The sequence below is a fragment of the Thermobia domestica genome, chromosome 4 (assembly GCF_964235325.1).
Source record: "Thermobia domestica chromosome 4, izTheDome1.hap1.1, whole genome shotgun sequence".
Taxonomy (NCBI): Eukaryota; Metazoa; Arthropoda; class Insecta; order Zygentoma; family Lepismatidae; genus Thermobia; species Thermobia domestica.
This window is the reverse complement of record NC_137457.1, coordinates 142,697,554-142,769,642: the sequence shown is the minus strand read 5'-3', so window position 1 is coordinate 142,769,642 and position 72,089 is coordinate 142,697,554. Positions and strand designations below refer to the sequence as shown.

The window sequence follows — 72,089 nt, the reverse complement described above, 5'->3', positions numbered from 1 at the left end:
GTGGTTACTGATGTCTGTAACTATTAAAGTTGAATATAATGTTAAATACCGCATGTAAGTAAAACGAGTAGCAGGTCGTAAGATAAGTAAAATAACCCTAATCCTCATCCAAATTTATTCGCAAGATCAAAGTGAAATTAATAACCTACGAAACAGTGTGCCCCATCAACGAATCTTCTATCAGTAGACTCTGAAACAAATCCTTCCCCTACGATCAGAAATTTAACTATTCAGTGACTAGAATCTTTTGACTACAAGATCTATACTATAAAGAAAATTACTGGTCTTAAATTTAATGAAGAGAAATTTAGTTGATAACTTAAGGTGAATACCGGAATATGGAAATATGTTCTCAATATCTGTGACTGGATTCAAAATTTTTTTTAACCTTGATAAACTTTGAAATTTTATATTGAGTGCGTCGAGTGACGAAATGAGAAATATAAATATATATGTGATATGAAGCGACTATTTGTCTATAGCTAAAACAAAAACAATTAAACACTCTCATGGACACAAACCACAGTGCGAAAAGAGAGTTGGAAAAAGGAGCTATTATCGATGTGAGAACAAAGACTCATAAAATCGTCGAAATGTCTCCTCTTGGGACAGAGACCTAATAAAATGTTACTAAAGTTTTTTTTTTTTAGAATGATTAACCAATTATATATATATATATATATATTTTTATTTATTTTTTCTTTCTTTTTCCGCAACGATATATATATATAGATTCATTACACTGAATCCTAAATGTATTGATCTTTGAATTTTTTTTTATTTTTGTCTCTCATTTTTTTTTGTCAAATTCTCTTTTATGTAATGCAACTTTTAATATATATAGGAAGATAAATGTGTTATTTGGTCTTGATAAAATTAGCGAATTTCTATGCATGTTAATGAAACATTCTTTCCATGTATTAAATTTTTTCCGTGTTATGTCCAACTAATTTTTCTTTTATTGAAATGTAATAAATGTATATAGTAATGTAGTTAGGTTAGTTTAATTTAACTAAATACAACCCGAAGTATACATTGTCCTGTATGAATGTGTGTGTGAGTGAAATGTAGGTTCATTATTAAGTGCATCCATTATTTTGACATATATGTGTGACTTATTATAATTAATGGTAGTTATCAATTAAACTCATTGAATGTTAATACTAACTTAAGTTGGCTCTATGAAGGAAGTAAAAAGGACTGAAGTAGCCTGAACGAATGATCAGCATGGGAGAACTGTGAGAGTCAAAATCTTCTACGAATATGTAATACTCTGATTTTTTTTTTCTTTGTGGTCGATTCTAACATGCCATCAACTTCGTCTTTTATTTTTCAAATATTGGATATTAGTCTAGAACTTCTGGAAATATTGAATAAACTGTAAACTTAAACTTTCTCGTCTATCTCAGATCTAGATCGGGATAATTTGGTAGTTGGGGTTAAATGGATCTAGATCGGGGATGTATGGGTTAACATGTGTCTACCCTTGATCACCTTAATACCAAATATTAACCCAATAGCTATTGGAATTCGATAATTATTCACTTTTCTTTACCATATTTTTCAAAATATTCAGTAACAGCTTCCTCTTTATCACCTTCTTACTTTACCTCTTTCCTTTTCTATTTTCCTTTTCCTTTCTTCATCTTCTTCTTCTATTTTTTAATAAAACTGAAAAGGGGGTCGTGACTGGGAATCCTAGATGTAATAAACACGGTCATGTATTTAGTTATTTTATTTCATTCTCTTTAGAAGTCCGATAAAAAGTTTTCTCGTTTCAATCGAATCTAGTATGTTCAAAATTAAGAAACGGCTAATATATTCCAACGTAATTAGACATAAGCTGATAGCTTCATGAACATCCCCACCAGGGGTGAAGGGTTCCCACTTACGACTTATTCTTTTCTTCAAACAGTTTTAGACTGACAAGAAGTGACAGGATTCGTTGTTATGGAAACGGTAGTTTCTATGGCAACGACGACTTTCCCTTTTACAGATGAACTATCGCTACGAGAGAACACAGCGTAAAATGAAATTATTACGATCCATGGGATATAAAGTACATGAAATGTGGGAATGTGAATTTCGTCAAGTGTTAAAATCCAATCCAGCATTGGTCTCGTCTTTAAGCACACATCCTTATACTAATAAGAAACCATTCAATCCAAGAGACAGCTTCTATGGTGGCCGTGTTAATGCCATTAAATTGTATCACGTCGCGAATTGAAAATGAAGGCGAAGAAATTAATTTTTTGGGTATTGTTTCCGTGTATCCATATGTAAATAAATGTGGACGGTATCCAATAGGGCACCCACGAATATATCTACAGGGAGATCCAAAAATTCTCGCCATTCAAGATGTCAACGGATTAGTCAAATTAAAGATTTTGCGTAGCAGAAATGTGTTTCATCCAGTACTTCCATTTCGCTCAAATAAGAAGTTGTTTCCACTTTGTACTGCCTGTGCCACAGGATTAAATCAAGATTCTGAATGTACACATTCCGACAGTGAACGAATTCTAACAGGAACGTGGGTGTCATATGAAATTCAAAAGGTCATTGAACTTGGGTATGAAGTCACTGAAATTAACGAGATTTGGGATTACGACATCACCGTATATGATCATGTAACCAAGACTGGCGGATTATTCAGCGAATACATTAACACATTTTTGAAATCTAAGCTGGACGCTTCTGGTTGGCCTGGCAATTACGTCACCGATAAAGAAAAGCAGCAGTATACTCAAATGGTACAACAACGTGAAGGCATAACTTTGGATGCAGCAAATATAATGACAAATTCAGCACGTCGTAGTCTTGCAAAACTCTGAATGCCTTCTGGGGACGACTAGCTATAAGAGAAAATTTCAGCCAAACGACCATCATTAATGACCCCAAAGAACTGTATCAAAAATTAACTGCTCCAGATATAAAAGTCAACGAAATTTTACCTGTTAATGATTCGTTGTTATACCTTAATTGGAAGTATGAAGATGATGTTCCAGTACAAAATCACAATGCTAATGCTGTCCTTGGAACATTTACAACGTGTCAAACTCGTCTGGAACTCTACAAATATTTAGAATTGCTGCAAGAAAGAGCACTATATTTCGATACAGATTCCGTGATATTCACGCAGCAACCATCAGCGCCCACAATAGAACCAGAAGTATTTCTTGGTTCAATGTCAAATGAACTGGAATCAATTGGACCAAAAGCATACATTAAAAAATTCGTGTCTGGTGGCCCAAAACAATACGCTTTAGAAATCTACGACCCCGACAAGAAATCAACCAGTTATATATGCAAAATTCGTGGATCACACTCAATTATACAGCAAGCCAAAATTTAAATTTCAGTAGTCTGGAGCAAATGATCGTTAATCAATCCAGTTAAAAATCTCCATTAGCACGCTACACAAAATTTACAGAACCCACGATTATCAGCTTGTCACAAAACCTGAAGAAAAGAAGTACAGTTTCAACTACAAAAAACGCCGATTAATACCAGATACATAGGAAACATTGCCCTATGGGTATAGAAAAGCCAAAACACAATAACAGCCATATTTTTCCCTAATCCCACCAACATCACCTCCCAAAGACGGGTAGAGAATCAACCGCAACATGGGACATGCTTCAACGATGCACGAGCGGAGACAAACTCAGGTGACATCATCTTTCAAAAGCCAGTGGAGAAAAAAGGAATTCAGGTACTTCAAATTTGCTTTTATTTTTCTCACCTCACTCTCTCTTGATCAGTACCCGTCATGGACACGTCTTTCTTTGAAGAAAAATAAATGTATACAAAAATAGAGAAAAAAAGAAATTCTGTATTCTATTTCACATGCCGAAAATAAACGTACAGAAACATAAAAAAAATAATTCTGTGTTTTATTTCACATCCTAAAATCAAATTCTTTTTCTGTACTGCGATTTCAACTTCTTTTTCTGAATCAGTTTACCGGTAAAATAAATTTTCTGAAATCAATGTTTTGCGGGAGAAAAAAACTTATTTTTTTCAGTTTTTTTCGGGTACGAAATAAAAATTTTGTGTACAAAATAAAATTCTGTTTTAGAAAATGTTTTGTGTACGAAACAAAACTGATTCAGAAATTTTTGTGTACAAATTAAAATAGTTTCAGAAAATTTTTTTGTTTACGAAACAAAATTGTTTCAGAAAATTTTTTGTGTACGATACAAATCTGTTTCAGAAAAACTTGTGCACGAAACAAAAACTCAGTTTTCATCACGATACTGCTCCGACTAAATGAATCGATTCATTCTGATAACGGTGGAAACACTGGAAAATCACGCGACCGTTGTTACCGATTCATTGTTGTTACAGCGATCACTACTAGATTCGAACCAACAATCCTAAACGTCTGACTCATCTCTAAATACATCCAAATAAAAATAAGGTTATGTTTATACGTTTTAATGCCAACGCTTAGCAATGAGTCAACAAAGTTTCCTTCAAGGTCAAAGTCGCACACGAAGTAAAAAATATCACAGATCTCCTTTTCTATGTGAAACATAAACCTAGTATGAGAACGGCTCACACCGAAATATGTAATGTAACATAACTTGTCCATGTTCTTTTCATACGCAAAAACTGCTCGCACAGAAAATTAAAAATTTCTCAATGGGGCATGGTGGCTCAGCGTTAATTCTGATGTGTGAGTTCTCTACTTCAATCCGCAAGCAAGTAACTTTATGGTTTTTCTCATTTCACCATTTCTTATCATCATCCTTTCAATTAGCTTCGAGGAGACGTTAAAATTTCCTAACACTACCACCATAATCAAACTCGGGACCATTACATTTTTTACAACGTAGTAATCAACAAATTAAAATTACTCAATGGGGCACGGTCGCTTAGCGCTTGCCTCTAATGTGTGAGGTCCCTGCTTCAATCCTCAGTCAAGGAATTTCATGTTTTCACCTGTTTCGTCCTATCATTTCTCATCATCGTTTTCGCGGGGACGTTAAATTCAACATTTCCTAAACTAGCACCAAGAATCGAAGTCGGGACGATTGCAACACATGTAAGGTATCCGTGTTCACCCCTGAAGCGGAACACAAAGTAATTATCAAATTTAAGGGAATAATTTTAAATACGCCTCCATATAATCATATAACGTAATAAGGCTCCATTCATCAAAGGGAACGGTGACTCCCAAATTTAATAAGTAAACCATAGTACTCTATTATATGACGAAAATGTCTCATTAAAAGTAATAGGATAATTTAAAAATACTTCCAAAATTGATATTTTAATACTCATCGGACACGTCCCTCAGGTCCCTCTCGTCACGTGGATCAAGGTGATCATATGTGTCCTACATGATCCTATGCATTCCCTGGCCACTGAGTAAACATAAGCAAATTTTCAATAGGTAATGCAATCCCGGACCAAAGCATCTCTAACTCATTCACATTAATGCTATGGTCCATGTGGGAGCCCAAATTGTATAATCAAAAGTGAAGTAGGTTCACTCCCACGTCACACAAACACATTATCTCGAACCAAATACCTCTACTTCATTCTCACCAGTAAAGGACGCGGTGACTCAGTGGTAGAGCGTTCATCTCTGCTGTATGGGGTCCCTAGTTCAAACCCCGCGAAAGTAGTTTTGTGGTGGGTAACATTATGATCGAAATATTCCAATTTTTCTCCCATACTTTCATTCATTTTTCATCGTCACCGTCTCCTTTAGCCTAACCGGCATAAACGTGGGACGTAAAACTAAAGATTTCATTTGCACCAGTGTTAGTCCATCTCATCAAAGGGATAAAAATCTCCAAATTTTATGCCATAAAAGCGAACGAAAAATAAAAAAGCATTCATAAACCTGTACTATTTCATAACGTAATCAATCATCAAGAATATGTTTTTAATAATTTTAAAGAATCATCATATTCTCTAATCCAAGAATCCCAATTAAATTACGTCATAGCCGGGCCAAGGTATCTCTGACTCATTCGCCCCTGAGTAAGCATAAGCAAAATTTCAATAGATGACGCAATCCCGGTCAAAGCATCCCTGATTCATAAACTATGGTCCATGGTGGCCCCAAATTGGATAATCAAAGGTTCGATCAGGTGGGGCCATGACTGGTGAACCCCATTCAACCTTCTTGGGACCCCTAGTTTTAAAAACCTGCTTTAGGCATACGTGAGTTCTGCTGAAACATACACAAACACACACATATACACCACTGAGCTAAACACGCACTCCACGTAATATGCTTGTAGCGATGTATAACGAACGGGTACTTAAGAAAATGATATTCATATGAACTGCAAACGATGTTTTTGTTTTACTTTGACTTTTATTTTAGTACTCTGGCGACAATTACGTTCTATGTCTTAACTTTGAGCATTCTTTTATATATGGAAAGATTCCTTTACGTATCTAAATGTTTTCACTACGTATGGAGAGCTAAAATGACAAACAAGAATGTGCTGACGTTAATACAAGGTTTCTAAATATTGTATCATTAAGTATTTCAATTAATATTGCTTTCTTCCGACACTTGGTAACAAGTCTTATTATATTTAAAAGAAGAAAAACAGATCTGAAATCTTTCCCGATTACAAAGTCTGACTTGGAGGTTCGAACCTATTTTACTTTTTGTCGAAGATACCAGAAGTTGGATTTAGAAACTGTTTGCCTCAAAAGAGCAATAAACAATGCTCTTAACCTTTTTGAGACAATGTGTACCTATTTGCAGTAATTCTTGTATTTTTCTATGAGAATCTGCTTCTAATGGCAACTTGGATTGTATTCCTTGAGACACGAAAGAACTTGTAAGCATATAAACCACTGTGTTTTATTATTGTGATTGTTCATGAAAAGAAATTCCTTTTCTCACTTATCGTGAAACGTTTCTTCACGTTCTTCACTAACGGGAATTTCCATTCCTAATATTATCCTCCTTATTCAGATTGAAGTCTCATTGACAAAATAATGTAATTCTTGAGTACTCATTTTTGCTACTCATAACCTGATGATGTAATGTACTACTCTCTCACGCAAATTCAAATTTGTGAGGTTCTAAGCAACGAAATCCCTGCAACAAATCTTAAAAACCTATTTTCCTTGAAAAAATCCTTTGATTCTCAAGGTTATACTGAAGTGTTTAGGATAATTTCCCAAATATGAAAAATGTGTAAAAAATTAAATAAAATATTTTAAATAGCAATTAAAATAATTTACCCGCCGTCAATGATATCGACACGCATTGGGGACAAACCATTCAATAATCGGCAAAATTCCGAAAATGAAATTAAATATCGACTCTAAGTAATTTGCTATAGTCAAACCTTACTAGTGTACATACTAGATAGTGTGAAGGAAAGGAAGTTTTAGCGGCTCACAATGTACTTATATCCCACATAAATTTGGTTAATCGCAGAAGACAGACAGTAGCTGACTAATGACAGTAGAGAGGAACATGGAGATGAATGTAACTACCTCTACAGCGCGTGTAGATCTTCAGCGGGAAGTAAACATGGTGAAACGACAAATATATATGAATCGTTTTATATATTTAGAATGTTGATGTGATTTTTGATCGGACTACATAATACCATATTTAGAAAATATTGGTGTACAGAAAGCGTTATATGCTAGGGTAAAACAATTAGTAGAAAAGTGGTATATCGTGCCTATGATGTTCCAATATGTTCTAGCGGGAACTTTGTTTTGCTGCATGCAAAGAAAAAACTGCACATATTTCCTCTTTTGGGAAAACGCATCTTATGCATGAAAATATTTTATGGAAAACGCATTCTGCATATAGTGCATATTTGAATTGAGCTGCGCTACTGTGAGAGCAAGTGTTAGATAATTAGACATTGCCATCCCCATTCACACTATGAAAAAGTTAAAAATAAGCGGATTCTATAAATTTCCCCATACCTAATTAAGAGCTTCGCCCCCAGGAGAAAGCGTGCTCTCAAAATCTTGTCATACTTCTTGTACATTCACTCACAGAAATAAACTTTAGTCAACAATATAACATTAATGGTGGTGATAGTTTGAAATTCCAATGCTTTCTTAACAATCTAGGACCATAAGGTTGCACCAGATTAAAACTGTTCTTGCTAAATTCAATCCTTGTCATTGATGATGCGTGCAGAGAAGTTACATTGGAATGAGTCTCCACTTGCTCCAGCAAAGAATGTTCCAATCAAAGCCTTGAAATGACCTTACGGTTTGCATGATGTTAGATATGAAACAACCTGAACACTTTACCGTTACGTGTAAATCATAATATATTTAATATATATATCATAATGTATTCATACGATGAGATAATTTGTATTGAAGTGTTCTTGCATCATCATTAGCATAACGAATCTTCCGCAACTTTGTAATAGTTTTGAGAATCAATACATTTTCTTCATTTTCATTATTTTGAATTATGAATTGTATAATTAAACTTTCTCCTTTCACGTGCAAGAATTTATGACAATCGTAAATGGCGAAATAAAAGCATAGTGTACAGGCTCGTGTTCATGCCAATCATGTGATCTGTTACATATTTTAGGCGCGAATAAAAAGAATGTTCCCTTTGGTGATTTAATACTACATATTGTTGATGAAATTCTGCTAATGCTCAATGTAGTCTGCAACATCTGAAATAATGTTTGTTTGTTTTGCTGCTTCAAGGAACATCAGGTTGCATAAATATTTGTCAGAAACGAAGATCTCTATTTGACATAAGTATGAAATGATAAGGCGGCGTAGGAGACAAAAAGAAACAGGTCTGATGAATTACGTCAAGCAATAAATAGACTGTGAAAATGCCTGCGTCTGCGTGTATAATCAGTACACGGATTTTTCTACACACTTTCTAAGACATGTACATGCTACCTAAGAGCTATTTTTTTATTGCTTGTAAATTTATTTTATGACCAAGTCTTTCTTCTACTTATTGAATAGATTACTGTAGCAACTTCACACACCAAACTAATTGTTTTTCTTATAACGTTCTGATTCATATTATAGTGCCGTGTGATATGAAATAAAAAGCAGTTTCCGTAGAATTTCCTTGCTGAAATTGTGTTTTTCAGAGATGTGATTCGTTTAGGACCAGTCTCTCCAAAAACGGCGAGGTACTAATTTTCTTACCCGTACTCCCCTCTGGGGGCATTTTTGATACGGAACTGACCATAAACACATCTCTGGTATCAATCATGGGATTTGGAGGATCTTAAGATTGTTTTAGGGCTTTCATTGGTACCACCCCATTTACGATAACTTGGAAGCAACCTGAAGACGTGTCATCAATTTAAGTAATTTCTAGTGTCGCTTAAAGTCAAAATTCAAGGTGATTATGAAAGCAACGAATAAGAACCTAGTCATGCAGTACCATTGTTTAAGGGGTTCTCAAGCATTTGGTGCAATTGTTATGTCTGCGCGTTTCATATTAGTGATTGTAGTACACTGTTGGAAATTCATTTCTGCTGGAGATATATTTCAGTTATTTATTACGCATTGTGCATTTTACATCTACAGAAGTAAGCAACGGATATAACGGAAATCAAAATCCAGCACAAATCCTAATTTGGGGACAAATAGGTAGCTTCACTACGTAAAACTACTCATTATCTCCTTTTTCAGGGACATCTCTGTTCATATTAGTAGAGTCCACAGCTTAGCACCTGGGAGCGGCGTGTAACGAAGAACATTTTGGTAGCAACTACACCTGCAGAAGTCCCATGCCTTACACTCACATTTTGTACAATCACATGTGAGGAATAGGCATGATGATACATCGCACTGGTATATAATATGTAGACACCTTTGTCCAACTGCCAAATATTTTTTTTAATTTCGGGAAGGTGCTCACATACAACTTGTCACACGTTTCTATTATTTCCATCTTATTTTATGAGGTTGGAGTGCAGCACGAGTTGGATGTAGCATTTCTCCTAATACATTTTTAAAAGGAACAATTGCCATCTTAATGCTGGTATGGTTATTGGACCTGGCGAGTACACTTCGCGGACAAACTGTTCCAAATCTTTGACCTCTTTTAAAAGTTCGCCTCATTCATCAACTCAGGAGGTAGATCAGTGTTTCCGAGCTCTCGAAAGAGTTGACAATGGAGTCATCATTAAGTTTCATGAATGCACTGACCAGGTTTCTGTGTGATACCCACAAAATTTGCCTCCCCAGTTTGCAACACAGACGTTGTGATGTCCAATTGCACCTTGACACTTGCGACGTACAACTAGCCATACTCGCTCCATAACATCTATTTATTTGCATTTCGAGATGTTTCCAGTTAGAAACTTGAGACAAGTGCGACTTCCAAGGCGTCCGCGAAGGCCAGATCGAGAATGAATGTCAAGTCCAGAGGTATCTGGTGACCAAACACATCAACCAAGCCAGGTACACTCAGCTATAGAAGCAAGGACTTGATGAGGTATCAGTGTGTCGGCCTTGTCATTTGAATGGTGTTCCTTGAACCTGTTCCTTTTAACCTTGATATCAAAGTTAACAACAACCTTAAAGAAACTCGGGAAACTCGAGAAACACTTTACCAAAGCTTGGGCAAACATAGTTGAGAGATTGCCTTAGGTCATTGATGAGGACAGAAGATGTGTTAGAGGCATGGTTAGGTTCGAAAAAAATAATTTTAAATGACGTAGATGTCTTTTCTTTCGTTTCTTGACTTCCAGTGATTGCTGCTGGTAAGTGAGAAACACCACTGCGCTTGATGAGTGCCTCTTGGTGTTGGAGCAATTCAGCATCATTGGAGTTTTTTATTCTCTGAAGTATAGCCATTGCATGTACAATGAGTGTTTTGTGTGGTCCACTGTGTGGTACAATGTCGACCTGAGTATCATTATACGTGTAAAAGACCTGCTTTAGTTACGTTTTCAGCAACAGTTTGTTCACTGGCATGCATCACTCTGACCTTGTCAGCTGGGATGTAGAAACCTATCAACGAAGCAAATAGATCCATCTATGGATGTAAAGACATCCATCAACGGAGTTCACCAACAGAGTCTGGTATTCAAAAATCATTTGCTCAAGTTTATTTTTACAAATTCAGATCTGCTTCCTTCGATAATGAGAAATTAGGCAAACTGATTATCTTGTCACCAAGACGGACTTTAATTTTATTCATCCAGTCTTTGTCTAGAGCTGTTGCATTGGGTCACAAATGGACCGTATTGAGGTTTATAACAATCTGAAATTAATGAACTTTTTGAAGCGCTTTTGTCCTCTCTGATAAAAGTGTAAAATGTAATATTTCGAATTGTCTGTCACAGCAGATGATGATACAAGATTCTTTAAGGATGTCTTCACTGTGAATACCTTCTAAGAGTAATTTTGTGCACAAACGTACTTTGCAAGCATTTTCTCGTATCCTGGTGGCAATCTCTCCATACTTGGTAGTGTTCACTTCTCTGAGAAGAATTCGAAGCTTTGGAGATACTGTTCGTGAAATGACTGAGGTAATGTATGGTGATATCACGTCGACTTAAAGCGGCGTCATTTTGACTTAAACCAACCATACCACGATGTTGTTTCACTTCAACTTCCTGATCTTTATACAAGTATTTCGTCAGTGAAAAGGTGAATGAAGAGAATCTCAAATTTTCCCACAACAAAATCACTAGACTTCAGTGCTTCAAATGTAGTTGGATTTTCTTGTTCCAAAGCGTTCATTTGAGCAATATGGACTTGTATGAGTATAACATTATTCAAGTGATCATACGATAAGAAATACTTGATCTGATTATCTAATGCAGCCAGGTAAATTTCCCAGTCAGCTGAGTATTAGGCACTGATAAACTGCACAAGACTACCACTCACTTCAGGGTACTGCAAGAATAACTGAGCGGGGCTCTCCTTGTCAGTTCCTTCTTCGAGTGGCTTGAAGGTTTTTGCATATGAGGACTGTAGGTTGTTGTACACAACAACCACGCCTAGTTGCTGTCTACAATGATATAGCACCCTGGTTGTAAATTATACTTCTTTTCAAACATATTTACTCTCTAACTATCTAATGATCTTTGTTGCTCGATAGATATCAACTTAAATCTTCAATAAAAATAAACTACATTTAGGAAAAAGATTGAAAAGTTACAAAAAAAATATGTTTGAAAACCCCTTAAAAAGTGGTACTGTATGTCTATGTGCTTACTCGTTAACTTCATAATGGTCATGAATTTCGACTTTAAACAGCACTAGATATTGATTAAAGTCATTAAACTACTTCAAGCCGCTTCCAAATTATTATAAATGGGTTATCTATAAATTCAAACATCTAAACCAACTTTAAAAACCTGGAAATTTCTTCATTGTTACATAGATAGGTTCAGGATCAATATACCCCACGGAGAGGTAAAGACTATTCAGAAAATTTGAATAGCCAAATTGTCGGACAGAATGACCCTAAATCAACATTAAAACCAGAAACATCAATTTCAGAAACCAAATAATACGTGATACCATACCATACTACACTATTATGCATTTCCACTTTTTGTCAAGAATTCAGTGCTTTGGCCTCACTGTGCGTTGTCTCAAAATATTCACAACTTATTTCTCACGGTGGAGTGTGATCAGATCAGAATTAGTAAGTTTTAAATGTTTACGTACATAACGTACCATGGAAAATGAGAAAACACCAAATTTGTTTTAAAATGAAAAATATAACTTTTGGTTTCCGTGCCTAAAACATGTATCCCGTTTGTGTATTGGTTCATGCCATTAAATTTTTCATACTTTATCATTAATTGTTTTGTACCCTTTAATATACGAATATTTAAAAAATAATATAATGTACAGGCCTGTATCTACTTGCGTGCCCCACGAGAAGACCTCGTGGGCAATGCGAACCTGTAGTTGGAGTAATTAGTTTGTGTAATTGATATAGCAAATATATTATCGGTGCGTTATTACAAGCGATCATTCTAACACCTATCATTTTACATATTCAATTAAACGAAATAAGTTTATACATTGCAAGAGACGTAATTTCATTTAGTTTGTGTATTTACTTGTAAACTCAACCTAGGGCGGAGTTGAATGGTAGCCTACACAGATTGGACTTTAGGAACTGTCTAGCTGCTTTGATGAATAATTTCGTAATCTTGCGTTCATGTACAAAAATCCTGACGTATAACAAATTTTGGTTCCTAATCTAAACTGGTGCTTCCTGAATACGCATCTATACCCTTTTATTTTCTAATTGTATTAGGAAATAAGATTAACAACCATCGTAGGTTTAAAATTGTACAGTTGAAATGATATATATTATATACATACATATACATTGAAATCATAGGTGAGACATTTAAAACTGTTTTTGGGAATATCTGATAAACTAACAGTCTGATTTAAAGAAGAAGTAACAAAAGTTTTTCGCCTAGTAGGGGAACATCCAATCATAGAACACTCGAATCGTAGCCCACTCCCAGGGGTGAAAACCGAATCAACTTTGAAATCACAAATAAGACATATCATTTTTTATTGCATATTAGGATTCTCCGGGAAAAAAAGTAGGTAATTTTCTGTTGAACATTTTTTCGTTGCGTGATAAATGACACTGTAATCAGCAAAAATCAAAATGGGTTACAAACAGTAAAATAATTTCTTTAGGAGTACACATCACTTTAGGAAAATTAATAGTTTTGATGTCTTTGCGGAATGCTATCAAATGACGTCATCTCAGTTGGTTATTAAAGCAGTTATTCTAAAATCAGTAATGAGAAAGCGACTTTATAGGAATAAACCCTTGAGTTTTCAGAACATAACACATTATTTTGTCCACATTGTGTAATATCTGTCAGAGATGACGCCGAAATGGACAGCTGGACCACAGTTCGAAACATGCTTTGAATGAATTAAAATGTAGATTTAATATTCCCCAGCCACAACGACATAGACATATTAATAGTTTGTTCCCCTCGGGATGCTTTTTCAATATGAGCCACCTTCGCCTTTCACCATTGGGGTGCCATTTAACAACCGGTTTTCTGTATATATATATATATATATATATATATATATATATATATATATATTTACAGAGAGCCGGTAGTTATCTGTGTGTGGTTGAAAGAGAGAGATAGTAAATGAATAGTACATAGGTAGATAGACAGATATAATTCTCTTGGGGAATAAACCATAGAAGGTAGACAAAGCCATTTTTTACTGGATATCAGAAATTACAAATAGTCACCTAAACAGCAACCTAATACAAGCTGGTCTGACTAAATTATGTAGTACTGCGAGTGTATTGGAAACGAATTTTCCAAGATATATGTTGCTAAAAAGTATTGGAAAGACCTGAATTCAGCAATGGATCGACAATTGATGATAATGTTATGTATGTGCTTCAAATATAAAAACGCTCACAACTTCACAAATTAAACCTCAGCTCACATTGCTGATATCTGAGTATTTGAGAATAAGGAATAAAGGCAATAGGTGCTTATAATTTCAAACTAAACACAACAACACACTGAGCAAGGCTACATGACATTATGCTCAGTCTGTTTAGTTTGACAATATGGAAACCAGGCCTGATAGTGTGCTTATACCTTGTTCTCAGAGAATATACGTTTAACTCTATAGTTGTAAAACTTTCTTAAAGGAGAGACAACCGGTTCTAGCGAACATGTCTGAACCGGTAGAATAGCACCACTTCCTCTCACAAATCTATATTGTTTACTGAAAAAGTATTCGAAGTCATGCCCGTTTTCTGTAATACATATTGCAAGGATTTCAAAAGTGTAAAACCTCGTAACTCACGAAAAACAAACCTTTCAGAAGAGGAATAAAGGCATTCTGCTTTTACACATTATAACTGCCACCAGGATATATAAGTATTTTTTTGTGGACGTTGTGTATATTTCGTAAAGACAATGATTATTTTTTATTTATACTTTATTCTGCGACGCAGAAAAAGCTGAAAGCTTCTCAGCGTTTCTCCCTGACTAATTTATATGCACAACATATATTCTACAGTTATTTCGAACTGAATTAAGTGCTTTCTGTAATCATTTAGGGAAATACTGCAATCTGGAGCACATCACGGGCAGAAACAATTGAATGGCACGATCTACATCGTTTTACCGGTTCCTTATCTCGGCGGAAACTCAATGTTCATTTGATCTCAAATAAACTGTTTATCAATACAGGTATGCACCCACGAACGATGTTGACAACCATCACAACATTTAGATACATGTTGTACAATATGCATGACACATTTCTCAAAATAGTACTTTTTCAGGAATACACTTGTTTTGTTGCTCACTTGCACTGCATGTTTAACACACTGGAATACGTTTATGAATTTGTACCATTCCGTTTGCGTTAGATACACCATGTTGCGAGGGACATGCAATGTACTCTTTTTACGTAACAACACCATCTTCTCTTCAAGGGCTGTACGCAGCACCACTTCATGATTTGAGCCTAATGATTTGACTATGGTCACATTTAGCTTATCATGAAAATAATCATTCATTTGGTCGATTCGTGAACATAATATTTGCCATTCTTCAAAGTTCAGTTGTACACCAAATTGTTCTCCTTCGCCCAATCGAATCACTGGTTCAAATGTTCTAGCACTGATAGCAATCCTCACATGTTTTGTTTGAAATAAATTTATTGGATAATAGCTTGCGAAGATGAATTCTTTATCGTTAAAAGTACACATCTTTCCTTCTGAAACGCACTTGCTCAAATGATTTTTGGGATGACACTGTATTTGCTGATTTATAGAACTACGGCTGACGTCATTGGAAAGAAATGTGCTGACGTTTGAATTCATGATTCCATCACAGTTGCTGACGTCATGCTGACCAACCAAATTCATAGATCGCATTCAGCATACAACTACGTCTGATGTCAAAGGAATGTGTTGACGTTTGAATTCATGATTTCATCACAATTGCTGACGAAACCAAATTCACAGATCCGGCTGTGTACTAAATTCAAATTGATGACTTCGACCCAATAATCCTTTGTAACATAAAGATACAGATCCAGTATTTAAGAAACGCAGCAGTTCTTCTTGTTTTGATGCTTCCATGTGTAATTATCTTGCTGGTAAAATTAAATTCTTATCATTTTCAAGCTTCACTACGATTCTCAATCCAAACTTTGTAGGGATTTTTTGGCTAGCTAAGATTCTATAAGGTACATTCTGCTGTAAATCAGTAATCTTGGTAAATGATTTAATCACATCACGTGTGTTTAGAAACTGCAGACAAGTAGCCATGATGATGTTATCATGTATACTAACTCGAACGATACTTATATATGATGCAAAACTGCATTATCATGTTCTGACGTGTACTATTGCACCATGACAAACAATGTTGCCAGAGGTTTTTGTTCTAAACAGTTCCGGTTCTTTACTAATGAGTGCACAAACTTTTAAAAATATCAAACCAAATTTTGAAACAAAAATTTCAAAACAAAAAATATTACAAACAAGATGTTTCAAACAAACGTTCCTCAAACAAAAAATTTTGAAACAAAAATTTTTCAAACAAAATTTCGAAAACAAAAATTTTCAAACTAAAAATTTCAAACGAAAAAATTTCAAACGAAAGTTTCAATCAAAAAATTTTTAAACAAAAATTTCAAAAGAATCAAACCTAAATTTCGAAATAAAAATATTCAAACTAAAAGTAACAAAGGAAAAAATGTCAAACCAAAGTTTCAAACAAAAATTTGAAACACTTTTTAAATGTTAAACAAAACAAAACTGAATGCAGCAAAGATTTGAAAATCATCAACCAATCAGATTGCACATAAGATAGTGATCAGCCAATCAGATTGCACGAAAGATAGTGATCAACCAATCAAATTGCATGAACAATAACTTTGCCAGTGTCAGATTACATCACCTTGTGACTAAATTTCAGGGTTGTAGCATGTATTCCCTTAACACTATGAGTCATAAAATTCAATAAGGTTAGCTATCAGATTTCTAAAGCTCAAGGTCAAATCAATCACCACAAATGATCTTAGACTATGAGCTGTGACTAAAGTTCAAAGTATTGTTTCAAATTTCGCGCCTTATGTTAAAGTTCTGTTTATCACAATTCCCAAATTTAAATAATACTTCTCTCGATATTCCTAAGTCTCAGAATTAATCATATCATTATCTGATCAATAAGGTCAATAATGTCCGTCAATTGTTTACCTGAGTAGAACCAACCGTTTTCTACAAGTGTGTACTCAAACATAAGAAGTACCACAACAAAGGAAATGAATCCATGTATACTACCTCATCAAGGTCAATCACGTGGTACATCGTATTGCTTACGTTTATACTTGGTCCATAGGCTGGAATAATCAAAACCAATGACGCAATTTCATTTGACAATTCTAAAATTATTCTACAAAGTTTAAACGTACCAATGTCCTGGACTCTTAATCCCATCATAGGTCAATAACTGATCACGTGATAATACTAATATTTGACAATGACTTACCTAATGAATGAGATACTATCCAATTTTAAGAACAATTACCAATTATTGATATGAAAATAAGAAATGTACCCCTCCCAAAATTTATGATTGGTACACAAATACACCTGTGTCTTATGAAAAAGTAATAAATCCTGTACTTATTCAATAATAAAGCTGTATGAAAAAAATAGGTCAATAACCTTTAAACTTTGAATATTTGGCCATAATAGGAACACCAACATCTAGAATGGGTCCTAGAAAACGTTTACCGAATTTTGTTATTTGATAATTCCCAAATTTAAAAGGGAACATAAACATATGAAGGTAATAAACCTCTGTACATACCAATATAACGTGTTAAATCCTTATCAAACGGGGTCAATAACCTCCGAAATTTGATTTTTGGTAGTTCTTTACCCATGAAAGGGAATGAGGTGGACCATCCAAATTTATAGTAATACATACTGAAGTCCTGCACTATGATACCAAATGCTTATATTAAACAATTTCTAAAACCGAGTGGATGAGCCAAGATACCCCTCCCAAATTTTTAAAGGGTGCATCAATGTACCCATGTCTTATGATAGAAAATGAACCCATATACATGACCATTTAACCATATAAGGTAATAGAACCTCATCAAAGGGGAGAAATTGGGACAAAAACCAAACACGTGAAAAACATATTGCTTATGTTTATATTTTAGCAATTTTTACGCATGAAAGGGAACAAGGTGGACCACCCAAATTTATCATGATACCAGTTGAGGTCATGTACTTTGATATCGAATGCTTAAATTGGAAAATTTCCAAAATATAAGGGGGTTGGCCATGGTACCCCTTCCAAAAATTTAAAGGGGTGCATAATTGTAGCTATGTTTTATGATAGGAAACGGACAACTATACATAATTATATAACCATACAAGGTAATAGGACCTCATCCCAGGGGTAAATTTTGCGAAACCAAACACGTGGTTGTACTAAAATTTGGCAATTTTTACCCATGAAAGGAAACGAGGTGGACCCCCCAAATTTATAGTAATCTATATTAGGGTCCTATACTATAATACCAAATATATAAAATGGGCAATTTCCAAAATTGAAGGGGTGGTCCATGTTAACCCTCCCAAAAATTTAAAGGGGTGCACCAATATACCTGTGTCTTATGGTAGATAATGGACCCCTATACATGACCATATAATCATATAAGGTAACAGGAACTCATCGAAGGGAATGAATTAGGTCAAAAACGAAACACGTGGTTGTACTAAAATTTGGCAATTTCGTACTCATGAAAGGGAAAGAGGTGGACCACCCAAATTTATAATAATCAATATTAGGGTCCTATAATATAATACCACATATATAAAATGTTCAATTTCCAAAATTAAAGGGGTTTGCCACGTTACCCCTCAGAAAAATTTTAAGGGGTGCACCAATATACCTATGCCTTATGGTAGGTAATGGACCCCTATACATGACCATATAATCATATAAGGTAATAGAACATCATCCAAGGGAATAAATTAGATCAAAAACGAAACAAGTGGTTGTACTAAAATTTGGCAATTTCGTACACATGAAAGGGAACGAGGTGGACCACCCACATTTATAGTAATATATATTAGGGTCCTATAATATTATACCAAATGTGTAAAATGGGCAACTTCTAAAATTTAAGGGGTGGGCCATGGTACCCCTCCCAAATTTTTAAACTGGTGCGCAAATGTATCTGTCTTATGATAGGGAATAGACCCCTATTCATAACCATATAAGGTAATAGGACCAAGAGGATATATTGGGTCAAAAGACCAAACACGTGGTACAACGTATTGCTTACGTTTATATTTTAGAAATTTTTTACCCTTAAAAAAGAACGAGGTGGACCACCCAAATTTATAGTGATCTATATTAGGGTTCTATACTATAATTCTTAATATTTAAATTGGGCAATTAAATCCAAAATTTAAGTGGTGGGGCAAGGTACCCCTCCCAAATTTTTAAAGGGGTGCACAAATATTTCCGTATCTTATGAAAGGGAATGGAACCCTGTATATGCCCATATAACTATGTAGGATAATAACACCTCATCAAAGGGGATAAATTAGGTAAAAAAACATGAAATTTGAATTTTTGACAATTTTTTACTCATAAATGCCAACGACATAGACCCCCAATACTGATAGAGGTACATACTATGGTCCTAGGCTACCACACCCAATTTTTAGATTTGGCAATTTCCAAAATTTAAGGGTGGTGGTCCTATGTACCCCTACCAAAATTTAGGGGGTGGGCCATGGTACCCCTGCTAAAATTTATAGGGGGTGGTCCTAGTTACCTCTAGATCATTGACCTTTGACCTATGACGTCACAAATGTCGGGGTCAAAGTCCAAAACGCGATCAAGTGCTGCGAGTACTACTGCTAGTAATGTATGCCAGATGTGTATAAGGACATAAAGAATTACAACGAAATTTTGGGTATGGACAATACGCCAAAAATAAAAGAATACGGGTTTCAATTTTCTGCGGAAAAGCGATTTTTGGGGGAGAATCCCCCACCCAAAAATTTGCAAGTTGACGGTCGAAACGCAAGAAGTGAAAAGATCTGAATGAAATTGTGCGCAGATACTGAAGACGTGTAAGTATTATATGGGTTTCGTATTTTCGTGGAGAAAAAAGTTTGATGCGGCACAGATCCCTCGAAACCTTTGATCACGAATAATCTTAAGTGTTAGTAACATTATGTAAGATGTGTGTAAAGGACATGAAGAATTACAACATCACTTTTTGTATGGAAAATGCGCAAAAAATAAACACATTCTGGACTTTAATTTTCTGCAGAAACACGGTTTGAGGAAGCAAAACCCCCTGCCAAGATTTTGAAAGTTGACACCCGAAAGGGAAGGAAGTGAACCGAAGTGAATGAAATTGTGTACAGATATGTCAGACGAAAGTTAAAGATAGGGGTTTCGTGTTTTCCTGGAGGAAACGGATGGGTGGAGCACGGACCCCTCCAAATATTTGATCACGAAATATCAAAAGTGCTAGTAGCAGTATATCAGATGTGCGTAAACGACATGAGAATTGCAACGAAACTGTTTGTATTTACAATACGCAAAAAATAAATGAATACGTTATTTTATTTTCTGAGGAAAAATGGTTTTAGGTTCAAAAGAACCCACTCCAAAATTTTGGCAGTTGACGCCCAAAAGGCAAGTAGAAGTAAACAGCAGTGAATGAAATTTTGCACAAATATTGTAGACATGCAATGAAGGAATACGGGTTTCGCATTTTCCTGGAAAAGATGGCTAAGTGGGTCACGGAACCCTCCAAACATTTGATCACGAAATACCAAAAGATCTAATAGCAGTATGTCAAATGTGTAAAGGACATGAAGAATTGCAACATTACTTTTTGTATGGACAATACGGAAAACATAAACGAATGCCGTTTTTTTATGTTTGAGGAAAAACGGTTTAAGGGGTAAATCCTCCACCCATAATTTTGAAAATTGATGACCCAAAGGCAAGAAGAAGTGAACGAAAGTGAATGAAATTTTCCACAGATATTGCAGAAGGAAAATGAGGATACGGTTTTTCGAATTTTTCAGGAGAAAATAGTTGGGTGGGACACATACCGCTCCAAACCCCTGATCGCGAAAAATTAAAAGTGCTAGTAACAGTATGTCAGATGTGTGTAAAGCACATGAAGAATTGCAAGAAAACTTCTTGTACGGAAAAAAGCCAAGAATAAACGAATACGGTTTTATTTACTTTTTTGCAGAAAAAACGGTTTTCAGGTTGGCAAAGAACTCACACCAAAATTTTGAAAGTTGACGCTCGAAAGGCAAAAAGAATCGAACCGAAGCAAATAAAATTGTGCGCAGATTTTGTAGACGAAAACGGAGGATACGGTTTTCCGTATTTTCCTGGAGAAAACGGTAGGGTGGGGCACCTAACCTTCCAAACCTTTAATCAAAAAAAAAAGTGCTAATAACAGTATGTGAGATGTGTGTAAAGGACATGAAGAATTCCAACATAACTTTGTGTATTGACAATACGCAAAACAGAAACAAATACTATTTTTTATTTTCTCTGAAAGAAACTGTTTTAGGGGGCAAAATTCCCCACCCTTAAATTCTGAAAGTTGACACCCAAATGCAAAAAGAAGTAAACCGATGTGAAATAAATTCTGCACAAGTATTGTAGACATCAAATGAGGGAGTACGTGTTTCGTATATTCCTAGAATGAAGTGTTCGGTGGGGCACAGACTCCTCCAAACCTTTGATTAGAAAATACCGAAAGTGCTAATAACAGTATGTCAGATGTATGTAATGGACATGAAGAATTGCGAGATCACTTTGTGTAGGGACTATACGCCAAAAATATACAAATATACGGGTTTTTATGTTCTGCAGAAAAACGGTTATAGGAAAAAATCCAAAATTTTGAAGTTGACTCGAGAAAGGAAAGAAGAAGTGATTAGAATTGAATGGAATAAATCACAGATATTGTAGACATAAAATGAGGGAATACGGGTATCGTATTTTCCTGAAATAAAGGGTTGTCTTGGGGCACTGAAACTCCAAACCTTTGATCACGAAATATCAGAAGTGCTAGTAACAGTATGTCATATGTATGTAGAGCACATGAATAATTCCAACATATAATTTCCTATGGACAATACCCAAGAAATAAATGAATACGGGTTTTTATATTCTGCGTAGAAACGGGTTTAGGTTTCAAAAGCCCTCACCCGAAATTTTGAAAATTGACGCCCGAAAGGAAAGAAGAATTTAACCAAAGTGTATGAAATCGTGCTCAGATATTGCAGACGTAAAACAAGAGAATACAGGTTCCGTATTTTATTGAAAAAACTGTTGGGTGGAGCACGGACCCCTCCAAACATTTGATCCCGAAATATCAAAAGTGCTAGTAACAGTACGTCAGATGTGTGTAAAGGGTATTATGAATTGACACGAAAGTTTTTCTATGAACAATACACAAAAAATAAACGAATACGTTCTTTTCTTTTCTCCGGAAAATGGTTTTAGGTTCAAATCATTTGAATCCACTGAAAAATGTGAAAGTTGTCGCAAGAAAGGGAAGAAAAAATGGACCGAAATAAATGAAATGTGCACAAGTATTGTAGAGGTAAGATGATGGAATATGTGATTCTCATTTTCATGAAAGAAAAAATCTGTCGAGTTTACCGAGAGTTTGAATGCGTGAGGAGTGGATTGAAGCGAATGAAATTGTATCTAGCAATTGGGTGTGCAAAATATGGTCTTTCGTGTTTTACAAGTGTCACGTCTCCTACCGATTTCTTTACATTTTTTAGATCAGCTACAAGCACAAACAGTATAGCGTTTTTTATAGTGTTTCAGGCTGCACTTTTACCCCTTACAATATTTTTGCTCATAAATAAAATCATGTGCCGATTTATTTCCAGTTTGCTCTTGATCTGGCAATTTGAAGCAAATAGGGACACTTGAGAAACACGAAAAGGTTTATTTTACTTAGGGTCTATGTAATATTTACACACAATTTCATTTGCTTCCTGCCACTCCTGCTGCGCTATACGGCAAAAGGTAAAACACGTTACATTTATTGTTTTGGAAACTGTCCCTATACTAAGTTTCGTTGCAATTTTAAATATTATTTTGGAATGTCTGAGGCATGCTTACTTGCACTTTTGATATTTGGTAATCAACGGCTTAGAAGTTCCGTGCCTCACTTAACAGCTTTTTCCCAGGCAAATACGAAACCTAATTATCCCATTTTACGTATACAATATCTGTAGACACTGTAATTCAATTCGGTGCACTTCTTCTTGCCATTTGGTCCTCACATTTCAAAATTTTAGGTGTGGCTTTTGCTCCCCTAAAACCGTTTTTTCCACAGAATAAGAAAGCGTATTCGTTTATTAATTTGCTTATTGTCCGTGCACAATGTATCATGCAATTCTTCATGCCCTCGAAGCATTTCTGACATACTGTTGTGAGCAATCTTGATAATTTACGATCAAAGTTTTGAAGAGATCTGTGTATCACCTAAACTTTTTTTCTTTTTTTAGGACAATAAGAAACCCGTATTCCTTCATTTTATATCTACAGTATCTATGCACAATTTCTTTCACTTCGGTTCACTTCCTCTGGCCTTTCGGCCTCAATTTTCAAAATTTCCGGTTGTAGCTTTTGCCCCTAAAATCGTTTTCCCGCAAAAATAGAAAAACCGTATTCGTTAATTTTTTCCGTATTGTTCTACACAATGTGTCGTTCCAATTTTCAATATCCTTCAAGCAATTCTGACATACTCTTATGAGCACTTTTGACAATTTACGATCAAAGTTTTGCGTGTGTCTATGTCCCACCTAAACTGTTTTCTTTTTTGAGGAGAATGAGAAACCCGTATTTCCTTCTTTTATGTCTACAACATCTGTGCACAATGTCATTCACTGCAGTTCACTGCCTCTGGAATTGCGGGCATGAATTTTCAAATTATGTGTGGGGGCTTTTCCCCCTAACATCGATTTTCCGTATAACATAAAAAACCGTATTTCTTTGTTTTTTGCTTATTGTTCTTAGACAAAGTTTTGTTGCAATTCTTCATCGCCTTTAAAAACATCTGACATACTGTTACTGGCACTTTCAATATTTCTCATGTATTGTTTTTACAAAGAATAAAGAGGCTTCAAACAAAAATTTGTACCCGGGTTCGATTCCCGGCGGGGGCTAATGTGGTTCGGATTCCACGTTAATCAGTAGGTCCACGTCTCATATAGCCTCGCTGCTGAACGGGACGTTAAACTCAACTAAGACAAGAAGACAAACAACAATTTGGTAAATATGATTTGTATAAATCAAAAAAGCCCTATCAGTTGCTTTTCAAAGACCTAAGCAACTGACAACTGACGTTGTGTCTGTTTTTTAGCACAATGTTACAAGGCACAAGAAGCCATGTCTACGGGCAGCTTGCTTATTTGCCTAAGGGCAGCTTCAGTACTAAAATTAAGACTTTCAGTCTGTTAATATATTGTTTAAGTATGATTCAATCACACATGTTCTTTGCAACGCTAAATTTTACCGAAAGGCTTTTTTCATCTGGTAGGAAGTAAAGTCCATCATACGTCCATCATATGCCCTTCCGATCTTTTGCACACTGTGTAAAATTTAACTTGTACACTGTAGTGAGTTACAGAAAAGAGAATGCTATTTTTTAAAATGGCACTATCAAATAAGATTGACCATTATCGCAGTATATTAAAGATAGAAATATTGATTTAACAGTCGTTATACTTAATTTTCTGCAGTGAAATTAATATAATGTGCTTTCTTCCTTACTAATATCAGCTCCAAGATTCTTCGTGGCTAAGTGGGAAGCGTATGCACCTTTGGCGTGAGACACCCGGGTTCGATTCCCGGCGAGAGCTCATATGTTTCGCATTTCACGATTGATCAGTAGATACAATCTCCTATAGCTCGCTGCTTAAACTCAAAATCACCCCAAATAATATGAGCTCCTTGGCAGTTGTACTTGCTTATTTCAGAACTTCTTCTGGAGCTTTGTAGGAATGAAGAATCATCAGGTAGTTAATCTATGTTTGGTCATGGTACTCCGAAGATAAGATTTCACTCTTCATAGAGTCGAAAATAATCTTTCTGGTGTCACAGAAGTCACAGGAACAGTAAGGTAGAGCATTGTTAGCTTATTAGCTTCCGAAAACAAATAATGAGTTATCTCTTTTGGTTCAGATTACAATAAGACAACCAGATCTTGAAATCCTTCAATGACGTTTAACAAGCATTTTTGCTTTGGTAAAGCAAGGAGCGCATCTTTAACTGTGCTTATAAAATATCAAAATGTATGTCCTTTTAATACATCCAGATTAAATTGGGGATATATGAACAGATTTTCCATAAGTATTATTAACCAGTAACTGTTAAATATTCCACAGCACAGAGAAAATATAGTCCTCAAATGTTCTGATCTTGATGTTTATGACGATATCGTACTCTTCAAAGTATTTTGTGAAAAAATAAAATAGTTTAGGTGGGACATAGACCCTTCCAAAACTTTGATCGTGAAATATCAAAAGTGGTAATAACATTATGTCTTAGGTGCTTGGTAGGAGATGAAGAAATGGACGACACATTGTGTAGGGACAATACGCAAAAAATAAGAGAATATTTTTTGCGGAAAAACGGTTTTATGAATCAAAAGTCCAGACCCAAAATTTTGAAATTTAGGGAACAAATGGCAAGAAGAAGTGCGCCTAATTGAATTTCATTGAGCACAGATATTGTAGACGTAAAATGATATAATTGTGTTTCGTATTTTCCTGGAAAAAAGCGGATGAGTGAGGCACGGAACTTCTAAACCATTGCTTAAGAAATATCAAAAGTATGCTCGTCGCCAAAAGTGTTTTTACATCGCCGTAACTGGTATGTGACGCGCGGTATTCCAAGGAAGGGATGGATGTATAAATATTTGTGATTAATTTTGTACAGTTTAATTTTGGCTACGAAATTAGCATGGGTATAGGGAGTAAAGACACAGATATGAAGCACTGTCATATTTGAAAAGATTCGTATTCTCAGCTTTTCTATTTATTGTTTTATATGTTAAGTTATACACCACAACGTGTATCACTGATATAGTAGATCGTATTATTTTTTAAAAAATCGTGTCTGCAACATATTTTCAAAACATTTATCTCCAGACATGATGTAGAGAGAAGAGAAAGAGATACATCTGAAATATATGTATATTGGATGTATGAAGTAAGTGCAGGAAGCATGTAGTTGAAGGACATGTAGGAGAGCGAAAAGGAGATATACAAGTCTGAACTTTCAGAAATGTCCTAGATAAGTGAAAATATAGTTAAGAATTGCAAACGGCATCACGTAATTTATCGTACTTTTCTTATACTTTTCTTTCTCATATTCTTGCATACTTTTTTTCACATCCAAAGATGTCTATCCAGAATTACGAGATAAAAGTGAATACAGAAACGTTTCCATCTGAAACATTGAGTCAGCGATCTATCGATTGAGCTAACAACTGCTGTTGCAAAAGACTCATTTCTACAACTACCGGTTGATGAATGGTGTGTAGTAACGAAGGTGGCCGAGATAAAATTTTCGTATAGCTGTTGATGTAATAATAATAACACCAATAATAATAATTAGCACAATAGTAGTAATAATAATAATAATAATAATAATAATAATAATAATAATAATGAGATTTTTAAAAGTCACGTTTGTTAAAATTTTGTCTGGCGGAGTAAGTTCTAATATGAAATTTTATTAAATATAAATGTAAACGTGGTTTATCCGTACTTGCTGCTTAAACTCCGCAACTCACTACCATAGTCCCATAGGGTTTAATCGCGTATGGTACAATAGCCTTGCATCCTCGAACCATAAAGAAAGTTTCGGTTTGAACCTATGCGTGTCCTTAGGGAAGGAAGGGATTCCAAGAGAGAAAGGTGGTTTAGAAATTATATAAAAGTAGAATATCTCACAAGGTGAGGTGATAAAAATTTTAGCGTCCCTTTCAGCTGCGAGTCTATATAAGATATGGTTCTACAACTTAACGTGGAACCCGAACTATACGACTATCGCCGGGAATCGAAATCTGGCTGTCATGGGGAACCCAAGGACATGTAAAAATAATCAAAAATGAACGATATTAATATGAAATTCATAGCCTTTGATGTCAGTGACATGAGTTATGATACTCCCGATATCGTTCACATCAAAGTTTGGTATTATAGGCATTGAGGTTTAATGGGAGGGGTGAAAATTAAAAATTCTTAGTTGAAACACGTAAGCATCTATTCAATAGTTTAGTGAATAATAACATTTCTGATACCATTAAAACCCAAGGCTTTATTCTTCGTTAGCGGGAACTTGATTCATTTACTTTACTCAGGAGACCTTAAAGGTTATTATATTAAACTCGATGCATATATTTCTAATTTAAAATTTTAGATACGTATTGTAGTTTAGACTTGTATGGGGCAATATATACAATGATTTCCTTCACATTCGAATAAAAGACTGTCCCATTATATTACGAAATCTCATTTCTAATAGTGTCATTGCTAATAGTGTTCCATATTAGTTTAGACCGCTACTCATTTATAGCTGTATCTCACATTTCCTGTTACGAGAGCAACTCCTAAGCGAGCATTCTGTTAACTAAATGCCATTGAAATCTTTATTCATAGCACAATGGTACAGATGAAGTTGAGCTTTGGTCATGTTTAGCATGAAAAACGAAAAATCCACCACATTGATATTGAAAAAATAGTTAAAGTATTCCTCTCCGAAAAAGATATCCCTCACATTTGTTTTACAAATGGTGATTTATAGGTTAAAGCTATACTTAAGTTTCTTGAAATTCCTCCATCGTTGTGGGAGCGACACACTGAAGCCATCCCTAATAACGGTGAAAATGCCATGCAAAAGTAGTCAAATACGAACAATATTAGTTTCGAAATCATAGTTTCTGTGGTCGCAAAGATGAATACTGACGCTGCTGATGCTGCTTAAGATCAAGTTAAACCTTGGTTGATAAGGATCTCAGAGTGGGAGGGTGACAGGCAAAAAAAAGAAAGAAAAAAGAAAAAGAAAGAAAGAAAAAAGCAAGAAAAATAATACATCCTATATTAGTGTCGAATACATACATAGCTTTCGGGATCATTGACATAAATAGTATATTCCGGGTGTGATATATGACCAAGGTCGGCCAGATTGCCATGGGGTTCAGACGAGAGAACCGATGAAGATTTCCGGTCAATACCTTTGACTTAAGTTTCAATACACTGCGAGTGAAAAGTGGCAATGCACAAATGCTGGTGTCACATGCGGACCTTTCAGAGATATGATTTCTGGGATATTGTCGGTGATTAGGCAGGCATTACCAACTGATCAGTTCCTAAAATTGTCACTACTTTACAGGAGCGTAGGAATGAATTTATTTCAGGGATGGAAAGCTTTTTAGAGGTAAATTGTTTAGAGTGTAATTTATTCGTATACTAAATTCGTTTGAAATTCCTCTACGAGTCCACGTTGCGTCGTACATTCAACTGTACACTTTTCTGAGTCAAAACTTTCTAAATATATATACATATATTACAGTAAGAATAGAATTTTGTTTTACCGTCCGACTATTGTTGTGAAGACATTCATCATGATATGGAGAAAGGAAATGAGTTACATTAAGGTGGTAATATCTAATATCAAAGTTGAAACAACGCAAGTAAAACAAAAGCATGTAATATCAAATATATTAGAAAATAATTTAGACTAGCTGCGACTACATTTAATCCAAAATTGAACTTCTGGAATGCAACATATGAGCGTAGATAAAGGAAAAATCAATAAGATGGTCGGGATTTAAACCCAGGTCATACAAGTAGGAGTCCCTCATATGAACCATTCATATACTATATTTTATTTACTAAAAATATGTTCCATGCAGTAAAATGCCATTTCACACTGAAACATTACAATATAAGAAAAGGGGTTTCAGAAAAATTTACAAAGCTTATGTATTAATAGTATCCCGGCATTCGCCCAGTGGTACTGCAAAATCACTAGTAGGGATGCCTCGTATTGAAGTTTGAATCTGGAGACACCCAATTAGTAAGCGTAAACGCTAACCACTAACCTACATTCCCTCAGTAAATGTCACCAAATTACTTTCGTGTAATTGTTTTTGTAAAATGTTTATTATTTTCATGAAGTAAAGAGTACATGTTCTACTTGGATTGAAAACTATGGTAGTGTCCAAAAGATACAAGTATGCATTCGGAGTACGCTTATTTCCGGAACTGACGTCACCTAGTGTGCGTCAAAAGGTTCATGTCGAGGCTGACGAGAAAGGCTCGGTCTTTCTCGCCAGCCTCGGTCCAAGTCCACAAGTCTGCGAGTGCATAGTACGTAGTGTGCGAGGATGTACACTACATTAGCACACTTGCGTACTTAAGATGGGAGTTCTTCGTAGTAGCAACATGAGAGCCACTACATTCCATACTGTATTTTTTCATAAAACCGTCTGTTAATTTTAATAAAATTCTTATTAGATCAATAGTAGCTTTTTATGGTTATGTTTGGACGAGGGGATTTGTCTCGTCACTGAGTAACCATTTTCGTAGTGGGAAGTATGTAGGAGAGATAGCGGGTATATTTCAAGAAGGATGTAGGGCGCCGAAAGTATAGTGAAGTACACGCAAATGTTGAAGTGTATACAATGTACAGAACCCAATTTAAGCGGGCTTATAAGATAGTAATCTTATATCTTTTTGTTTTTTTAACATATTACTTTAATTAAGATTATCCACCTTGAGTACACGTGATCCTTATAAATTGGCATTTCATAGTGACATAATAGCTTTTTTTCTATAAATTTTGGTCCTCATGTTGTTCAACTCCACCACTTCTTTCCTTGTCATCCTTGTAAGTGTTAACTTTCGGTTTCGATTAAGAATATGGAGACACTATTTTGAAAATTTACGGGTAAAATCTATAGATTCACAAAAAAAAGCGTAACATATAAGGAACTTCAACATTAGCACAATATGGTAAAAATAGCCTAATCAGTATGCCTGTAACTGAAGCAATACAATAGAAGGACGACAATTATAGTATCATTGTTGTGTATCTACCGTACATAAAGGAATTATACTCAATATGAACTCTCTCCCAAAGTAGTTGTGAGCCACATTATTGTAAATGGCGCTCACCTCGGTACCTTCGGTGTCTTAACGCTTTTGCAAATTGCCTTCTTTCACCTGCAATAAAATTCCTAACTACTTTGCAACAGTGTCATCAGCGCCCTAACCACCAATGCTACTTTCTTCCGGAAGATTAATATATATATATTCCCTCGCGCAAGCATACCTAACAAAATAGAACATCGTCAATAGTTTGGTGGTTTTTATGCTGATAGACCTAAATATTTGCAAATACGGCAAAGCTCAAGCTGTTGGCATACATGAAAGAAACTTTTAAGTCATTTTATGGTTACCCTATATTGTCAATCTGTACGATATATTTATCTTTAATATAACTGGAAAATCATTCATCTAAAAAAAAGCATGTTATTTTTTCTAGTACGCGAAATTCTCCCTTCTTTCGTTATCGACGTTCCATATTCCACCACGATGAGGCGCTGTAAACAAGTGTGGATCAAAAGCTAATATGACGAAGTGTACACTATTTAGTGTGCACTCCATTTGTAGACTTCGAGTGTGCATCCTCGAAGTGTGCACTATGCACTTTTGGACACGGCCTATATCTAGTATACTTCTAAGAGTCAATTAATACAGGGTGAGCACAGAAACAGTCCTGATTTTAAAGTGCCATATAATTAACATTTAATTGAGTATTTACATGAAATTTTGTACGAAGCTCAGTAAATTCAAAGTATTTTCCCATCTATCTTTTCAGAGTCCCAGTTCTGACCAGGGCAGCTAGAGGGCAGTAACATCGAAAATGGCGTTCAACCTACAACAACGAAGCTAGTGCATTTTACAATTTGCAAAAGCAAGCAGTTTTGTGGGAGCGCAACGTGATTTCAAACGACAATTTAATGCTGATACACCCACCCACAAATCCATTGTGAAGTGGCATACAACGTTTATTGAGACGGGGTGCATTTGTGATAAAAGAAAAGGACATTCAGGGCGATGTCCAGTCTTCGAGGAAACTGTGGAGCTCGTAAGAGCAGCATTCGTACACAGCCCACAGAAGTCTACACGTAAAGCTAGCAGAGAGTTGCAGATGCCACAAACAACAGTAAGTGTATGCACCTCCACTACCCGCAACTCTGAACGATCTCCAAGAACGAATTAGTGATGCTGCCAACTGCATCACACCGGATATGCTTCATTACGTGTGGTTGGAGCTAGGTTACCGCCTCGATATTTCCCGCGTTACAGGTGGCGCGCACATCGAGTGTTTGTGATTTCAATTATTGCTGCAAAAACTTTTTGAGTTTATGTATCACTGTTCAACATTTTAGCAAAATATTCCTTCGCATATTAAATTTACACTAATTTGAAACCTGGACCTGTTTCTCTGCTTAGCCTGTAGTTTAATTCATTATTTCTGTCGCTTTTCTACGTCTAATATTTTGATTTATTAGGCTTTCTCTTCGGGTTATGATAATGATTAGAAATAAAGTCTCATCTTGTTTTAAAATTCTTGGTCATTGTAAAAAATTTTCAGTGCGGATCCAGAAACGAGTTCTGGAGGGCAGTAAGTTGTAATACTGCTACTAAGAGCTACTTTTAACAGCTCCAACCTCTGGGATGGGTTTTATTTATATATAAAATAAGAAAGTTTCCTCTTCTTTGTTGGACGATCGCCTCAACTGCACTTTTAAAGTCAAAATTCTTAATTATTGGAACCATTTAAATTAATTAGAATGAAGAGGATAATACTAAAGAACATGACTAGAAAAAATGTTTAACGAATTTATAGAATCATGCTTTTTCAAAACATAACAAAATACTGTAGGGTATGGGATGATAGTGGAGAAACTGAAAATAGCAATCAAGAATACACTCACCAACTACTGTTCGCAGATAAGTCAAGGTTGGTTAACTTGGTAGACGTATATGAAGAAATTACTAAGAGAAAATGCCTGATCGCATTACGCCTAACCATCTAAGCGACCTCGAAGCTATTAACTCTGCATTAACATCGGTTGTCTTTTTCGATCATTTTATATGTTACTACTTCTTTTCACTCTCCCAAAGTGGGTAAGGTGTCGTACCCCTTATCCAAATCCATGAAAAGAAAATAACATTCTCGCAAGCACAGCTAGGGGCAGAGAGAGAGTGACACAGAACGACAAAAGCTCGCTGTATAGCTTTACGGCAAATACCTAAAGGCATGAGCAATAGACCAGTTGACAAAGAGCAGTGTTGCCAAACGTATTTTGCGCTAAAATATCAACTATTAACACCCATGGTAGAAATAAGACAAGGTAAACCCACACGCAGCCTGTCTTTTCGCCTGACGTTACGCTCACAATAAAAGCTCTAATTCCTCGAAGAAGCAAACATTGTCGCGCCCTCTCAGTGACCGGTTGTTAGTTGCATTTGTGTTGAAGATATACGTTTTCTTTGTTTTTTTAAACATTTGATGAATTTGCTATATACTGTTGTGTATGACATATTGTATGTGGAATATTATTGTGTATCTTGTACTGTATATATATTGTGTAAATAGAACTCATCTGTATTTGTTACATTGACTTTCAAAACTTTAACAATGCTCATGTAGTGTGTACGGCATTGAAAGGAACACACGAAATAGAAAAGTTGGAGAAGAGAATGTCAAGTTCCGTTCATTTCCAAAGCAGGAAGATTTACAGCAATTGTAAAACAATAGGAGTGTAACGCCGTCATCTGTGGTTGGACCCAAAAATCCGTAGGTCTAACCCGCTTATACCGTTAGCTGAGCTAAATTGCACTGTTAAAAATTTCCTTGCTCAGAAATGAGAAAAATGCATGTTCAAAATAAAATAAGTAATTTTTACTCATGTTTGAAGAAAAATGTCTCATTATTTTGACATGTGTTTTCATTTGTGAGCTCAAGGCAAATTTTCAGGTTCCCATTTATGAGATTTTCTCATTTCTTAAAACTGAGAATGGAATAGTGCGTGACTTGCAACATCAATAGATGATTAAACAGTAACGGCAACACTCTTACCGAAATAATAATACTATGTTTTATTAGAGTGTAGGATTGCTAGGGCATAATTACTATACAGGAAACAAGATAAAAGTTCTCAGTTGTAGCAAACTGCGAATGGATATGAGTACGCAGTACGGTTATGCGGCTGTAGGGTATGAATTCACATCATGTGACGAGGACGACAGCGGAGAAGAGATTGAAGAGTTGATATTGTGTGTAAAAGTATGACATGGACTTCATAGAAGTAATTCTCATCACAATAAACTTAGAAGAGTATTTGCCAGCTTTCGAACGTAAGTATAAATTATACTAAGTAGCTACAAAATGCACAGCTCGTTGTTTACTTGTCTAAAGTTCTGGTATGAATGTGATTCGGTGAGTTCTAAACATACTACAATATGTAAACATATTACAGTATGTATGTATATTCGTTAGGGTGTAAAATGCTTATTCCTTTCATATAGGTTAGTAAGCAGGTTAGCTCCTATATTTATCAAAGCTAAATATTCAACGCACATAATAACGAAACAGTAATAACAAGTAAAAGCAGGCTGGAGCCCCGTAGGGAACGTTAATTTCTATATTACAATAGAATGAGGAGGCATGTCAATGTTTTACACCCTTTTCCCTTCACTATAAGTTGCAAAATAGCTATGTACGGAGTCAAAGAACACATGTCATCCGTGTAGTTAGAAACAGCGTTTAAAAAATTGTGATTTATAATTATGGAATTGCAATGCGGAGGTGCTTTGTACTGATTACGTAAAATAGATTCGCGCTCCTTTTTTTGTATCAGTAATAGTTTTAATGACATAATGTATGCAGGTTATTTGGGCCTATGTTTAACAGAATGGGTCCAGCTCTTTTCTCTAAACAAATGTTACAATTTTGGTATTTTCTGTTCACATTCGGTTACTTTAGAGTACGTTAGGTTAGTTTAGATTAGGTTAGGTTAGTTTAGGATAGGTTAGGTTAGTTTAATTTGTTATATTAATGTAGGGATCCCTCATAATTTTCCAAAAAAATATAGAATTTCGCTTATTTCTTCCAATATTAGGTTAGTTTAGGTTAGTTGAGGATAGCTTAGGTTGGGTTAGATTTGGTTACGTTATGTTACGTCTAAGTACTTGCATCATTCATTTCTCCTGTAAATTTTGTGTTTCTTACGTGCTTCTTGATCACTTGTACTAAACATACTCTGTTATTTGTAGCATATAGGCAAGTCAGTATGCGAATTGAATATTTCGTGCAGATTGATTATACTAATCCATACAGATATTCATGAAATATATACTACTTTCTCTCTGAATTCGCATTCTCTACCTTCAGCATGACGTGTGAACTTGCATTCCTCGGTGCAAATTCACTTTATGAAAATCATCAGCAAAACTATGCTAGGTGGCCTCTAAAAAGCACGATTTCTATCTACCTGACTCAGGGCAAAAGCACAGCATGGGAACCCATACTGTAACGCTGGGATACGTCCGTAGGGATCAGGCGCGCCAGAGATGGTGGATATACGCCTAAATTAGGATTTTGAAAAACGACTGCTTTCACTATGCAAAGATATATTTTTGTTAAATTCATTTGCTCGTTACATTGAAGTGTGCATTTACGTCCCCCTGTGTAGATTTACTTTAAGAGGTCATGTGCAAAAACAATGTTACCTGTGCTAGGTGGCCACTTAAAAGCATGAATGCTAGGTAACCGACTGAGGGCACGAGCACAGCAGGTTACCGAGCGCGAATGCATCCGTAGGGAACTGGCGCGTCAGTAATTGTGGGTATACACATGAAAAAGGACCCTAGAGAACAATTGCTTTCACGATGGAAAGATAACTTTTTTGTTAAAGTAATTTGCTCGTAACATTCCTTGCACGTTGTGTTGTCCTTCATTAATCTATCACTACTTACCTTATGGACGAATGAGTGCATACTAGATTCCACGTTCATTAATATATACACGTAAATACATATTTCACAAGTAAGAGCATATCATATTACGACTACTATCACACTGCTCCATTAAAATATTAATACAAATATCCCCATCAGGATCCTGCCGCATATAGTCAGACAATTTGTCCATGCCGACCAGATGCCGCGGTCGGATTGCCAGCGCCGGACATCGGCGTCTTCCCGCTCGATTTTCGACCGCGACGAGCAAAAGGACATTCGTTCACCAAAAGAAAACAGAGAGTTAGAAGGTAATTTGTTGCTTTAAAATACGAATTAGGGCATATATTTCCCTCGTATAAAGCTTTCTCAAAACAGTCGGCAGACAGTCGGACGACGGCTGCAAAAAGAGACTGCCGGCAATTTCTTGAAAACCGAAGTTGGCGAAAGTTGCAATAACGCATACCAGCGGCAAAGAGTGCAATTTTGGAAAATGAATAGAGAATGTATCTTCTTTAATGATGAAGTAAAAATTGAAACTGTAAGAAGGTTTTTCTTGTGGGTGGCACTAATTCCGTAAAATATGTCTTGTGAAAACGGAGTCGGCTGAAAGTCGGCATACAGCGGACGGAACGACACGACATATGATGGTTGTAAAGACGGCGAAAAACGTTGACGGCGTGCCAACCATAAAAAATGTAAATGTATGAAAAGAAATGTAGTAAAGGGACTGCACACAAAGGGTATATGAGAAGTAAATACTTAAATTAAAATCAAGTACGAGAGGATTCTTGACAAGCATTTTGGAAGAAGACGGCAAACAGCGGACGGCGACCGCGGCAAATATTGTCGGAAAGACGCCGAAACGCTGGCGCCGTGCCGATAAGTAATGAAGCCGAAAGAAGGTCGGCAAGCAGCGGACGGACCGATCTTGAAAAGATGCTCGGAGAGGCGCCGAGCCGCCTTTGCCGCTGAAGAGCCTGATTGCAGAAATCGTAGTCTGGTTGCGCTGCCTGTAGGTTCGATTCGCGTTCATTATTTGTCACATGATGATGCAGTGTGGGTGATTCAGTGTGCTTCAAACAAAGTTCGTTGAGCTGAGTTTACAAGTGGGAGGAAAATGTTTATGATAAAAAAATATTAATTCATTGGAGCTGTATCAAGTTGCTGGTTAAGCAAATATCACGAAAACATGGGATATAGTATAAATAAAACTGCATCAGTTTCCGAAGGAGCAGGACGCTCATACTTTTAGGGATTATTCATTGAATATAAAGTGAGAGAGCTATATATATGTGGTGAGTTAATTTAATATTATGCATATACATTTCAAATTGTCATAAATTTTATATGTTGTGTTACATATGTTAATTGTCGCTGCGCATGAAAAAGATTCGGTTATAGTATGTTCCCGCGCACTGGCGTCTCTGGCATGTAAAATGGGGGGGGGTATGAAAGAAAGTGATTTAAATTATACTACCTAGCCCAACCTGTGTATTAACTTCGATTCAATTTGTTACCTTTCTGCTTACCTTCACGGACCCCTTAAGGTATTTCAAGAACTCGATTACAATTATAGGGTCCACGCTGGCTCAGTGGTATAACGTTTACCTTTGGTGCTTGGGGTCCCGGGTTCGCTCGCAAGCATCGCCATGTGAACCTTCTGGTGGACAAACACCGTCTTCGTGGGTTTCCTCGGGATTCTCCCGTTTATTTATACTTTCTTCATTCTACCATCTCATTCATTACTCATCATCACCGTCTTCTTTAGCCTAACCGGCATAACCGTGGGACAAAAAGCTTAAAGATTTCACTTATTTTTTATTTTAAAGAAACGAGGGACAGTTAAGAAGACGATTTTCTTCTTGAAATTGCAAAAGTTTGTATGCCAATTTTTTAAGGCAAGTGGCTTCTAACTCAACGGCAATGGATTTCTCCACAGTGTACGAAAGCTTATTTTATGTTTGCAACTGAAGCGTAGCTATTATGAAACCATAACAAGTGATATTGTAATATGTATGATTACCAAACCCACATGTTTTCACTATTCTCGCTTACGCGTATACCCACCGTCGCTGACGCACTTGTCCCCTTCGAACACACCCCTGCGCTACTTCGCGGGCACACCAGCGTTGCCCATGCCTGACTCAGTTATATAAAATTCGTGCTTTTCAGTGGCCAACTAGCACCAGGGGCGGATCCAGGAAGAGCGATCGGGGCTGTTGCCCCCCTCCCAAAATAGGAAACTTTCTTATTTTGTATATAAATAAAACCCATTCCAGAGTTTGGAGTACTTAAAAGTAGCTCTAAGTTGTAGTATTACAACGTACCTTCCCCTAGAAATCCGTCCTGGATCCGCCCCTGACTAGCACAGGCTGGCTTTTGTTTTTTGCACTGTAGTTTTTATGTCCCTAAACTAATGTAAATTAATCGAACGTAACTTAATCTAATCCAACCAAATATAACCGATCGGAGTACGTTTTGATACATTTTTTTCGATTTTCAAATTAGATCTGCGATACAACAGTAAATCCTAAAATTTAGGTTAGGTTAGTTTGGATAATTTCTAGACTAAGTGCTCTGACTTACTGCTAGATGTGATAGCTTGTTTTGTAGTTTTTGTGAATAGTTGTTGCATAATAGAGTGAGAAAGTGATCCGCAAACTTTTCTTATGGCAGAAATACTTAATAAAGCGAGGTGGCATACAGGCCGCACTCTTATAATACAATCAAAGGAACGCTATTTCCAACCAGAAATCGTACTCCAGGGGAAAAACGGAAGGGCGGTGAGTGGTACACTGAGAAAAATAATCGGTAACCAACTGGAGGTTAAAGGATAACTTGGTTGCTAGAACCAGTTAATAATTTTATGTATGCCAGGTGTGATATTTTCATGTCGCCCAGTGGAAATATTTTAGAAGCAATAAGAAGGAAATTGGTGAAATAATTAAAATTTTTCTTCAATTATTCCGGGTGGTGCGCCGAAAATAAACCTGAACGAACACAAGTTCGAATTTGTACATAAGTTTCAAGCCTTAATAATAAAAAGGAAGATAATTATCTTAGAGAAACGTAGACAATTTCTCATAATGCTTAGTGTCATGACAAGTTTTGTGTTTCTTTAGTATTCTCTAGTATTTAGTGTCTCTTTAGTAACCTAATAAGATCCACTAGATTTTATACTGCAGGACTTGTTTCACATGTGAGCGAAAACTTCCAATTAAAAAAAAATACAGGAGAAATGAGGTAGTATGTACAGGTTTACTTGTGGCGCAATACTAGAAAAAATGTTGAAAAATTATAATGCACAAAATGCACAAAACAAACTGTGCTGGGTGGCCAATAAATAGCACAAATGCTATCGAACCGAGTCCGATAGGGCAAAGCTGGTGGACCCGCGCGGGAATGCGTCCGAAGGGAGCAGGCACGTCAGCGATAGTGTGTATGCGCAGAAGTGAGGGTAGTGGAAGGTAGTGCGTTTTGAGAATGATACAAGTTTCAACAACACTTGTTGTTGTTTCATACTAGTAACTCTCCACTTGTAAACAAAATACAGGTTCTGCACATTGTGCAGAAATATGATGCCGGTGTACACGATGCAGAAATAAGACGCCCGTGGAAAACAAAATCTAATAGAGCCATTTTTCATATGCACTCATTTGTTTTATTCGTCATAAAGCACTTGTAATGATTTTACACTAGTAAACCTAAGATAGAGTTGTATTACATTGTATGTAATTAAGTTACCGGTACAAATTTGTTCCTTATAAAGATGTCTTTTCATGGAAAGTATTGAATTTTACCTGTAAATCTTCCAAAATGTAGTGCACCAAAACTACACCTGCACCAGACTGTCTTATTTTGATTTTTTGCGGGCAGCAGTGGCTCAGTGGTAGAGCGTTCACCTCTGGTGCATGGGTTTCCGTGTTCACCTTTCCTCGGCCCTTTCTTTTTAAGAATGAGTTCCCCATCTAAGACAATTATATTTTTTGGAGTCAGTATATACAGGTACACTAAACTCGAAACAATCCGTGAGCTCCTACGTTCGTAAACGGTTAACGTACGCGCTCTTGGCGTGGGAGACCTGGGTTAAATTCTTGGTGGGAGCTCATGTGGTTTGGATTCCACGTTAATCAATAGGTACAGTCTCATATGGCCTTGCTACTACAAGGGACGTTAAACTGAAAATCAACACAAAAAGGGTTACTTTAACTAATTCAATATGTTATATTAACCAAAATACTCGGTTACTGCAGTTGATGCACCCTGCTTCATTAACCGAGCAGTCGGTTATTCCAGCATACTAACTAGGTTACCGGCTGCAGGCTATGATTGATAGTGGTAACTACGTGATCAGTTACCGTATCCCTGTGAGATATTACACTGTAACCTAGCAATATTAACCTGCAACGCAAGGTTACTGTCACCTTCTCTCGTTAACCCACAATCGCTCAAGACCAGTTTTATTCATTAGCAACTTCCTGAACAATACCGTGTTACATCGAAAACCTGAGAAGAAAACTGAACGAAATTCCTACAACAAGAGAACGGGTAGTGTGCCTGAAGTGGAACAACTTGGGTTTGGCTAAATGAATGATATAGCCCATGTAACGTAGTGAAAAATAAAGTGGGTCACTGGTGGCACAAGGAGCGTTTGTGGGTGTTGACTTGCCTGCTTGGACACACGTCTCTGTTGTCCATACATTGACAAACTAACTTGGTTACTGTCCACCTTTTTCTTGTTTACTAATAACCTTTTTTTTTGCGTGTAGGCCCGGTTTGAATCTCTCCGGCACCACATACCTTTTATTACAGTATTTTTATTTATAATTTTTACTTCATTAATTTTTATTTAAATCACATTTTCCATTGGGAGTGTGACCCCTGTATTTTAAAAAAATTTAGAAAATCATTGACGATTAAAATCCTTTTTCAAATAGTTGATGGGAAAACGACAACCTGAAAAGACCGTATTCTAACGAATTGCTACGGCTTTTTTTTTTCGAAGAAAGCGTTTGCAACTAACAAATTTTGAATACATAGAACAGTGTTGTTCCTAGTGGTCGTGATAGTGAGAAATATGCTTTCAGGGGAAAAATGTACTGACTGTTGTACGTTTTTCACATTAGGCTCGCAGACGTGTTAATTGAATTATTTCTAACGATCATTATTAGCTGCTCAGTTGTTACTTTTAGGTCGCTTTCAAGCATTTGTAAGTCATTCCCAGATAGTTTCCCTCTATATAGCACTTAAATCGTACTGAGAATTGTGGAAATGTACTGCGTATGTACCGAGTGCAACAATACTGGTGGAAATCCGCCATGATTTTCATTGCATTGCTACGCACCTTTTTTGCTGTCTGACGACTGCTCGAAAGGATCTCTTTTCGATGTCAGCTTCTCAATTCTTCCACAGGCGGCATCTGACCTCTTGCCGCAGTCGAAAAATGGCCCTTTGCCGACTGGAAATCAACCCTTCAGGAAGGCAAAATTTTCACCACCTTTTACTGTAGCTTTGCCTAAGTCTGCCTCCGTGCTATGATTTCTCATGAAGGGCACAATTGCTAATTCTGAAAATATATAATACTTGCATGTCCCATTCAATTTCTTCTTTTTTGGCTGAGAGTGCTGCAAAAAGCAAAAAGGAACAAGTTTTATACTGGGACACACACAAAAAATGCAAGTATTATACTTCAAGAACTTGCAAGGGTGCTCCTCGTCGAGAAATCATAGCATGGAGGAAGACTTAGGCAAGACTAATGCAAAAGATGATGAAAATTTTGCCTTCCTGAAGCGTTGATTTCTAGTCGGCAAAGGGCCACTATTCGGCGGCGGCAAGAGGTAGGATGCCGCCTGTGGGAGAATCGGGAAGCCGACGTCGAAATGAGGTCCTCTCCAGCAGTCGGCTAACAGCCGAAAAGGTGCATAAAATGCGCCGGCGCCGCCGTCGAATAGTTGCCTTGCCGAGCAATCGTCAAACAGCCGGAAATGAGCATAAAATATACCGACGCCACCGTCGAAAAGATGCCTTGCCGAGCAGTCGGCAAACAGCCGGAAATATGCATTGAATGCGCCGGCGCCGCCGTCGGAAAGTTGCCTTGCCGGGCAGTCGGCAAACAGCCGTAAAGACTGGCGCCGCAATTTGAAAACAGGCCGGCATAAGGAGTCGGCAGAGGGTCGGAAAGAGGGCTTTCCGACTGTTTTACCGACTCTGACACTCGGCAAAGGGCATTTTTTAAAACGAATTTCGACCGCTTGCCGCCTCGGCAAAAGGTCGGCAATTTTGAACAAGTAGATCGTCGTGCCGCCGCGGAGGGGTGCCGGCTGCCTACTAGGGTGCATCGAATTTCCACTTTTTTTTTAAATTAGCTTACCCTTAGTGATATTTTTTTGCAAAATGGCCTCCATATAACGTATAAAAAATTGCAAGTCGATTGGTCAATATCTTTAGGTGCCACCAATGGCCAAAAGTTTTAAAATTTTGTTAAAAAATAAATATTATTTTTAAAAATGTAAAATATCTAGTTTTATGAAGTATGGTTATCCTATCTGGTTTTGTTTCTGTAAAAGGTCAATACTTTACGTGAAAAAAAATTCAGCTTGATGAGTTAAGTCATTCAGGTGCCACCTGTGGCTTAAAATATGGACAAATATGTCCCTACTTTTTCATTTTTTTAAATTAAGTAGCATTGTTTGTGATTCATCTAGATCGTTAATTAGATAAGAAAGATTTTGTTTTACATCTGCAGCTATTTGCTTATTTCCAAACGTTAATGATTGAAATGACCCAGAACTCACCATGAGGAGGTGTCTGTAGTTCGAGTTCCGCCCACCCGTATATACTAATGTTGCATATGGTAGTGCAAGTCATATTGTTACTCTTTTATCTCAAACTGTTTTTCTTTTCTTTTTTGTATTACATTCTGGTATGTTTTTTCTTGATTGTAGTGTTAATAGGACAAATCTATGTCGTGTTTCTTGCCCACATACGGTTGATGCCGCTTCTGTCCTCAACTTCACCATTCTTTCTACCGCGCGAGTGTGACAGGGTAAGGATGTAATATATTCATTAGCCATTGGAGCCGTCTTTACATTTTCTCTTAGCTTCTGCAGGCTCAAGTGTTTCGTCAGTGGTGACTCTGTCAGCGTCATGCTGACCAATTAATCATATCACCAATTAATCATCATACATACGAATGAACTCCCATTTCGACATTTGATTGAATTTATAGACGGCAAGTCTACTTTACCAAATACATTTAAAGGACCAATAGAATCAGCACTTCCAATCTGTGAAGAGTTGTCACTCCAGATTTTTCAGCCCGTTCCAGTAGACTGGGATCTCAACTTCACTGAAGATTCATTAAACACGGATCAAAAATAAGTGCTGAATATCTGACAAGCGGTTTCTTCAGGAGAATGTCCATTGAGTTAGCTCACATGAACCCTGGTAAAATCCATCAAGCCAGATGGGTAATTACAGCAAATAGAGTCTTACGTTTGTGCGTAGGAACAAAAGAACCCACGAATGAACTTAAAACCATCGTCCAGTACATCATGATGGTCTACGCGCCACTCCGGTTTGCTGTGATCCGTAATATATCGTGTGCAGAAGAAACTCGTCATTTGTGGCAACTCATCACGACTTCTCGCCACATGGAAGCGAAATACAGGAAAATAATTGATCCAATGTCCGTAGAAATGAGTGGTACGGTCATCCTGAAAACCTACTTCTACCAATGTTGACTGACCAAGATGCTAACGTACGAGAGCTCGGCTGGAGGCGAGTCCTAAAAGCAAGACAAACGACCCAATCTGGTGATCGCGTACCGGTACGGGAATTCGTCATCCCTGAAATCAACTTAGAAGCGACAAACTATGTTGATATGATTAATTGGTCAACATGACGCTGACAGAGTCACCACTGACAAAGCACTTGAGCCTGCAGAAGCTAAGAGAAAATGTAAAGACGGCTCCAATGGCTGCTGAATCTATTACATCCTTACCCTGTCACACTCGTGCGGTAGAAAGAATGGTGAAGTTGGGGACAGAAGCGGCATCAACGGTATGTGGGCAAGAAGCACGACATAGATTTGTCCTATCAACACTACAAACAAGAAAAAACATACCAGAATGTAATGCAAAAAGAAAAGAAAAACAGTTTGAGGTAAAAGAGTAACAATATGACTTGCACTACCATATGCAACATTAGTACATATGGGTGGGCGGAACTCGAACTACAGCCACCTCCTCATGGTGAGTTCTGGGTCATTTCAATCATTAACATTTGGAAATAAGCAAATAGCTGCAGATGTAAAACAAAATCTTTCTTATCTAATTAACGATCCAGATGAATCACAAACAATGCTACTTAATTTTCAAAAAAATGAAAAAGTAGGGACACATTTGTCCATATTTTAAGCCACAGGTGGCACCTGAATGACTTGACTCATCAAGCTGAATTTTTTTTCACGTAAAATATTGACCTTTTACAGAAACAAAACCAGATAGGATAACCATATTTCATAAAACTAGATATTTTACATTTTTAAAAATAACATTTATTTTTTAACAAAATTTCAAAACTTTTGGCCGTTGGTGGCACCTAAAGATATTGACCAATCGACTTGCAATTTTTTTATACGTTATATGGAGGCCATTTTGCAAAAAAATATCACTAGGGTAAGCTGATTTCAAAAAAAGTGGAAATTCGATGCACCCTACTGCCTACCGGCGGCATGCCACCGTCGACGACGGCAATCCCTCTTGCCGACCGCGACATTCTGATGGGGATCTTCTATAAATTTTACAAATATGTGGATCCGTATAATCAATCTGCACATATTTTTTTCCAGGGTAGGAATTAATTTCACCCATATATGCACCCAGTCATCACTCACGTATACTATATATGGAGAATTTGGATAACAATTTTCTTCTCCAGGCATATTTTTTTCAGGGGGGGAAATCCCTGACATTCTCCGTCAATTTGCACATTGCATATAGTACTGTGCATATTTGTTCTTAATGTAACGTAGGGGCCGCGGTAGCTCAGTGGTAGAACGCTTGGTGCCTGAGGACCTAAGTTCAATCCCATTTCGCGGCAAGTGGGCTTTGTGACGGATAAACACAGTGCGTGTGGGTTTCCTCTGGATTCTTCTGCTTCTTCCTACTTTCTTCATTCCACTATCTTATTCATTCTCATCATAGTCTCCTTTAGCGTACCCTACAGAACTGTGGGACGTAAAACTTAAGAGATTGCTTTTTTTAAAAAAAATTAATTTAACGTTCCAAGATTGGGCTCTAAGTCTAAGAGAGACCCACCTGTTTGACGTGCGTTGAGATGGAATCAGGGGTTTCGTTTCAGTATCAAGTTCGGCGGAATATATTTTTTTGTCGGGAAACTGCCACCTTTGTAATGCCAATGTGATTATTCATAAGCAAATGCTATGCATATAAAATTTATTTTATTGGCACTGTACTATAATCAGTACGCTACAAATGATGTTTATATAGATAATGAATGATGAAATTTAAATTAGAAATTTAGTAAAAAGGCTAGATAACCAAAAATATTAAAAAGTCCAACTGGCAAGCTAGAGGTGTAATCGAAAAAATATTCCGAGCAGTCATTAATACATTGAATCAAAGTTAACGTTGGCTTCTGTATGAAACAATAGGCATTCAGGCAAACAGATAGATTAGGCAACTTGGTTTCGTTGAGTTTGTAAAGGCGTGTAAAACAGCGAGGGTATGAGTGACAGGACCTACTCTTTAGAGTGGCGCTTATCCCGGGGCCGCGGTGGCTAAGCGCCAAGTGAGCTTTCTGGTGGACAGTGTGTGGTGAGTTTTCCCGGGGTTCTATCATTCCCTCCCACATTTTTTTACTACTTTGTTTATTAACATTTACCATCGGGACATAAACGTTGGACGTTACACTCAAATAGGAATTGTTGCCTTCGGGCTAACGGACAGATAATTAATGGGACAATAATTATTATGTTTGTAGAAAAAAGAAGGAAACTGGAGAACATCGAGAGAGCCCAGGAATTCAATGTTGTCTGCCAGAGACTTATATGAGATCGAACCATAGACCTTTCGCAACAGGTGAGTGACAGCTGCCCTATATCATTTCCTCTTACGTAAATAAGGTACCGAAACTTCACATTTCGTTTTAGTGTACCTACAAATAAAAAAAGTTATTATTTAAAAGTTTTGAGTCACGTTTCATGGTGTAATGAATATCTTAATGGATTCTTCAGTTTTATCTTTTAGGCTTGTACCCGCTAAACGAATACAGGATTATAATACGCCTGGGCTCTGGAGCAGTTTTTGAAAAATGAAATCTTTCAGTTCAGCGTTCCACGATTATGACCTGGAACTAAGGGAGACTGATGATGAGAATGAATGAAATGGTGGAATGAAGAAAGTGAGGAGGAAACGTGAAAATCCCGAGAAAACCCACGCACACGGTGGATGTTCACCACAAAGCCCACTTGGCGTGAGCTGGGATCGAACCAGAGACCCAACGCACCAGGGTAAATGCTCTACCTTTGAGCCACCGCAGCTCCTGGTGCAGTTTTTGTGGGATTCATTTCAAAAAGTGTATGGGTGATCTGGAAGCGAACCGTTTATCTTAGTGATTAACGCGTGAGCACAATAAACCGGAGACACTCATTCGATTTTCTGTCCAGTTATACATTTTTCGCTTTTTGTATATCAATGTCTTCGTACCAATAAACGAATTGATCTGATGTGAAATCAGTTTTTTTCTGCATGTATCATACATGCTATCTATTCAAGCGACTGGGCCTACATCCTGTTTGAAAGAATAATGGGTATTTTTTTTCTGATCATCCAGCACGTACGCTTGGTGCTTGTTTTTCTCACAAGTGATCATTTGAATGTGTCATTTTGTTTCAGGAGCATTTCTGATGGGATATTGTATCCCCTCCGTGAATTTGAAACTTATACACTTTTAGTAAGCAGGGTAAAATATACCAATGAAAAATATGAAAATACTCCTATATCAGATGGTTCCCCCCACCTCCTCGTAACAAAGCCTGAAATAACATTGTTTATTTTAATGGATAGAAATAACGCAAAAGGGAAACATTATTTCTTACTTAAAATTATACTGACTTAAGTACCCAAATGTAGAAAAACTTGACGCTACATTTCATGACCCCTTGTCATCTTCCTCGCGCTTGTATTTTTCTTAACAAGAAAGTAGTACTGTCACGTGTGCATCAGTGAAGGAGTTTGGTTTGTTTGACATGATATTGTTTGCAATATACAAACCGGAAATTGTAGTGGGCTTCTACTTCCGATCTAAATGTATGTTCTTCGGACGCTTAATTGATTGAAGAAAACAACTAAATGCTATATATTACCGTTTTCACAACCAATGTTAAAACTGAAGCGAGTTTTCTACCAGTTCTCGTTTAAATACAGGTTAAGAGAAGACGGTACGTACTTACGCTCAGAACACTAAATAGATTTGAAAAATCCACTTTTAGCTATCTCTTAATATTTTTTTCTGTGTAGATTAATATTAAATTGGAAACAATAGTAAACTATTACCACTTCCCGTTATGGTGGAGGGATACGGGTAATGATGGAATATTTCCCCGATACGCAGAGTCGATCACAAAAACCGTTTCTCGCTATGCTAACACTTTTGTTATATGGCGATGTACGTTGAAATTGAAATGAAACCTCTTCTTGAGATCTTGAATCGATTCTAAGAAACTGCTTGTGGCTATCTGGTTCTCTTCTACGGCAATCAATATTGAAATCGGAAATGATTCATTTATGTTGGAGTTAGGAGAGGATAGATAATAAGGCATGCAAAAAGGCATTTGGTTATGAGTACGATTTGTTAGACGAAAGAGTGAACTGCGTTACTGTCGATACACTGTGATCAAATAAGTGGTTTCTTGCAGTGGTGCTATTCTAATTTTTTAACAATCGGTTCTCTCTGGCTCTTTATATATAGCAAATAAAGCACTTTCACCTGTATATTTCTACCAAAACAGGAAGTGGTGGAAATTCATTACTATTTCCGGTTTCAGTACTGATTTTGATAGAGTAAAACAGTAAGAGGTATCGGAAAGCGGTTTTCAAAAATAGATTCGACGTTGCAAAAGTAGGTTCCATCCCCTTCCACAATCTTCTGTTGAAAACGGAAGTGATAGAAATCGATTACTTCCGGTTACAAAAGTATGGCCATAAATCAGAAACTAATAGCGACAAGCAGTTTTTGGGAATCGATTCAGCGTCCCAAGAATAGGTTCCATCTTCGCAAATGTTATACTTAAAACGAAAGTGGTTGAAATCGATCACTTCCGACTTCAACAGTAATGCTTATAACTCAAAGTCGGTGATAGCTAGCGACAAATAGTTTTCGCAGATTGTCCTAGGATATAAGGGAAATTAACCACCCCCATCTCTATATTTCTGCTGAAATCGGAAGTGGTAAAAATTTACCACTAATTCCGGTTTCAATATTGATTTTCATATAGCAAAAACGGTAAGAGATATCAAAAGGTTATTTTTGGGAATCGATTGAGAGTCTCAAGAATATGTTTCATTTCTTCAATATAACATATAATTTGTATAGTTGGGAAGTCTACCGTAGTTTAACACTGTGAAATGAGGTAAGCGGATTCGACTTCCACGAAAAAATGTAAGTTTGATTTGAATTCCTCTCCCTTCCACACTCTCTGCATAATCTATAGTCTTTAACTTTGAGGACAAAGTTTGGATGAAGATAAGCTTATAGCTTTTATACTAGTTTTTATACTAGTACGTATAATTGAAGACCAAAAGATGTAGACCTATGTATCAAACTGGAATTGCATTACTATGACGTCTACTAAGTGCCTACTGCATACAGGTGTATAATACGCTCATAAGACAAACATGTACATATGCCAGGTTGTTTGAATAAGTAACTATTGTTTCTAGTCCGGTTGAGTGAAGGGCGAAGCTGAAATGCATGTGTGGCAGCCCATGAGTGCGTCATTAGAATGTAGGCACATCAGCTACGGGGTTATGTGTGAACCACACACATACTGTTCTAAGTAGTCACTGCAATCTACGATCCCATTACAATTGCATGAGCCATACTTTTGAAAGCAGTTTCTGTGTTTACAGGTGACTTAACTGTTCCCCGGTTACTAACCAAAAAGTGATTTTTCTTTTAATTTCACGCAGTGATGACCGTAGAGGCTGCGGTAGCTGAGTGATAAGAGAGCTAACCTATGGTACGTGGGGTCCCTGGTTCGATCCAGGCTTCCGCTAAGTGAGCTTTGTGGTGGGCAAACATCGTGTAAATGGGCTTTATCGGTGTTCTTTCGTTTTCTTCCATTTTTATTATTCCACCCTCTCGTTTATTACAGTCTACATAACTTCGGACAAAAGTGTAGAATATTATACTTATGCAGAAATTATTTCCATTAGGATAAAACAGACTGATAATTAATGATACTGAATGATTATATGATTTATAGAGTTTGTATAATGTTGGAGAAAACGGGAGAATCTTGAAAGCTCACGGGCTCGTTTTGTCTCAGAATATACATGGCCTGGGGTCGAACCAGGCCTCCTTTGCGACACATGAATGCACGACTCTTCCTTCATAAATAAGTTATTGAAACTTTACAAGAGTGTACCTGTATTTTTTAAGTAAAGGATCCTTACTGTGCAAGTTTTAAATCTCATTTCATGGTGCAGTGAACATCATAATGTATTCTACAGTTTTCCTTTTGGCATGTGGACACTAAAGACGTCTGGGTTAATAATGTCTGGTAACTGATACGACATCGTATACTTATTCCACCGAGTGGTCTTTAAGGAACTTTTGTGCAGGCGCTGGTGCTTTCTTTTCTTTTGCTAAACATTGAGTTCAAAAGCGACAAACTGTACGGGTGATCAGTACGCTTTATCAGTATTTTTATCAATGTTAATCATAATAGCGTTGGTACCTAAAAACCTAGCAATTGCAAATTTGCTAACCACCGTTTTAGTTTCGAGTGGATCGGTTATAACAAGGTTGTAGCACAACTGTTCTGCTTGTCTAGTATATTTAAAAATAATGCAGAACCTCGAGAAAACTCACGGACTTGATGTCCACCAGATCGTAGCATGGACTCCTCGCGCCAGAAGTAAGCGGTTCATGATCGTACCTCCACGTCCTACATAAAGAAGTTCCTGAAAGTGCACTCTTCTTTAGTAAAATAAAATATTGTACCTGCTACATCACGTTTCATAGTATAATAAATATCGCGTAGCCACCGTACCTTCCTAGGGAAAAGCAGCTGTGAATATTAGTGATATACAGGTGTAATTTAATGATTCAGTCTCTTGAGTTGCAGTGTATTACGTTGCGAAGCTTCCTTTTGTGCTCACTGTATGTGTTTTCATTTTAGGTGAAAAAATAGACGAGGAAAGCTTTTATTTGTTAGATGAAGAAACAATTAAAGCGTTAATTCCTGAAGCAGGTCCTCGCTTAAAATTCCGCAAGAAATGGCAGGAAATGACATCATCATCATGTTCTTCACCACCTACAACACTGAGAGACGAAGACACTGATTCAACCTTAGACGTTTTCTCGTCTCCTTGTGATGATGAGTGTAGTAGTATTGAAACGTCGACATGTGGAAGCCGAACTCCGTCGCATTCCCCTGAGGAGCAAGACAATGATTTAAATTTAAACTTAAGAACACTTTTGGAAAGGAAATGTCCAGATCTGCTTGAGAAGATGGATAATAATCAAGGGATTAATATTCTAGAGAAGTACAGTATCAACCGAGTTATAGTAGATGCTTTCATTAAAAAATACGGCTGTCAGCCAACTACAAAGCAAAAAACCAATCTTGCAAAATTAATCATAGGATCGTTCCCTATATTGAAGGGAAATAGTGGCAGTGGATTTGTGAGTATCACACTTGGCTTTTATTAGAAATATATCTTTTGTATTGATGATTGTAGTTAAAAATAGTAGTTCTTAACATTTTCGACCGTAGCATTCTTTGGGTGAATGCGATTGTCTTGATGCTCCTGTCATCTTAATCCAGTTCACCCATACACAAGGCTGAATGTAAGACTAGGGCAAAGCAGTTAAGAACCATAAAACGCTTCAATTAAAAAGTCTACTAAAATATATAATAGCTTTTGTTGCATAATATGAAGAAAACAAAAGACTAATAGGTCACGCAATCTCAAATAGACTATTAGAACTTTGTTTCAGAACTCCCTTTGGAAACGAGAACACTCCCTGGCTATTAGTAACAACCACGTTGAGAACCACTCGTTTAGAACCGCATATGAAAACATTAATTATGAGTTCTTCAAACTATTTTGAAGTTCAAATGTTTTGACTTTGCATGCGACTTCAAAAAACATGTTTAACTACAGTAACAGGAGCGCACGAGTTAACTTGTAGATTAGAGAGAGGCAAACGTTCAAGGACCACCTTTACCAATTTATATTGTAACTGTTTCTCTGTATTGTCTATATATATGTATATATATAATATATTTTCGTCCTTTTTAATACTTTGTAGGATAATAATTTTTGAGATTTTACACGATTATGCACCGAGGTTAAGGGAGACGGTGATGATGAAGTGGATGATAATGATGGAATGACGAAAGTGGGGAGAAACGGAAGACCCGTAGGAAACAAACGCACATGGTGTTTGTCTACCATAAAACCTACTTGGCGGGAAATGGAACCAAAGCAGGGGCTCTACTTATCAGAGGTGAGCACTCTACCACTGAGTCAGCGCGGCAAGCCAGCTGTGTATAATGTCAACTGATAAGTTTAAAAATGAACGGACGTTGCTAGTGGTTAATAGATCATCGAATGTAGTAAATTAAGCGGGGTAGATGACAGTGATGTAAAATGGAAGACATTTCTGAATTTCTAAAGGGAAGATTGTTCTCAAGGTAACGGTGGTCTAACACCGTATTAATCAAGTAATACAACCTCTCAGTATTTAAAAGCATTATAACTGTTGATGTTACTGGCACATTTATTTATTTATTATTGTAATTCATGTGTTGAAAGTTCACCAGAAAAGTGTCATATAAGACGAACAGTGTAATATATTGTTATTTCAGGAACAATGGTTTAGTCCTGGTACAAAAGGAACATCAGCATCAGGATTAATACAGCAACGATTGAAGAACTTCCGGTTTCGGCGATTGTCGACACTTAAAATGCATACCAATTTTATAAGAAATGGATTACAGAGTGTGATTTATTTTCTGCAGTTCAGAATGCTGAGAAACAATTCGTATACCTTTCTATGGTGTGTCAACATTTTTAAGTAGCTTTATTAAGCATTCTTATATGTATTTTTTAAATATGTGTTGTTGCATATCTGTTTTCGTTCTGGTTCGTTTATGATTTTTTTCTTCAGATTGATAGTGAATTCGAGTGTTTATTTGGTGGACGATCTAATGCGCTCACTCTTGACTTCGGGCTAATTGCGGACAAACTAATTTTACAAGCCCGAAATTGTGGTCGGAAATCAGCAGAAGACGTAGCTTCAGATTTCTTTGCGAAATATGGACGAACTACGGATATTACTACAGAAAGTAAGTACCATTTGTATTCTTAATTGTTTTGGCATGAGTAGTACACATGTTTAGAAACTGGATTTTCGAGTTTCTTCAGGTTTCCGACAACATGAAAGATAGGGTTAAAGAACATCTCAAGTGCGAAAATATCCTCTCCGTAAAATACATGAAGCCAGTTACAGAGAATTCTGAAACATAAAAAATTAGCAACGCTTAACACCAGTTTCTAAGTAAGTAATTGTATTCATTTAACAACTATTGATAGATTCCTTACTTGTTCGTTGTGTATTACACTCATCGCAGTAAAGCGATTAGCAGTGTTACAGAAGGCAATCCATGTATTATGGTTTCTTCTGTTATCTCAGCTTCAAGATGATCTACAATTTCACGTAACAATTCATTAATTCCAGTATGTAGTCATTAACAGTATAACAGTGTTCCGCCGAACAGTGTAACATCTAATACAGTACCTATGAATTTAATGCAGAAATAAAAAATTCAGTAAATTGAGAAGCAGAAGTAGCAACAAATCTCGAATCAGTTATCAAAATTAGTCGATGAGATTGTAAACCTTTTTAATTGCATTCTTTTCGTGTTTTGTTTTCATTATTTAATTCTTTAGGGTTTGTTCCGGAATTTTGAAGTTTGCCAACTTATCTTTCCATTGGAGGAGAGTATGAACAGAAACTACTGTGAATTTTAGTATTTTGAATAATAATAAACTTGTGAAAAAATAATCCGATAAATTTATTCCACACTTCTAGATTTTCGTAAATCATAACCTATAGAGTACATTGTCCATTCCGTAATGTTTTGTTCGTAAGATAGTAATTTATGCGTGACAGCTGTTAGTGTACATTTGTATATTTGATTTGGAAATTTGACCCTTAATATTTTGTACAATATTTAGCTGGTGAATATATATACTATCACCTATACTATATTGTGTTGTTAAGCTCAATAGCCGTCTCTGGAGGTGTATTTTTATTTCGTCATGCTCAATTTTGTTTCTAGTAGGTACTCGGACAAGAGATTGAGTGTATTAATGAATAGTGTATATAATTTGGAGAATTAGTTTTGATGTGATTTGGTCATTTGCGCTTTTGAGAAATTTAAGAATTTTAATTTATTTATTTTGGCAATTGCTTCTCAAACTTTCTTCTTTGCGCGATACCCTTTCGAACCTCTCCTCTCTATATTTTAGTTTAAACCAATTGATTAGTACTGGATGGCCATTAAAAGGACACCTTAAATTGAAATCTTTCGTTGGGCTTATTATTTACTTATTTCTATTTATCAGTTCTACGGCGATCCAAATTAATATTGTATTGTATTGTATTGTTTATTTTCGGTGTATATTCATAAACAATTGTCTATAGAATACTATGCGGTTACAGAAGTTTATGTACACCTTTTCTAAATGAACTAACATCTAGTCTGTTGAAATAGAAAAAAAATACAGCAAGATTTGCTATCTGAGATTGACATTCCTTATTTTCTTTCTTTCAAGAAACGAACGTTGCACTAAAATTATTACCCTATCTTCTACCTCAAGGAGTGATTTCCAGACGAAAGGGACGAAAACATGTGAAAGAACGTCCAACAGTTTTGGATTCATTGGAGCATTTTATTAACACCATACTTGTAAGTAAATACGTTATTTTCGTTGTCATATGTTAAAATTAGTTTCTTCCTTGAAATGATGTGCAATTCTTATTCATCAACGATTATAATGTAGTTTGTAGTTCATTCCCAAGTAGCGAACAGTCAAATAAAAAAAAGAACATATAGGCTTTTTGCTAAAATGTTAAGGTTTATCATATCGTGAAATACTAACCTTGAACTACACTCAGCACCTGTTGTATTAATTTTGTGTTATAAGCTTCGATAACTACAGAATTTTTGTGTTGGTGCGTGGATTCACATTATAGCAAATGCTTTCAGTCTACGGGGGGGACTTCGTTAATAATAGTAAACACAACAGAGAATGTGTTTCTCTAACAAACCAGTTGAAGTTTTGATACATTGCAGCGTCACATAATGTGTGGCCTCTGCTTACGTGTTAAATAAAATAATTTCATATATGAGGACCAAGGTTATTTAATAGTCCACATTGTGTGACGTCGCAGATCATCAACCCTCCAGATGGTGAATTGGAGTAATACTCTCAATTGGGTGATTCTGCTATTAATGAAGTGTAATGCTGTTTTTCCTAAAGACTGAAAATAACATTTACCATTATATATGTCCACGAACCAAAGTAAAGATTCTCTGTGTCACGTACAGAAGATAATGATAAGAAACCATCAAAATGTTTACGATTAAAATGAGTGTTTAATTGTAGTTCAAGGTTAATATTTCATAACTAAACAGGCATTCTATTAATCATTTCGTAATTATGTCAAGCCATAGATGAATGTAGCATCATTCGACTTGATCGGCTTTTATGTGTCTGTTCGAGTGTCGATCTGTCTGCTCCACGATAATTCTCGTAAAACTTATCCGATTTTAATGAAACTTGATATGTAGATTCTTTTGACATTCTCACGTTACCCTATTGTTTGGGGTGGCAGTCCATTAAAAACAAGGGACTTGAAAGGGGGTAAAATCAACTCCTTGTTGTAAATTTGATCATATGCATGTACTCAACTTTGCAGGATAACTTACGTCAAATTTATCCAATTTTGACAAAACACATTATGTAGTTTATTTAGTGGGTTTTGATGATCCCCACAGCTTGGGGTTAAAATTTGCCAAACCTAGAGGAATTAATTTACCCCCTTCCCCTCACGCTAATTAAAAACACGTTCCGCTTTGGTTTAGTTTCTTTAAAAATGATTTTGTTCAATATGGTATAAATTATGGAGCGAAAGTCAATGAAATGAAGAGAAGGCCATGTTTTTAATGTTGGAAGTTTGAACATACACATATAATGAAGGCCCAAGCGAAATAAGCATGTGAAAACTGCCCCCAAGCATATCTGCACCAAAGCATATGGGTCTCACTGCTGCAGATATTTATATAGTCTTTTAAGGTGATACCACAAATATTGATATTCCGAATCTTCCATGCCATAGCCAAGATGTAGAACGATGTGTAAAATTGGTGACAGAAGTATCGTCTTCTGTTTGTGGTGTAAGTGCACGAGATGGATACATAAGGGCAGGACTCGAATTTCCTAACTCATTTTCAAGAATAGGAAGTGATGTGTTTTGTCATGTTTTCACATATTATTTGTATATTAAGATTTCCTAGGTTATTTTCAAACTGAGGTCAAAAATATTAATATCATTACAGGATTTTTCTTATATTTGTAATTAATCTAGAAATAGTGTGTAGATGTCAATTGTAACATACACTACACACAAACCTAAGTCATATGTTTGTACTGAGTGATGTAATTTTGTCATGTTTTTTTCACATATCATATTACAAAGCTTTCTTATCTTATATTCAAACATCAACTGATTTTCAAACTAAGATAACAAAAAAGTTGATGTTATGAAACTTCTGTAATATTTGTAATAATTATAAAGATGCTATATTCGAATATAGCATATATGTAAGATACTTTAGTTTCATTTTTTCATTCAAGTGTAATGTAAAAATGTAAGTACGTTACAACTTACTTTTCGAGCCCTCTATATCTATAGCACTATAAGGAACTGACAGCGGAGTGAGGTTCTGTGATACAACACTGTTGTATAAAAAATTTTCCGTATAGAAAAAATTGCCTCATTTCACAATACTGTTAAGAAAACATATTTCAGCCAAACTTCAAGTCCGTAAAGCACCCGAAGGAAATGACTCAGGAGACTAATATTTCTGTGGCACAGTACTCTAATGGTAAGGCCACTTTTCCGCTCTATTAGAAAAAATAATACAGAAAAAATAATTTTGTTCCTTTTACCAATACGGTTAAAAATATTGGATTTCAGTCAAACTTCAAGTCCCGTGTGGCACCCAAAGGAATAAATTGACGAGACTAATATTTTTGTGACACAATACTCTAATGGTAAGGCCACTTTTCCGCTCTATTAGAAAAAATAATACAGAAAAAATAATTTTGTTCCTTTTACCAATACGGTTAAAATATTGGATTTCAGTCAAACTTCAAGTCCCGTGTGGCACCCAAAGGAATAAATTGTCGAGACTAATATTTTTGTGACACACTACTCTAATGGTAAGGCCACTTTTCCGCTCTATTAGAAAAAATAATACAGAAAAAATAATTTTGTTCCTTTTACCAATACGGTTAAAAATATTGGATTTCAGTCAAACTTCAAGTCCCGTGTGGCACCCAAAGGAAGAAATTGACGAGACTAATATTTTTGTGACACAATACTCTAATGGTAAGGCCACTTTTCCGCTCTATTAGAAAAAATAATACAGAAAAAATAATTTTGTTCCTTTTACCAATACGGTTAAAAACATTGGATTTCAGTCAAATTTCAAGTCCCGTGTGGCACCAAAGGGAATAAATTGACGAGACTAATATTTTTGTGACACAATACTCTAATGATAAGGCCACTTTTCTGCTCTATTAGAAAAAATAATACAGAAAAAATAATTTTGTTCCTTTTACCAATACGGTTAAAAATATTGGATTTCAGTCAAACTTCAAGTCCCGTGTGGCACCCAAAGGAATAAATTGACGAGACTAATATTTTTGTGACACAATACTCTAATGATAAGCCCACTTTTCCGCTCTATTAGAAAAAATAATACAGAAAAAATAATTTTGTTCCTTTTACCAATACGGTTAAAAATATTGGATTTCAGTCAAACTTCAAGTCCCGTGTGGCACCCAAAGGAATAAATTGACGAGACTAATATTTTTGTGACACAATACTCTAATGGTAAGGCCACTTTTCCGCTCTATTAGAAAAAATAATACAGAAAAAATAATTTTGTTCCTTTTACCAATACGGTTAAAAATATTGGATTTCAGTCAAACTTCAAGTCCCGTGTGGCACCCAAAGAAATAAATTGTCGAGACTAATATTTTTGTGACACAGTACTCTAATGGTAAGGCCACTTTTCCGCTCTATTAGAAAAAATAATACAGAAAAAATAATTTTGTTCCTTTTACCAATACGGTTAAAACTATTGGATTTCAGTCAAACTTCAAGTCCCGTGTGGCACCCAAAGGAATAAATTGACGAGACTAATATTTTTGTGACACAATACTCTAATGGTAAGGCCACTTTTCCGCTCTATTAGAAAAAATAATACAGAAAAAATAATTTTGTTCCTTTTACCAATACGGTTAAAAATATTGGATTTCAGTCAAACTTCAAGTCCCGTGTGGCACCCAAGGGAATAAATTGACGAGACTAATATTTTTGTGACACAATACTCTAATGGTAAGGCCACTTTTCCGCTCTATTAGAAAAAATAATACAGAAAAAATAATTTTGTTCCTTTTACCAATACCTTTAAAAATATTGGATTTCAGTCAAACTTCAAGTCCCGTGTGGCACCCAAAGGAATAAATTGACGAGACTAATATTTTTGTGACACAATACTCTAATGGTAAGGCCACTTTTCCGCTCTATTAGAAAAATAATACAGAAAAAATAATTTTGTTCCTTTTACCAATACGGTTAAAAATATTGGATTTCAGTCAAACTTCAAGTCCCGTGTGGCACCCAAAGGAATAAATTGACGAGACTAATATTTTTGTGACACAATACTCTAATGATAAGCCCACTTTTCCGCTCTATTAGAAAAAATAATACAGAAAAAATAATTTTGTTCCCTTTACGAATATGGTTAAAAATATTGGATTTCAGTCAAACTTCAAGTCCCGTGTGGCACCCAAAGGAATAAATTGACGAGACTAATATTTTTGTGACACAATACTCTAATGGTAAGGCAACTTTTCGGTCCTATTAGAAAAATTAATACCCCCCAAAAATTTTTGACCAGTATTTCACTCCACCCTACTATACACTCTATAATGTAAGAAATAAAGATAACAATCTCCAAAATTGTATATCCATAAAAGGGAACAAAATCGTCCCCTTCGGTGGGTCTACCCCATAAAGGCAAAGCGAAAACCGTGCAAAACAGAGGGGTGCGACACAACATTTCGGCGGGCGTCACACTCCAGGGGCGCAAACGTATAATGAAGTGCCACGAAATAAGCTATACATACACCTGTACTCCATCATAAGGTAACAACCTACAAATTTTATGCCATAAAAGCAAACGAAATACACCCATAGATGACACTACCTCATAAAGGCGGACGGAGTGTGGCCTGAGGGTTTTTGGGGCGCAAAAGTTGAAATTACATAACCCAAGGTAAACTACACATATACCTGTTAACAATCAAAAGTTAACAATCTCCAAAACTTTTTGCCGTAAAAGGGAACAAAATGAACTCCTCGGTGGAACTACACCATAAAGGCATGGAAAAACATCACGTGACCCAAGAGGCGTAGTCTAATGTCACGTGACCCTATAACAACAGAACACGTGATCCCAAGGTGCGCGCCGAGCGCCCTTGATGCAAACTTTTGGCGGCGGTGCCACTCTCCAGGGGGCAGAAAACTTCGGCCAAGTGATGCAAATACTACCTCTGTAAATATATATATATAATTGAATACGCAAGATATATTCTAACGGAAAAACACATTTCAACCGCGATATAGACGAAACTGAACTTCCAGTCTTCTCATCCCAGATCTCCCTTGGAAAAAAGTTTGCAAAAATAATTCTAGGGCGAAATACCAATGTGATTAAACATCTTCCCGAAACCCTCTATAAAGTACACTTACCAGTTAACGTACGAGTGGGTGTTAAGGGTGATAGAACAGAAATTTCAGAGCGTAAATTAACCGTTAAATTATGGGAACTTATAATTTCTGACGTCATCAAGTAATGAAATTCCTGTATGAGTCCCTAATGTCCAGTTTTAAATGAAAATGGCAAGATTATTTCGTCTATTTTTACTGGTGGAATTTGGGCGAAAACTTTGCCTAGAAATCTATACTTAGAAAACTATACTCTCTCATGATGAGTTTCTACAGGAGTCTCCGGTGAATGAGAGGCACGTAATTAATCAAATTATACCTCTCACGAGCAAAGAAGATAGCGTTGACAAGGAAATACCTAACGCACCTTGGTGGTAAATCAAACAAAAACAGAATTAGTTCTGAACGTGGGACCGAAATTAGAAACCCATGAAAGAGACCAATTACTAGACTTCCTTATGGAGTTCTGATAGGTTGTAGACCGAGCTAAATATTGTCTCATGGCTGCAACTGACAAATCTATGTTCCTTCAGAACGACTACAGATATTTCGTTTTTTCGTCTTCTTACGGAAAACGGAAAAGTGAGAGATAAGCGAAAAAGACGCCTAGAAAATGATAGACAGGAACATTATCTAGCTGAGTTCGATCCTATTTTAGTGTCCCGTTATCGCAGTTCATAAACAGATGTTTCTTTCCGATTGTGTATTGATTACAGAGAATTTAATCTGATTTCGAGACATACTTTGTACCCGCTTGCGCGCCCAGAGAGGTCCTAACATATCTAAACAGTGCAGAACTTATTGTCACCTTAGATTTGTAATTGAGTACCACCAAATTTTCGTAAAACTTAGCGATTTAGAGGAAAATGCTTTTGGATGCTGCAACAGTCAGTTCGAATTTTTGCGACTCCCCTTTGGACTTGGGGCAGCGGTTGTTCAGTGGTAGAGAGTTCACCTCTGGTGCTTGGGGTCCTGGGTTCGATCCCAGCCTCTACCAAGTGAATTTTGTGGTGGACAGACACCGTTTGGCAGGTCAAGTAACGGTAATGCAACAGCCGAACTCCTCAGAACTCACAAAATGGAGTAAAACAATTTTACAGCGTCCTAATAAAAATGAGGCGTCACGAATATCACAGAAGTTAATACCCGGAGTATAGAAAGCGTACTTCTTCGAAATCTCGAACTATTCGTTCGGATCATCAATACATCCTGATTTACAGAATGCATATTGAATTATTCCTGGGAAGCGAGAAGACTGAAATTGATTGCACCAAGTGATTGCGGAATGATAATATTATCTCTGTCATGCACTTCTGAATGGAAATGTTCGTCTTTTATTCCATAATCTCATATGGTTCGCCAATATGTTTTGCATTGTCTAAAAAAATACATCTAAAAGTTGAATTATGCCCATTTCAACTTTTGACATTTTTCATACTTCCACAAATTTCTCAGGAACTTCGCACTTCTTCTATGATAAATGATGCCCAGATATCCATCATAAGCAAAATGGTTCCTACTTGCTTCTGCCAATAGCGATTCATATACCACTCTAGCAGTTCATATAATCTCATTTTGAAAGATGATGTTGACACACAAATAGTTCTAAGTTTCTGCACTAACCTATTAAATAGCGTCAGCAATGATACAGGCAGTATTCAGTTCTTTTCCTGGAAAGCAATGGACAGCTTACTAATATATCCCCTTTAAATTAATGAAAGGCATGATTATGTAGAAATGTGTCATAGCATTTACATTTGTTGCAAGGGCCTCAATGTTCATTTTGCCTTTTATGTCCAAAGTTATCGGGCGATGCATTACAAATTCAAAGCTAGTTTGGTCAGCCTTGCAGAAATATTTAAACTCAAAATTTGGCAACGTCTGTTTGATTCTGTGAATGTAGTCTATAGCAGTCTGCATTAGGTGTGGCTGGTGCTCATGATCAAGTCTTGTTTTTAAGGTTCTCACTTTTATAATGTAGTTTGAAGTTTTAGAGCCCGATATTATAATGTCGTTTGAAGTTCAGTAGTCAGTCTTCTGAGGCTTAAACTCTTCATACCTAATATCACACGGAGCGTATCATGCCATTCGCTGAAGATAACTTTATGATACCGTTCCCAGAAATACTTCACGTTCGTGTGTAAACTACAATTACAATCCTTCCCATAAAAAGGAAAGTCTTGTCTTCTCGTGGTAGTACTATACTTTTTTTAACAACACGATCGTAGGTCCACTCACTAATGCGTAATTGGTTATATATTATCTTTTTAACGTGGTTTGGACATTGTGTCATGAAGATAATAATTTGTTTCGTCTTCTCAATCGAGAGTGAAGCCTTTCCTGCGTTTCGCTGGTAATGTAAGTATTTCGTATTACGCACTCTCTTGGACACTTAGTGTTCTGTCGGCATCTTCGAAATCTGTTGTGTGATTACTACCTTACTTTTCCACACTAGCTTCTTGAATGTTTAGTTCATGATGTACCTTTTGTAGAACATCCAGAGTTTATTACTTTCGGATTGCAGATTTTCATGAGCTAACAATCCAATTGTATAATCTGCGATTGCTCTTTCCTGTTCTAATATTTGCTTTGTGTTAAACCGTAATGTCAGCAACTGCTACAAGAGGTACATGGTAATGTTTCCCTTATTTTACGTCATGGCGTGTCGTTTGTAGTCTATATTTGATGCCTGTACACACTCTCCCTAACACACACAAGCACGCATCTCAAATTATTAGAAACACAATTCAATAATCGAAATGTCTATTTCTCAAACAATTAAAGTTCACGGATAGAACTGACAGAGAGAATAAATATTTAATGCACTTGTCTCCTTACAAAAGAGTTTGTCGCTGTAGAGTGATACACCATGCACCTAAGCTCCTTCCTTGTACCGTACCAACTACGACCGGGAATGCCATAGGCAGCTAATATTTCTATTCTTTCATCGTGCTGTCCCTACTGCTTATTGTTTCAGTTTACAATGTACAAACACTCATACAAGGTGAGGAGATCACAACCCATTTATGGATGCTAACGACTTGCATTTCTTGCACTTGAGTAATTTTGTTCTGTAAAAATGCTGTCTCTGGATCTATGTCCATTGCCACTGTAGTTAGCTTTTCTCAGCCACAAACAACGAATTTCTCAACATTCAAAGAACTGTAAGTTGTAAACCATTCTAGATATGAAAACTAATTGGTGTATGAGATTCGGTGGAAAAAAACATTGTTGTTTGATTACTCACATAATGCTCTTTCGGTTTCAAAAAATTGACGTCATATCTTGAACTCTCTATGTTTCACGCACACTCATGCACAAATAAACATACTTTTGGTATATATACATATGAATTCTTAGTACTGACCAGCCCTGAGCCTAATTTGTAGAGTGATCCGGATGGAGTAAATGGATGATCCTAGACTCATCTTTAGCAGCACCTGGTAGACGAGTATCTCTAAATATTCTACGCATGGCAGAAGGTACCACACATCATGCAGTTCAAAATATTATGGTAAACTCACCTTTTAGTTCATTCAATTTTATTGTAAAGGATTAGTTCCTGTCTATAATAAAACGGTGTACTGAGACTAAGGCTCGAGAAGAAATTAGCAAGTGGACAGTTCGTAAACAAGAAATCTTATCATTACTTCCATTGTTATATTTTAGAGGTGTACGAAACATGCCACTAGAAAGCTTCTTGTCTACAAAGTGGGGTCAAGAATTATTCAAAATGCAATGTCCAGAGATAGAATAACCGAAATTATGAAATATTTGTGGTTTCATATTAGGCCCGACAGACGAGAAAGACTTGTAAAAGGTAAATTTGCATTAGCATTCTCCATTTTGGAATTATTTATACCAAATTTGCAGAAATGTTACAAACCTACCGAATGTGTCGCATGTGATTAAAAGTTATATCCTACAAAATGCATGTGTCCTTTTAATACAATACATTGGAGGAAAACCTAATAAATTTGGAATAAAGTAAGGTTACGTTTTGGTATAAAGAGTATTGTCTCAATAGTTATCCTTACATTTGGAAAGATGATACATTGTCCCGATGTCAATCGCTTTCGGGATATGTAGCTTTTCTCCTCGTTGATCAATATATGAAGACGGGTTTAAATATAACATTCAACAATTATTTTACGTCAGAATCTTTTGCCGAAAAATTGCGGAAAGGAGACATTAGTATTTTAGGAGCAAATATAAAAAAATCGCAGAAGGAAATTGAAGTGGGTACTAAAATCAATTTGTCGACACTCTTACAGACTAACAATGTAAAAAGAATAACCATGAATTAGTGCTTAGTACACTACATCGAGATGATTTTGACTCATTTATGTATTAGTACTACTAGTAGTAATACCGTAGTAGTAATCGTTACAACTTATTCATATTAATAATTGCAACTCTTAAAAACAAACATTTAACCGCGAAAGTATTTTAGATTTACGTTGCTAATAGTGATAATAGGAATACAGAATGACTACTACACAGGCCCCTATCCAAACTAAATCTGCATAGCCGGACATCCGTGAATTGTTCACGGTGGGCTTGGAAATGAGCAATCATATAGTGATCAAGTATAATATTTTTAGTTCGGGCACCTTAAATTCTAGCTGTCAACTCCTACATTTTTGGCTGGCGTCCGGCCTGCTACTAACACTAGCAGTAGCTGTAGTATAGTAGCAGCAACAGCAACAGTAGCAATAATACCAAAAGTAGTACAGTGAAACCTCTGAATAGCGGACACAAATGGGACATGAAGTTTTGTCCGTTACTGAGAGGTGTCCGTTATAGAGAGGTTACAGAAATTTAATTTTTCATAACGATAGTTGTATGCAGTAATATACGGTAAATACATTATGTATGAGCGTAAATACGGAACATTCAATATGAAAATACTCTTATTTATTACATACTTGAATTACCTGGACTGATGAAGGAGAAATTAATTTTTGTTAAATCATATTATTTCTGGGCAATGTTTAATGAACAACGTATGTTTGTTCCAGTACAAGGTAATAAAGTTGATTAGCAAGTGTCCTCTAAAAATACTCACTACGACTGAGGAAAAAACATGTGAGTGTGTGTGTTTGTGTAATGGCGCAGTATCTTCGTTGGCAGAATGGATGAAAAGGCAAGCTTTTTTGGGTGCATATGTTTATTGACCCACTCCAATCACAAATAATATCCTTTTAGAGAAAGTGAAAAATAAAGCCAGGAAAACTCCAACCCAGACTTGTTTCAGTATCATGAGTAAAGGAAAAATGTTTCTTTTTAAAAAAAATGTAAGAGAAGAAACATTTTCTCCTTGAAATGCTATTGCAAAACAAACAGTGTCCGTGTTGCTATCTATGAAATTGTCGGAAAAATGTAATTTCCAGACGAAAAGGACTAAATTTTTTTAGAGAAGGGAAGATGTTTTGCTTACAATTTCTGGCCATACGATTAACCCTGCATGAGTGTTATGTCTTATTGAAAATGTTCTAGGATTTTCGCCAGAAAGCAGTTTATTGTGGGAAAAGGAGAAGAATTTCCAGTTCAGCTGTTCTGTTTAATGGTTCACCAGGTCTAGACTCATGAAAGATACACTTGTGGGGAAAGAACTTTTCTGTATACTGTAATATATCGCAGAACCGAGAACAATTCCTGTCCGTTATGAAGGGGCTATTAAAACGTTTGGGGAAGAAATGACTGTCCGCGTCTGTATCTGAGCGTGTCCGAAAAAGGTAAAGTTTTGTTCCGTAAGAGAACATGTACTTTTGCCAGGACAAAAAAAATATCTGTATTAAAGAGGTGTCCTTTAAGGGATGTTTCACTGTAGTAGTAATTATAGCATCTTGTATACTATTATTATATACCTAAAAATGAACCCTTAGTTTCACGAGTCACATAGACTTATACTGTCTTTCTACGTATAATAAAATATCCGTCTCCTAGTGATGGAAGACCTGAAATACGTGAGCGGATACTTGAATCAGTCTGAAGTGTTTTGTAGGCTTAGAATGAGTATATTACAAGTCGTGCTACACCGAATAACGGTTAATGTCGAACTCGTAGATATCATAGAGCAATACATGGATTAGTTTCGAAAATATCATACCGCTAAACAAAGTACGGGCGTATATTGGCAAACTAATCCCGAAGTCTTGAGAAACAGAAAACGTGTAGAATGGCTGTCACTTAAAGAATTCGATCAATCTGAATTTCTCCAATTTTTTTCTTACTCTTCGGATTATATCCTAATCAAAAGTGATCTGAAATCTTATCAGAATAATCATGGTAATTACTATGGGTTTGGAACCTACAGAGGCCAACTTACTAAATTCAAAATCAAGGTAAGAGACCGCTTTACGTCGGACCTAATTGATACAGGAGCATCCATTCGGGTGGTCTCTAGTAAATACCGCCTAGATTTCTTGTGATAGATCAATTGAAATGCTATGTAGAAATAATTGGTTAGGATCTAAACCTTCCGATTACCTACCGGCGGTGAGGGCGTTATGCTACTTAGAGGATCATTTAAATATCAATGTTTGAAAGTACGTTGAAGTAGCTTTATTTGATCGTATCTTTTCTCATAATACATAATCCTAGGGCTTCATTTTCTGCACAGATACTTCACCCTAAATATTTGGATCTAGCGGATATGAATGTAAATCACGCAGAAAATTTTTGGTTTGAGATTTGTCAGGATCTTCGAAATTTCTGTAAAATGGCTGTTCATAATTTGGATTTGATTCACATAAAGAGGTATACGAGAACTAAACATAGTGCAGTTAACCATCAAAATAGTAACTATTTGGTAAACTTACGAGACAACAAAATATAGCTACATATAAAATGCAACGATCAAAGTGACTCCCCTTGCTAGAATACGGCAATTTGGAAGACTAAATTGTTCCAGAAAAGGTCAGAAATATTTCTAGAACAGCTAACTTACATAGTGGCATGGACATCTGAAATTCTTCCTGCGGTAACTAAGCAAATTGACCGTCTTTTGTCTCTTAGATCTACTGAAATTATACACGCAAGCAACCTCCTACGGAGAAAACAATTAAGTTTAAGAGGTTACCTACTTCAGAAGAGAAAGTATAATGTCTTACACAAAATAAAGGGAGTATTACCTCCAGCGCTCATGAACTTGAAATTAACAGTCCACCATCTAGACAATGCATCTTGTTACACTAAAGGTAGAAGGAAAAAGGACTAGGCAGTTCCTTCTAAAACAAGGAGAAAGGAATATTGTTCTTTACATCCCTAGAATCACTATTACAAACAGTTCGGTTTAATAATTTTCTGAAAAACCAGGTACTCTAAATATTCTCAACACCTCTCAACCATATATAGACTAAAGTGAACTTCCAGTCGTCTCGTCCCATAACTTCGATGAAAAGGACTCTTAAAAGATTTTGGGCTAAATGCAAGGTGGTCAAACATTTCCCAGAAATCCTCTACAAGGTACACTTACCAGTTAAAATGAGAGCGGGAGCTAGAGGATGATAAAACAGAAATTTCATAGCCAAAATTTTCCGTTAATTTATTGTAACTTATACCTTCTGAAGGAGTCCAATTGCAAGCCGACAAGGTAGGGTACGGAGAAAGCGAACAAGCTGCTTGGAATACTCTTAAGAAATCTCTCCTATCTTCGAATTTTAGCTCACTTTGACGTACAACAAGATGTAATCGTCTACTCAGATGTCAGCCGAGAGAGCAACGGTGGATAAGTGGTACAAGTAAACAGGGTAATAAGGAACACCAAACAGCATACATTTCTATATCCTAGAGTTCTGGTTAGCTTGATTATTCTCTGCGAGAATTTTAGTCACTATTAATAACAAAAACTACTCTACATTTTATGTTCACAGGCATAATATTTTTAATAACAAAATGTGCCTTTGGAATGTGCCATCTCAAAAATAACAAAATGTTAAACTCGATACTGATGAGTCAAGCAACACGCTTACAGCCATACCAGTTTAAGATTAAACATGTAAGTGGCATAAACAACTGACTGCACACTCCTTGTCTGATGAGCACTAAAGGAGAAATAACCCTCTAATCACGGAGAAGATTCATCTGTCAGCTGTGAATATCTGTCAGCTTACGTTAAGTTCTATGATAGTCTGGAAAAAGTTGCAATTCCCAAATCTCAAAATTAGGAAATTTATCCAGAAACACCAAGACAACCTAACTGATCGTGCTTAAAACTATATGTTTCATTGAAAAGAGTGTCACTCCGAGTCATGAATGACGTTAACAAGTTAGTATTACCCGAAAAAGCAGTTAAGGGTCTTCACTAGAGCGAAATTAAACCACCGCTAATTTTAGAGTTTTTCTGTAATATCTTCAAAACTTATAAAAATATTCGAAAAACAAAAACGTAGTGAACTAGACAATACAATTCTACATGTGATACCTTTATTACAATTCACCTATCTTCTTTTGGTATGCCGCTATTTACAGAACCCGCAAAAAAACTGTTAAATCTATCTACAGTTGCAAATCGAAAGCAGATAGATGAGTTGTGATAACGGTATCACACGCAAAATCGTATTGTTTAGTTCACTACGTTTCTGCTTTTTGGATATTTTTTATCTGTTTTGAGGATATTACAGAAAAACTCTAAAATTAGCGGTAGTTAAATTTCGCAGTAGTGAAGACCCTTAATGCAAAAGACTGATACATCAAAACTTTGTGGAATTCACTCACAAGTAGACCTCGCCATTTCGAAGTTGCGTTAGCAAAAGGAAACAATTACTCTCCTAATGTAGGGTTGAATATAACATATTGACAAAAATTTTAGTTGGTAATGAACACTGAGCACTAGAAATATGGGAAAACGAAATAAAAACATTAATATGGGAAAGCCATGTGCAACATAGTTTATTTGTTGCAAGACCGACTTTTCGAAATAAAAAAAACAATAGTTACGCTGCAAATATGTAAATCGAATTACAAAGGATGTTTCATGGCATTCCGGATCATGACCGCCATCTTAAAATCCGCCATACTGGATCGGTGTCAATCTTTTCAAATTAGATAAACGGAAGTGACATATCAAACCACAATGATTTTTCCCAACCAATCTCCTACACTAATTAGTTTGTCCATATCTAGATCGGTTCACAACTAACAGATGTTTGGATGTTTAAAATCCATTCTTTCTAGCAGGTAACAGAGAACTACAGTGACAATGCACATAGCTCCAGAGAATGTTTCAGCATAACGCAAACGCATAACGGATAACGCAAACGCAGCGTTATAAGGAACATTTAGCTAAGTTCGAAGAAACTTGTAATAAAATGACATCCTTGACTCCTATGGACAGTACACAATATAAACCAGTGTTCGCAAAACGAACAATTCTTATTAAGAAAGAAAAAACTGACTAACCCTTCTAATGAAGGTGCAGTTAGTTCCTCCGAAGAATCTGTGGCATTAAGACAAGTGATTTAGAGTTTGACCCTAAGTTAGCGTCAACACCTTTAAAGAAGGAGGAACAGCAGCAAATAGTTGGTTCAGAAGTGGTCGAGGATGAGGAAGTTTAGTTTCCATTTGATATACCACCTCACGTGGGAAAATCCTTGAAAGGTAAACTCCAGGACATTTCGCCATCTAAATTAAGTAAATGTGATTAAGATGACGAAATTAAACAGCTGGCAAAGAAGGAGCTCTATCAGGAAAAGACTATACGTGACGTATAAACACAATGTCCTTTCTCCTATGACTCAGGAGAAGAACTTAAAGAGTTTATAAATGATATTGAGAATCTAAGTTTTCATAAATATCTGGAAGTTGCTTCTCACCCTCCTCAAGAGAAATATTCCCCCACTTGCACTTTTGTTATGTAATAATATTAGGCAAGAAATTTTAAATAATCAGGAAGTGAAGACTCCCTCAGAGGATCCATTACCCTTCAATGAGAATAAGTCAATAGACGTTAATTCACCCCCTCCGAAAGAACCTAAAGTAGAAAATAGGCAAAATCTTGATCAATTAAGTGCAAGGGAAGTAACAGAAGATCGAGTAGCCAGTGTACCGGTATTAAAATTGCCGAAATTTAAAGGAAGTCGTAAAGAATATGTTACTAGATTCCTCGTGCTCTTAATTGGCTCGACCAGGCTCGGCGGCTTGTCTCGAGAATTTTGCTCTTGACTGGTTCTTATGTCGTAAGAATGCCATTCAATAGTTGCAGTTTCGGGAATGGAAGCAAACGATTTCTCAAGCGTTTCTGATGATTTGTATAAAGGTCAGCTTGAACAAAAATTAAACAGAAAGTGACTCCTTCCTCGTTCATCACCTGATAACTTCGCGTATACTTTAATGAGAGACTGGAAATTCGTAAGACCTGAAACGGGAGAGAGAGAATTGTTACGCCTATTGTATAAGGCGTTGCCTTCAAATTATGTCCAGCCCTTAGTATTAAAGCAAGTATCAACAATAGATCATGTGTTACGATTATTTTATTTGGCTGACATTTATACCGAATCTCATCGGGAAATGAAGAGAAAATGTAGAGAATTAAAAATACCACATCATTTAAAACTTTATATGGATGTTAGAAACCCTTCGTTTGTCAAAAGAATGTGGACGTATAAGCGTGAAACTTAGTAGGCCAATTGAAGTGAAAAGAGCACGAATGCAATTGTGTGATCAGAGATTGCCCATGCTCCCCACTCGAATTTTTAATAGACAAGTAGAGGCATTGTTAGACACTGGTTCGCAGATCTCAGTTTTGGCTGAAGAAATGATTCCTCAAAATTTTCCAATTACTAAGCGAATGCGTGCCACAATTCGTTTGCGCAAATTAGGGGATAAGTTAACTCAACAACTCCCAGTGGTTTCGTAGAGTTTCAAAGTTGGAACCTATGGTCGAAGATCGCGTCGTTTATGGTTAAACAAAGCATTAGTTAAACAGTCTCAATTAGACGAGAAAATGGTTCTAGGAATAGATTTCTATCAGCGTTACACGTACGGTATAGGGTTACAGTCTATAACTATTAACGGCAATCAAAGACAGCCAAACATGAAGTTTCATGTTCAGTATTTGCCAAGCCGCAAGGAACAAACAGTATTAAATCTGTCACATGTTCAGTTTTAAACCAAAAATGGTAACCCTCGGACAAATAGACATGTTATAGTGCGTCCAGTAAGAGAACGTCTCTGACAGCTCGCAGAGACATTGCCACTACTCGCGAGTCAAGGTTTTTTTCGGTGCAACTGTACTGGCAATTTAATTAATGGTACAAGACAGAGTGATCGTGGTTGGTAACACTGGTATCAAATTATGGGCTGCAATATCCCACCGCATGTGGTAAGAAACGTCAGAGACCATCTCTTGTTGGCCGTGCTATAGCTCAACATCAGTATCGCGCACGAATGCTGAAGTGACTCAAAATAGTTTAGAGCTCAATGATTCAGGTACCTATTCTGATAAGGTGTTTCTAAATTCACAACCGGAAAATGAATGTTCTATTTTGAAGATTAATTGTACTGAAATTCAATCATCGCGTAATCTAATCAAAACAGTCGAGTGCATGCAAATACCTGGTGGAAAAGTTAGTTTAGTAAAAGTTAGGCCAAGTTATCCTATAGTTGAAAATTATTATGTGGAACCGAATGATGTTTCACATCCATCTTACTCATGTTTAGTAAAACCCACAATTTATGTGGAAGAAGCTGGGTGTGCTAAACTACCTGTGTTCAATCTGAGTAAACGAGATGTGATTTTATCTGACTCTCAAATCGTACGACGGTTATGGGAATGTGTTTCTGCGCAAGAAGTAAGAGTGAACACGGTTAAAGCCAACTCACTCTCTGCTGTGAAAGTTGAAGAATCGAAATCTAAACTACAACACGATATTGACAAGGAAATCGGTATTTCCCCTGACCTTTCCCCTGAAGATCGTAAAAGGGTAATATATCTATTATCTGAATTTCAGGATATCATGGCGTGCATAATAGATGATATAACTGTAACACACGAATACGAGCATGGTATAGAATTAATTTAAAATACCCCTGTATCTTCACCCCCTATAGAGAGAGTTTAGAGACTAAAAGAGCCATGAAAGAAGAGATTGACTAATTGCTTAAACAAGACATCATTTCTCCTTGTTGGTCTTCCTATGCGTCTCCAGTAATTTTTGTTAATAAGAGAGACAATTTTAAGAGACTCGTAGTGGACTATAGAAAATTGAACACCATCGAATCTCCTGACAGTTACGCTCTTCCATCAATCAACGACTTGATAGATTTATTCACAAATATTCAATTTATAAGTACAATGGACCTCAGATCTGGTTTTCTACAAATCTTAAGGGAAGAGGATAAATTGAAAACCACATTCATCTGTAGTGCCGGTTTGATTAATGTGGTCCCAAAAGGTCTTTCCACTTCCCCCGCAGCATGTCAAACAATGATCGATAAAGTCTTTGCCTGGTTAAAATTTATTATTATGGCATGCTTCGTGGATGACTTGATTCGTTTTGGAAAATCTATAGACGAACAGTTAGATAGACTTCGGAAAATATTCACTCGTTTGTGAGAAGAAAATCTAAAATTAAATCCCTCAAAATCTCACTTCATGTATGCCGAACTACCAATCTTAGGATTCATGGTAGAACGTAACGGGGTTAAAATAGATCGTAAATGAATCGAGGCTATCACTAACTTTCCCGAACCAAAAACAGTTCGTGATGAACGTAGTTTTGTTGGGTTGGCTAGCTATAATCGAAGATTTATTAAGAACTTTTCAGCTATCGCAAAGCCTTTAATAGATTTGACTATGCCTGATGTAATCTTTCATTTTGGAGATAAAGAACGTCAATCCTTTAATACCTTAAAGGAGAAGCTCGTTACTGCCCCTGTTTCAGCCATCTCTGATCCGAAATCAGACGCTACCGAGCTGTACTACTATGAGCAAAATAAATGACGCGTCTCTTTATTTTGAAGTTTTCTCAAAATATCTCCGTTTTCTTTATATGTTTGAAATTTTGGAAGGTTTCCCCAGCAGGATACGTTTATAACAAACCCGTTTTTAATATTTGTGTTAGATTTTAGATTCAAATAAATAAATTAGAAGCGAAAAACAATAAATCGACCGAAATTACGAGAATTACCAACTCTGCTAAAGTGGAAAATTTTCAAGAATGCCAGGGAATTCTGCAGTTCAACACGAAGCAGCGACATCTATGTCATTGAGAGAAATGTGGATTAAATTTACAAACGAAAGTTCTAACGAAACATTTCTAATGTGTCTTATTACGTCCATTATCTGCGAACTGAAAATATATGAATCTATACTAAGTACTAACGTATAGATAGAGCAAATAGTGGAAATTGCCTATGAAAAAGTACGAATTGGCAGCACAATCGTAATGAAAAATCATCTTTACCGTAGAACAGGTTCACTTTGCATAAGAAAACAAAAAGCTGAGTTTGTTAAAGCAACGAGTCTGTATGCTGGAGGTAGCTGGTTCGAACCCAACAGAGGTGCAACTGTCATTTTTCTACTGTGGATATTTTATCAATTTTTTGGTGAGAAAGAATCAAATTGCAACATATGTGTAAAACACATGACGATACCAAAAAAGAAAAAAATGTTGTCGCACTTGCATTAGTGTCCCTAATTTTGTTTCCAAAC

General features: G+C 36.3%; 1 protein-coding gene across 1 annotated transcript; it reads left to right on the top strand.

The window, feature by feature from the left end:
- Positions 1-33,321: 33,321 nt before the first annotated feature.
- On the top strand, positions 33,322-50,047 carry LOC145682900 (uncharacterized). Its single transcript, XM_081754262.1, has 2 exons — positions 33,322-33,481; positions 49,515-50,047. Exons 1-2 carry the CDS (start codon positions 33,418-33,420, stop codon positions 50,045-50,047), a joined length of 597 nt encoding a protein of 198 aa, XP_081610388.1. The 5' UTR covers positions 33,322-33,417.
- The last annotated feature ends 22,042 nt before the right edge of the window (positions 50,048-72,089 follow it).

Excerpts from the sequence above, each read along its gene's own strand:
- LOC145682900 (XM_081754262.1), top strand. The coding sequence starts at position 33,418 with ATGGACTTCATAGAAGTAATTCTCATCACAATAAACTTAGAAGAGTAT. Across the intron at positions 33,482-49,514 it reads GTATTTGCCAGCTTTCGAAC|GTGAAAAAATAGACGAGGAA; the intron begins GTAAGTATAAAT and ends TTTTCATTTTAG.